Here is a 72,089-nt window from a genome sequence, read left to right on the forward strand (position 1 = left end):
GAATACAGCATTTCCCAATTAAACTTGTTCACCTCCCATAGATTTCAGACCTCTGTCTAAGCCTAAATCTTTTTTCTTCACATTATATTTTTTTGGACTTCAGCAAGCACCTAGCAATTGTATTTGGATAATTCTGTATCTATATATTTGTACAAAGGTGTGTCTGTTTGTTAAATGGCAAACTGAATTGGATCAAAAACTGGAGTCAACATCCAGCCCTTTAGCTTCCCAGTAGGCCTTTTAATGCTTTCATAACATTTTAATTTTTTTTTCATATATGAATATATTATGCTATATAACAGAACAGCATTTTGAAAGGTGCTGCATCTTTTTGGAATAACAATAGAAAGCTAACTCAGAGAGAATATCTTCCCTTCTCTCTTAGCAATGGCTTTTGGGTTGTGTGTATGGAAAGTAAAGCACTGCAAACAGATACAGTAACTCTTCCGAAGTCTCAGTCAGATCAGAACCCCATATTATCAGCTGTTCAAAGATATAAAAACCACAGAGATACACTTTACCATGAAGGATTGCAGAAAGCATTACAACTGACAGAGAAAAAAAAGTAAGGAAAGCACTCAGATAACAGGCAGATTAACAGCACTTTCAACATTTGGATAGATAAATACAAAATATTGATGTCCCAAAAAAATTCATTGTATAAAAGTAAATCAATGACTTCTCTCCCCTTTAGGCTTTACCTACACTAGTAAATCACATAATGTCCCTGACACTGGCAAGTCATTCTTCACAGCATTAGGATATTAGAATGGGTTTTCGCATGATTCTAGTCTGAACTGAACTAACCAGGCTTTGGGACTTATCACTCCCACCAGAGAGCTTAAATGAAGCCACCGTGTTTCATAAGGCAAGAAAACCTTACAACAGAGATGGAGCTAAGCTGTGTTCCAGGCATGGAAAATGGCATGATTTCACTTAATAACACAAACGTTTCTTTAGACTCTGGGGTATAACCTAAGCCATCAATAAGAAAGTAGACATTCAAGTCCTAAGGTTTCTGACATGCCCTGATCCGCAATTTGAATTTTATCAAATTATAATTTCATAGTTCCACCATTTTCTCAAACATTATATGTGTTTGCATGTGTGTGGTTGTATTCATACTGATATATTGATATATTTTGCTTTACACTAAGGTTTTGAAGAAGATACATGGACTATTTTTAATTTTCAAAGGAGAAACAAGATCTGATTCCAAGATTTAGCAGAGTAATAATATTTAAGTAGAAAAGCTGGTTTCACATAGAACTACTGACACAAACTTAGCTACAGCAGTAACAGTGAGCAACACTATAGTTTAGGTCATTTTCTTGGCCCATAGAAAACTTCTAGATAGATACAGATGATAACAACTTGCCAGTTGTGGTGTAGCAAACCCATTGCTCCTATTCAATCTCATGAAAATAGAATGAGACCTAGGATCACATATTTGTAATAACTTTACTCATAAAGGGAAGGGTTTTACACTGTGTTTTAGCAGTTAAATCTTTGCCATTATTATGGACCTTATAGCACAACCACAATTGAATAACCCTGAGACCCATCAGATATGTGTTATCTCCGAATGGTTACTTTTCCAGGGGGCCCATATCAGGCTCATTCTTTCAAGCAAGTAGGGAATAAATGTGCAAGTGATAGCCCACAACATTTTGATTCAAAACTTGGTGAAGGGAAGAAAATGTTAGCTTTACCAATTAGCAGGAAATCCCTCTTCTGAAAGCCACCACTGATGACTTGTCACACACTCACAATAAAACATTTTTAGAAATGTGCCTTCCAAGGCCTTGGAAAACAGGGTTTGGATTCCTAATTAACTCAGGTGATGTTGAAGATTTTACTCCAGCCTCATCCACATTCTCCAGCCACACTGCCCCTACCCATTGTCCAGCAGCTGTATTCAAGCTGAATCCTGGTCCTAGCTCTGTTGTAGGTATGCTGTGCCTAGTTTTGTACCTGGCATTATATTATTGACTTGATATCCAAGCTGGACCTTAAGCCTGCCTTCTCACTGGACTTCAGTTGCCGGATGGTTGGCCCACCGCAGTTCCAGTTATCCAAACAGCTTTGCTGTGCTTCATTGTGTGCTGTGGGACTGTCACCTCGCTCCTGAGGCTGCTGCCCTGCCTTGTGTAACTGCTGGCTCCCAGCTTGCCTCCCCTTGCACAGCTGCTCTCCTGCTGAACCTCAGCTGTAAGCTCAGGGAAAGAACAAGAAATTGAGCTTGAATGTAGCTCCTGGACGATGAGTGGTAGAAGTCTGGGTGGACAGAGGCTCTAGAAGAGATGATCATGGCAGCAAGAGCCTACTGGTGTACTCAGGGCCCTGATATTGCATTTGGAATCACAGAATGGTTTGGTTTGGAAAGGACCTTTAAAGATCATCTAGTCCAACCTCCCTGTAATAAGCAGGGACACCTTCCATGAGGCCAGTTTGCACAAAGCCCAATCCTCCCTGGCCTTGAACATTGCCAGTGATGAAACATCCACAGCTTCTCTGAGCAACCTGTTCCAATGTCTCACCAGCCTTAATTTAAAAAATATCTTCCTTGTATCCAACCTAATTCTACCATCTTTCAGCTTAAAACTATTGCACCTTATCCTGTCGCTGGTAAAAAGTCTCTGTCTTTCTTATCATCCTTCTCTATATAGTGAAAGGCTGCAATAATATCTCTCCTTAGCCTATTTTTCCCCGGAACAATTCCAATTCTCTCAGCAGGTCTTTGAAGGAGAGGTGTCCCAGCCTTCTGATCCTTCTTGTGACTCTCCTCTAGTCCCTCTCTATCAGCTCTTTCCTGTGCTGGGGACCCCAGCACTGCATGCATAACTGCAGGTGAGGTGTTCAGGAAAGCGAAGCAGAGTCGCCTCCCTGGACGTGATGGCCACATTGCTTTTGATGTACCCCAGGATATGTTTTACTTTCTAGGCTGCAAGTACACATTGCTGGTTCATACCCAATTTTTCATCCACCAGTATCCTGAAATCCTTCTCTGCAGGGCTGATCTCAGTCTATTCATCACCCAGTCTGTACTGGGATTGCTTCAATCCTCAGGAGGTTCACATGTGTTCATGTACTACTTCACATGCTCTCATACCAGCCCAGAAGCTGTCCATGAGGTAATCAAGGGGCTAGGAAGCACTTTTATCTCATCTTCCTCACTTGAAATGTGAGGGAGGGTAGATCCAGGCTGGAGGCATCCTCAGCTTCCTCGTCTGTAGGACAGAGCTTTGGTAAATGGGACATGTCTTTTTCTCTTCCTGTTAATGCTATTTATTTCTCAGCTCTGCGGAATAATCTAAAATCCTTGTGCTGTTGCATTTTTTTCATAGTATGAGGCCATTTCCTCTGTCTAAGATGTAGGGAACATGACAATCCTGTGTGTCAGAATTCTAGCAAGGAAGTTCAAAGGGAATATTACCACTTCATTGTAATTTAGTCCTTTGACAGCTGTAAAGAGACAATCTATTTAAGTTTTTCCATAACAATCCAATTATCTGTATCTGTTAAAGAGAAATTCTCACCATCTTCTCTATCTGTCTGTAATCTACAAATGCAGAGGCTCCCTGTATACAAAAAAAAAAGAGGTTGGTATGTCTTTAAAGAATTTGGTGCTGAAAATGAACAGTAAAGGGTAGAAAGCTAAAATATAGTCAAAAGGCTAATCTTTTTGTTTCATTTTCATGACGGCATGATGGAATATTAAGTCACTCGAGGTTTAGGATCTCTCAATCACTCTCTGTTAGCTAGCACTTCAAAAACAGTGCTTTGTTTCAAGAATTCATTGCAATGTATCCATGTTTTCATTCCATGTAGGAATGATGTGTATGGACAAACCTCTGAAGGTTTATTCTCAGAAGGGAATAAGCCTTTTGAAGCATTTCAGTTGTCTAGAGTTTCTAGCATAGGCAAGAAGTAGTTAGAATTATTCTGTCTTTCATGTCAAGATTATTTTATACATCTTTAAATTTATTTTCTTTTTTTTCTACACTCTGGAATTTGGTTTATTCTTTACAAGCTTTGGATTCCTGCAGAGATTCAATACCTTGAAATTAAAAGATTAAAGGATTCAGCATCAGAATGCTACGTGATTAGGTTTAATTGGTTCTGAGTTTTTCCTGTTGAAAGGGCTTTGTAACATGCCCTTAGTAGCAGACACATGGTCCTTATTTTCCATGCCTTTGTATAAGGATTTGAACACTTTCAAAAATTACTCTGTAGAGCAGGGCTAGCCTAAGTTATCTCAGTTAAAGTCTTCATCTGGAAACAATAATGTAACTTGTATAAAACTGTAGTTTCAAATATAGCAACAAAATCCTTAAGGCTTTTTTATTCAATTATAATATATACTCTAACATAATAGTTGAAAATGAATAAAAGGTGTAAGTAGGATTTATCATAAAATATGTATTTCAATGCTGTTGAGACAATAACATAAAGAGTTGGAAAAATTTTGCTTGATTTCATGTTAAAGATGAACATAGAAGGTTTTGTAAATTGTAATCTTTTATACAGAATCACATTTGGAAGGAACCTCTGGAGATCATCCAGTCCAACTCCCCTGCCAAGGCAACTTAGAGCAGGTTGCACAGGAACTCGTGCAACTCATGCTGAGATGAAACTTCTGGTGGTTTAATTTATGGCCATTGCTCTTTGTCCTGTCACTGGGCACCACCAAAAAGAGTCTGGCACCACCCTCTTGACACCCACCTTTAAGGTATTTATATGCATTAGTGAGACCCCCTCTCAGTCTTCTCTTCTACAGACAAATAGGCCCAGCTCCCTCGGTCTCTCCTTATAAGAGAGATGCTCCAGTCCCTTAATCACCTTTGTGCCCTACCACTCGACCCTCTCCAGTAGCTCCTTTTCTTTCTTGTCCTGAGGAGCCCAGAACTCGACACAGCGCTAGGACTGGCCTCACTAGAGGGTAGAGGGGCAGGATCACCTCCCTCAACCTGCTGGCCACACTCTTCTCGATGCATCCCAGAGTACCATTGGCCCTCCTGGCCACAAGGGCACTGCTGGCTCATGGTCAGCTTCATCCTCCAGGACTGCCAGGTCCCTTTTTGCAGAGCTGCTCTCTAAGGGGTCAGCCCCCAACCTGTGCTGGTACTTGGGGTTATTCCTCCCCAGGTGCAGGACCCTACACCTGCTCTTGTTGAACCTCACTGCGTTTCTCTGCTCAACTCCAGCCTATCAAAGTCCCATTGAATGGCATATCAGCCAACACCCCTCCTCCCCAGTTTTGTATCATCAGCAAAATTTCTGAGGGTACATTCTATCTCTTCATCCAGGGAATATCCAGAATAAAGCATTACATATTCTACTCTCCATTCCGCCAACAGCTAGGAGCAACACAACCTATCGATTAATATTTGTGCATCTAAACAAAATATCATGCTGTTTATAACTAGAAATCATCATTTTCAAGTATTCACCTTCTCTCCTTCTGGGTGTGAGCCAACGACAATACCTGGGATATTTTTTGGGACAAAAATTTCCTGGATGAAGGTGGTATAGACAGTTTTTTATGGTTTGTTTAAAACCAGCCTTTTGTATTTAAAGAATGGACAGCATATTTTTTTAAATTTCTGTTCAAAATTGATGGCCATCTGTATTTTTCAGTTCCTCTGACTGAAAATATTGGAGCTATTCACGTGGATAAGTGTTTGCAGATGCAAGGCCTATAATTATTGCTGCTTTTCAAAAGCTTCTTCACTGTGTTTCATGCTGCAGGCATACACATGGATATAGAAACACAACCATCACTGCTTCTTATCACACTGTTATAATTTTGTTATTAGTTTGCTGCTGTAGTCTAAAAAGATCTGTGAATTATATATAGATATGCATGCATATATATACATATTTAGAACAATACAATTTCTCACAGTTTTGTCCATTCTTTCTCCCACAGATTTAAGTCCAATTCAAGCAGGCAGTAACAGAGCATTAACATTCTTCTGGTCTGCTGACTTAAAACACCCACATAGAGGTAATCTCCAAAGCTTTCAAGCAGCATAATGTACACATTGAGTAAGGAAACTGGCTGACAAAGCAGTTTTGAAGAAACCACATCTTTATATCTCAGAAAGGAAAGTGTGCAGTTTAACAGGCAGGGTAAACAGCCTTCTGTAGTGCCTGTATCCAGACTGATCCTCTCATGCACTTATGGCACACTAACAGCCCTGAACTTCCAGAGCAGGAAGCAGGGCAGGAGGCCAAAGGCTGGTTTGTGTCACTTAAAATGTAGCCATTGATGAGTCTAGCTGTTTGAGTGTTTCTGTTGAGTGTAATCCAAACACTCAAACAGTTTTTGTGCCTTTTCAGGACATCCGCAGAAACTGTGTTATTTTGCAGATGGAGCTGCTGGAGCATTGTTAAGTTAAGGTTTTATGCTAAAAATTATCAACTACTTTTAATTTCACAATTTCATGTTGAAGATGATGCAGTTAATATTGAACATCTATCTGACAGCCCATGTTTGCCCTTCAGTGCTCTGCAACTTTTCATCAATATGACTCTTTAATTTATTTTCCTTTTTATTGAATGAACTACTTTCAGCTAAATTAGGGCAACTCTTTTGAAAAAATCCCAAAAAACACAAATGTAGGCCAGTCTCTGAAGCAAAACTAACTTCAGAGCAATGTGTGCATATAGACAGAATGAGCAAAAACCCATCCTTGTTCAAAGCAAGCATATTTGATCTTAGGTGTACAAAAAGACTATTGATTTCACAGCTCTGAACCTCTGGATTAATAAAAATAGAAAACCAAAACAGCAGAGTATGTGAATTTGGGTACCCTCTTCTCATAAAGCCTCATAAACCTTTTTCCTTCTGGTTTTCTCTAGTTAACAGTAACTTTGTTACTGTCCCTCAGTGACACTAGATGGCACTTCAGAGTAGTGGTGGGATCAGAAAGCCTGTAATCATTTTTAGTTATTTTTCATATGATATTAGAGATGCATTAAGTAAATGCTTGCTTTGAACAAACACAATTTGTCAGCTTTCTCCTATTTTTTACATATGAGTGTGAGGTAGAAAATGCTATCTGCTTTCAAAAATAGCTAACATAAGCAGAAATAGTTTGTAACAGAGTGGTTCACTAGCAGCGCAAAAAAACCCCTAAAATAAACCCCAAAACAAAACAAAAATAAAAACCCAAAAAACCCCCAAACCAAATTATGGGCCAAAGAGCTGTTGCCAGACCTTGTGTTTAGAGGATTTTAGGAGCAGTTTCTGGAGGCAACTGAAAAAATGTATGGTCCTGGAAATGAGGGCAACACACTGATGCCAAGGATTTAAGAGCTGATCCTTTCCTGGAAATGAAATTAGACTTAGTGTCATTTATACATCAGCAATTGAGTATATGATAACTGTCCATAACCTGGTGCACTTTAGGAGAAACCAGACTAAAAGATGTCCACACCCTTGCTGGAAGTAAGGGATATGATGCTTTAGGCTGCACCAGGAAACAAGGGTATTATTCTTTATGTGTTTGAGTCCAACAGTTGTGACCATTTACTGTCTTCATACTTTACAAAGAGATTGGGGATGCTCCGTTGGGCCCAAAGCCTTTCTGCCTTAGTTCTCTTATTTCTTTCCACCCAATTGTTTATGGATTTTTTGTGTTTGGTTTTTTTTCTTTCTTTTTTTTCTTTCCCTGTTTTGTTTTTAAGTGGAAGAGCCATCTGTTTTGTATTTCTATGAAAAGTAGTTTTAAGAGTAGTGGGCTTCCTGCTGCTTTGAAGTCTCTGCAGATGCTGTGTATGGATAGAATCCTATCAGTCAAACATCACTGGTGTGGCTGCACAATTTATGGAAAACCAACAGTGTGTTTACCTTTCAAATTTGTCATGATCTTGCTTAGGTCTCTTGTTACAAGATTTGCTCATTCTGCTTCACTGAGCAAGTCTGAGAATCAGGAAAGTCCTGATATCTTTGCAGCCCTTGGTTGTTAGCAGGGAATATATTTTATGAGGAATAACTTGTGCTTTAGCAGCAAGCAGCAAGCTTGAGAGGGGACATATCATGAGTACTACAGGGGAGGACCAAACTCAGGTATTTTCTTCTGGACTTAAAGTTTGTTCTAATTTCAAAGAAAAATCTTAGTATGTGATATTTTAAAACTATGGATGGAGAAATGGAAAGCTTGTGCATATGTTTATATGGTGCTTTATGTAATTATTATTTGTTGTGTGAATCTCTTTCTGTAACCATGTACATACAAACCCTGTGGAGTTTTTCAAGCCAAGACAATGCCTTTGTTCTTGCTTGAAGTGCCAGTGCTTAGCTTTCTGCATGAAGTCTCTGTCTGTACAATAGCTGATATCCAACCAAGAACCAAAAGGAAAAAAACATAACTGCTGATTTTCTGGAGAGTTTTCCCTCCAGTGACAGAAAGATATCATATACTGTTTGTTTTATTTAAAAATAACACTCTGAAAATGTGAAACCCAGAAGAAAAACAGATGGAAAGCAGAGAAATTCATTGGCTACTGTGTGAAGAAGACATCTCAGAACAGTGCAAGCATGTTTTTTCTGTGTAATGGCTATAGTGAGTCATAATTGTTTCCAAATATTTACTACTGAATAAATGACAGCTATAAAAAGACTATATTTGTTTGCTAAAAAAAAAAAAACAACAAAAAAAAACACCTATGAAAGTTAGGCATGAAAAAGTTCCTTGAGGCAAAAGAATTTCACACAACTCATTCTGTCTTTAGCTATCATCATGCCAAAGATGTTCAATTTTCAAGACTTAATTAAAGTTCTGACACACTATGTTATGCTATCAAAACAAAAGAAGAAAGACAAACACTTTGGAGTTTGCCTGTATTACATTATTCTTTAATATAAATGACATATAAGTTTTACAAATTAGAGAGATCGACCTTGGAGTATTAAGAGTCTGCAGAAGATTCTTTTCAGGTGATGTTTCTATTGAGTATATGCTTAGCTTTGAAGATTGACAGTAGAAATTTGCAGCCTACCTTTGATGTGCTTGCTACCCACCAGTATGGGTTGAAGAATCCCAATTTACAGAGGGCTCCAAATCACTCTAAATAGACACTTCTACAAATGATGCCCCAGCAATGTCCCAAATTGCAGTTATTTCACTTCATATATTTCTAGACTTACGATTTTGCTTATAGTCTAAATTCCACAAATTCATCAGATGGAGGAGCCTGCATATCTCTACTTCACAATTAATTCCTTTTTATAAAAACCAAAAACAGTAAAGGATGATGACAAATGTACAATGCAGAACAAGTGAACAGTGAACTGCTATGGTTTTTTGTTTAGATAAATACATGGAATGATAACAATTACTAAACCCTTATACCATACTCTACAAGGCAGTAAAGTAATAAAAACTGCTCTTGTGGCTAAGGTGAGAAGGATTTGCACTAGAGAAATTTAGTCATCGAGCTCCAGATACAGGTTACACATTTTTTACTGCAGACTACTCAATATTTTCTTCATTAGGATGATGTCAGGCTAATTCTGAATAGCATTGCTCTAGAAGAATGGCAAACTTTAAAGAACTATGTGTACAATATGAATTTATTTTATTTTTCCAAAAATAATGACATTAGCAACAACTTTATTTGCCTCTGCTAAATAGATACATTCAGAATTTTCTTAGAGTTATAGTGGATATTTTTAAACCTCCAGGGCTTGAAATAAATTTAAAGGAGGTAATTCTTACCTTCTCAAGTCTCAAGATGATTTGAGAGGTTTTTTTCCCTCTACTATTTTTCTCTGTGTGTGGCTATAAAAATAACCTCAATCATTATCTTTTTTTTTTTATATATCATAACTTGACAAATATTTACTCCGAATTTCATATACAGTGGAATCTGAAAACCTGTAGCATTCAGCAAACTGAAAAATGCCACAGAAAGCATGCTGGAAAAGAACGCTGAAATAAGTCAGTTTAAAGCACAGTTGGCAATTCTTTTTGATGGTATGCTCGCTCTTGTACATCTGTAATGTCTCATTTATTCTACATCAATGGATCACCTCCACTTTAAAGTGAAGTTTCTGGCATTTGGCATTAATTGTTAGCAACGACTTTTTGAACAGGCCTATAACAACAGATACTTTATCTGGAACACAACCGAACCCCATCTTTAGACATCTATTTGTAATTTCCGATCTGTACTGCAGAGCGTTCATGGATACACCGGAAAGCAGAGGGCTGGATTTCCCAGTACTGCACGGGGTTGCTGAAGAGGCTCACGCCGGAATAGCTGGCCTTTTTGGTGTTGTAGCCAAGAGGGCAAAAGTCGTTGATACCAATGGAAGCAATCTTGTTGTTATGAAGATAGACCACCTGGAAAGCATTGAAGTACTGAAGTGAGAAATAGAGCTACCATGGCAAATAAGATAAAAGATTTCATATTAAATGCTCCGTATGTGTTTTTTGCAATATTATACAAATATATCTTCTTTCCAAACGAATCCTTGACTCTGTTTAGCTTTGAAACACCTAGCATACACCCAACTGGAATAATTTCTACAGAAAGTGCAGAAACTGTGCAAGGCAATCGAATAATGTTACTGGCAGCTGGCCATACTGTAGCCAAAAGAGGAGCCAAAGATGTGAAATTATTAATACAGCGCTGTGGCTCAGAAGCAAGTGCTGTACACAGAGAATGTATTTGATGGTGATTGGTTTCTCTCCAGCTCTAATACTTTCATTCTCGTGAGTGCAACTATACAGAACTTAGAGCCAAAGTAACCACTAATGATGATTTAAAGTAGCTGATGTATATTATTTTGCTCCAGATTCACCATTTCTGAAGAAATTTTCCAAGCTACATGCAAGGGGTAATTTACATTTGGTAGTCTTTATTCTTTGGGAGCTTTCTTTCCTGTAAAATATTAGTCTGAGTGAAGACAGACTTAGCTTGTTCCCAAAAGGCAATATTTCTAGATATCTGGTCACAAGGACCTCAAAAATACTGGTGATGTGAGATGCCTATTTGGTCTATTTGCCCTCCTGATGTCATTATTTTGTGATATAACAAAGGAAAGGTTTTTGGGAAAGGCTGCAATATATCCCTGAGTAGAACTGAAAAAAAAAAAAAAATCAACAGAAGAAATGTTCTCAGAATGTATTTTTTGAGTAAAGAGGAAACCAAAGTACACAAATAATCCCATATTTGTTGTGGCCCCTCAGACACGAAGAGACAATGAATGTACACCTCCAGGTCTATACACCTCCATAACCATTTCCACAAAAAAAATCAGAATAAGAGTCTTGTTGTATGCAACATTTCCTTGATAATTCAAGAGTTTATGGAACTTGCATCAAGTTACAAATACGATGCACATTTCTGCTCAAGACTGAATAAACACACATCTATCATTAGGAATCTTTCAACTATTGCTCTCTGAGACAGTATGATAAACTTTACCTGTATATATTTGTGTTCACCCAGTCCACTGGGTACTCTGACAAGTTCATTGTTGTTCAAGTGGAGCTCTCTCAGATGAGGTACATTGTTAAGAGAGCCATTCTCAACTGAAGAAATACTGTTGAAACTGAGACCCAGTCTGAAAAAGTAAAAAAAAAAAAAAAGAGGAAACCAACAAAAAATATGTTAAACTTGTCCACATAACTATCTTTCTTGGGTTGATTCCTTCTCTACACTGCTGTTGCAGAACAGACCAGGCTAATTTTAAGAATTATGTGTGCGCTAGGTAGAGCTAGGTTAAATAAAAAAAATTAAATAAGCTTGACGTGTTGTGAATATTCATAGCTATCATTATAGCATTCAACTTGTGCTTATGATACTGCATTTGATGAGCTGTACGACTAGTCCTGATGTAAATACATACTGTGCACCTCCATAGGCACCAGCCTTTCTTTAGAAGCTGAAACACTGAATACGTGATACTTGTAACTTTAGGAGCACTGTCTGTAACTTTTTTTGTCAAATTGCACAACCCATGTTCCCAGAACTGTTAACCTTAAAACTTCACTGCATCCTTCTAAGATAGTTAAGTAGTTAGAGCCATGTTACCTACTGGAAACAGGAGCTCAGCCATACTTTATGATCCCTGTAGCAGGACATCAAAGTGGGACTTACACATTTCTCCAACCCATATTTTTCATCACAAAATCATCCTTTCTGCTTTACACATCCACATACTAGGTTTATAGCACAGTTTATGTTCCATTTGGATGATCTGTTTCTATCTGTCTATTTCTGTGCTAATAGTATTTTGGTTTGCAATTACCAAACAGCACAAATTTTTCAAGAGACTCCCATAAATTGCAATACTCTGTGTTGTAGTAAAGAAATGAGTGACAATACTTCAGGAGTTGTCATCATCAGGAGTCTTGTAATTTGAGAAAATTATTTCTATAAAGGCTAAACCTAGGTCATCTATTTTGCTCTATCTTTTTTTCTTTAAGCAATCTTTTTTTTAATATTGAGGGGGAAAATGCTCTGAGATTTATTAATAGCTTAATCAATAAGAGAATTTAATGTAGGTAATAAGAAATCTCATGTTAAAATAATTTGCTATGGAGGAGTACTTTTAAAGAGAGCCTTCCTCACAGTTATTTAATAACCTGTAATTCTTTGTGGCTTGTAGCAGTTTCAGAAGTCAGGATCTGAACCTAGAATAAAATCACAGAACTGAAAATTCTTGTTCTATCTTTATGGCAGAGAAGTTTCCTAATATTAACTAATATTACATATAATGCAAATAGTCTTAGCATACTCATTTAAACATGGCAATGTTTTCAAACTATTAAACAATGAAGGAGAGTTTAATGAAATCTCCCAGTTACATCAATAGGAATTTATTTCACTCAGAAATCAATTCACAGTATCCCATCCCCTTGCTAGAATTTGGTAATTAAGAATTTTCAGATGAAAATTATTAGAATGAACTTTCTTTTGAATAGAGTATACCAAATTTTAGGAAAGCTTGGGGGATTGGATCTTACAGAGAAATTCAGTCTGAAGTTCTGCAGAATGCTTACAGAGGACTTCAGTGATGGGTATTCATAGTGGATGTCTTTGAAAGGAGTGGGAAAAAACCCATCATGTTTTGTCAGAGGGCTATAAATTCTTGTTTGACACGTATCTAAATATGTGTTCACTACATATGCAGGTCTACAAGCAGATGTGTCACACCTGGGAGACCAGTATTAAAAAAACCTCAGTTCTGACTCTCATATTAGTCTGTTGAAGAAAAAGTAATCCCTTTCCACAGTCTTTTAGGGAAAGAATTAAATTATAGGAGTGCGTAGTGAAGTGGACCTAAATCCCAGGAGGAGTGAAATTATATATAATTACATCTCCTCTAACTGTCTTACAAAAAACTCTCAGTCACTTGGGGCTATGCTTACAGATGAAGTAAGTCAATATTATTGTGTAAAACAGAGGGTGATTAAGAGTGTTGGGAAAGAATACGGTCTTCATCATCCTTCCCATAGGAAAAAAAAGGGAAGAATTTGAAAAATCATTTTCGCTTCATACATTGATATATTACTTCCTTTTATATTCATGAATGAGTAACATTTTTCCTGTGTTTCAGTAGATCTAGCCCCAATGTTCTAAATCATTGAAGAGCATAATCAAAAACATATCTCAAAATTGAAGAAATTCTCAAATACTTTTTCACCTTTTTTCTCCAACATCCCTGCTGGACCATTTCCACCATTTTTTTTGAAAGAAACTTCGTGATGCTCAATATCATTATTATTATTATGGGCTTAGAATCAAAGAACCATTAAGGTTGGAAAAACCTCTAAGATCACTGAGTCCAAATGTTAATGCGACCCCACCATGTTCACCACTAAACCATATCCACAGGTGCCACATCCACATGACTTCTGAACACTTCCAGCGTTGGTGATTCCACCACTTCCCTGGGCAGCCTGTTGAAGTGCTGGACTAGACTTTCAATGAAGAAATTTTTCCTAATATCTAGTCTAAAGCTCCCTTTGCTTGGTTCAAATTCCACTGTATGGAGCTAGACTATTTCAGTAAGCTTTAATAGGACATAGACATTAGTAATATCAGATGTGTAATGTGAATATCTTCTTGGAGCTCATTCCTGTGTGTAATCAGCAAAGTCTTTGTTGGGTTTACTTTCATAAGATTATTGGTTTTTCACTGAAGCAGTCTATGAAGACTTTTGAAAGACTTAAGAGTGATTTTACAAGGAAAACAACCAAATAAAAAGGACAAATATTGTACATCTACTAGAATGCAGGAAAACTCAAAAGAAAATGAGCAATAGACCTACACCAAGCTCTTGCATGAAACATTTTACAGTTTAAAATACCTTAACACACTCAGAAAAATTACCTGTTTCTCAAAGTTTAACTGTGCTTTAGGGCAGCAATTAGACTGTTGAACTTGAGTGGACATGAACAAGGTTGTCTGACCCTGTCCTAATATCTCTGAAAACTTCAATGTGTAAATAAAAACTGGGGTTTGGTATGCTGGGCTGGAGCTCTTCCATAGCTCCCTCCTTCCCTCACCTGTGTGTTTTGTTTTGGACAGTGTCCTCCTTGTTCACCAAGCTGTGTTCTGCCTTACCTCTCACCTTTGCAAAAGAGGATCTCTGACTATGCTGAGGTTACCTGCTTAAGCACAGGGCAGCAAGTGGTTTAAAACTTGGTGCCTGCTCTGAGCAGCTCCACATTTCCACATCATGGTCAACAGAGTATCTTGTTGCTCCATACAGTACAGCCACAATAGAAGCAGCCCAAGTTTAGATATTTTTAGGAGTCCATTAGCACTTGCTGTTTAAAACTTTATGTCTTAAGGCAGACTTCCAACAGTGTTGTCCATGTGATGCTGCCTGTAGTGTTTTCCAAGAGTGAATGTGAGAACATAAAAACTGTGTCATCTGCAGGACAGCTCACACGCCCCACAACCCCCACATCCAGTAATGTAAATTACTCTCTCCTGAGCAGTTATCATCTTGTTTTGGTTTTGAAAGTTTTCATAATTTCTCTGACGAGTGTTAAATTCTATACTAAGCCTCTGTTACAAAAAATAACTGCTTCATAGTCCTCTAACCCCTGATTATAGTATTTTTATTTTTTCATCAAAATCTAAGACAAACTTTTTTTTGAGTCTGTGATCTAATATGAACGTAAAACATAAGATGAAATGTCTTAATTTATAAGCCCTGGAAAGCTGTTCTAAACTTTATATCTTGAAATTTTCAGATCCAAAATATGTGTTGTGTTACTATATACTTCACTTCATTGAATTGCTGTCCAAGCTACTATAAATACTAGTAAACTTAACTCCTGCTGCTCAGTAATCTTTCTCCGATTTCTGTTTTCTGCCTTCATTATGACAAGAGAATGATTGAGATGAAAATTCATTAATTAGATTCAGTAATCTGATTAACAGTCTTGATTATCAGTCGTTTTGATCCATTAAATTATTTCCATAGTAAAATTTAAAGTCCTAAATTATCAAAATAATTTGTAGTAAAGGCCCATTTTACTATGCTACATGTTTTTTGATGTGAATGAATTCCCAAATCATTCTGTATAACTGCTTTTTGGGAATTGTTATTTTATTTTCCTACAGTTAGAGAAACTTATTCAACAATATAGTCACAGATTAGCAGAGTAAAGTCACTCTGACAGTGTCAATTTTTCAACTAAATTTTATGATTTTTTTTCTTAATCATGTTCCTGGACTCATTGCAGTCTTGCCTTTCTTGAGAAACAAAGGAACCATTGTTGAAAGAAGTTGTGGTTCCCATGTGCTTTTTCCTCAGTTTCTAGACAAACTGCATGAGCAATGCTGTGTCCCAAGAAAGCTTCATAAACAAAAGATGGACATACAATGAAAGAAACATGCATAATTTAAAAAAATCTAATTAGTCTCTCTTTTTTTTTTTTTTTGGTAAAGCAAATAAACAGTTGTCCTGAGCATATAGCACTCAATTGAAAACAAACAAAAAGTTTTGTCAGGAAAACAAGAGAAGTGTTTGTTGCCTTCAATCAGTACACAAATCCTTAGAAGCCTTTTCTGCTAAGTTATGGCTATTTCAATGATTCTAATACTAATGAAGCCCAGACTGATGTTTTCTAATTGTGTGTGTGGTGATTGCAATGTCAACTAATATTTTATGTGAAAAGAAGAAATTAATTCTTACTTTGCTAAGTTGGTGAGTCCAGAGAGACCTTCAGCATCAACTTTGCTGATTTTGTTGCCATCAAGGTGGAGTTCAGTAAGGGATGGAGGAAGGCCTGAAAGAGAGAATACCATCAAATTACTTTTGATTAAACTGGATTCTTTTCTTTTTAAAAAATACTTGTATTATACCAAGGGTTTTTTACAGTTGACAAAAGATTTTTTCTAAACACGCCCATGAACAATTCAGTAAATGGAATAAAGAACTTTCACAATCAGGGAAACTGAAAACAGCTAGTAGCAATTTATTTAGTGTGAAATAAGACCAAGCTCCTATAGTCATTATAAAACAGTTAACTCTTGAAAAATACCTAAATTAAATTCTTCTCAGTTATTACTTCTAGCCTTCATGATAATGTAAATAGCACATATAAAATATTGTAGGAGAAAGAACTTTCATTTTAGTCAGACTACCCACATACATAATTGTACAAACACCTGGCACCTAGATATTTAACAAGTAACAGCGGTAGAAAATGCAATTGTAAGTATGAGGCAAAATAATTCTAATGTTATTTTAGCTAGAGTCCATAATAGTTTACAAATTCTGTTTATCAGGGAAAAAAAAGAGGAAACATATTTTACCTATCCAAGGTCCCTCAAAGGAACATCCAAAACAGGAAATATGGGAAGAAAAAAAAGTGATAACCAATATTATCTTTCAAAAATTTTCAGCCATTTCAAAACAATCTGTTGGCTGAAGTATGAATAAATTGAATATAATTTCCTCTGTAACAGAACCATTCCTGTTTGTTTGTTTTGTTTTTAATAAATTACAATGAAATTGTTCTTATTTTGTAGGAATTTGCAAGTAAATACTTTACTATTGAAAACTAGCAGAGGTTTCTGTTTTGTTAGAGGGACAGTATTTTTGGCTTAAAACCCACAGACTCATCGAGAGCTGATTTTATGCTTGTACAACTTCAGTTAATTCTACACAAATTTACAGTTTTGTAATGTTGATCAGGCTCAATAACCAGGCTTGGAGGCTGAAAATGTTCCTCCATTTTATATTTCAGCCATGAGACAAGAAAAGAAAAATAACATAAAATGACATTTTACAGTGCACCTCTCGTGAACCCTCTCGTAATCAAACGCCAAAATTTTCCAAACTAATTAAGGTCATCTGATCTAAAAATAGATAGTCTAAGGACTAGGACTAAGTCAAAAATCTTCCATAATATGTTTTTTCCCAACTGACTAAAAGTTTCCAAATTATACCTGTGCAAATCTCTGAAATAGTAATTGAATTTCTTACCTTTTGGGATGCTTGTAATGTTGGTGTCTGCAATACGGATGTAGGAGAGCCTCTTCATCCCCTGGAAAGCTCCATTTTCAATGCCTGAGCTCTTGATTGGATTGGTGCCTAGTTCTGCCAACAAAACATGACTGTGAGCTGTGCTGCAGTGTAGGTACCTGTATTCTTCAGGTCAAAGCTAATTCAGAGAGACAATTTATTGAAGCATTTGTTGGTTTTCTACATATAATCACTGATCAAACTAAAAACAACATCTCGAAACAACACTCAGTAGTGTTTGTTATAATTTCTCATGCTCATACCTAAGACAATCACTTGATTCAGTCCGTTAAAGACAGCTTTCCTCAACTTGGAGATCTCATTCTCATGAGCCCGTATCTCCTGGAGAGACTTTGGCATGTTTTCTGGGAGTTCCTTCAGGTTGTTCTTAGACAGGTAAAGTCTTTCCAGTTTCTTCAGAGGAGCAAAAGCTAATGGGCTTATTTTGCTGATTTTGTTGTTGACAAGGATCAGTGCCTGTGGAGTAATAATCAAGGAGATCTCAGATGATCACAAGGGAAATTACTTTAGCGGTGAAACACTTAAAAATTATTACTATTTTCTAGTGCCTTTTGATGTCTTCTGATGGCAAATTATGTGAGCTGAAGAAAATGCAATGCAGTACTAAAAAAAAGATTATAATCCTCTGAAACAGTGAAAGATAAGTCCTAGAGAACAAATACTTTTATTTCATTGCTTCTGTTAGCATCCACAATTTATGTTCAAGAATAAGTAAAATTGTTCCCATTTGAAAGCTGTGAAGAACAAGACAGTCACAAAAAATATATATAATTTTTGTCTGTTTGGGTATTTTTTTCCTGACTTTGTTTATCCTAAGGATACTCTTATATCTTACCCATCATCACACAACACTTCTAATCAGTTTCTCCTGAACAGAAATACTCAATAAAGTGAAGTCACAGCCCAGCTTAATAAAAATATGCATAATATCACCTCGTTCCTCTTAGTCTTATAAGACTACACTTACTGGATTTCTGACCAAAAACAACCTTTTTTTTTTTTTTTTTTTTTTTTTTTGCAGAGACATAAGCTATCTTTTTGATAAGCGAAACTTTGTATGGAAGGGGAACAATCTGAAGCATCGTGCTCAAAGTCCTGCAGTTGGGAATCATGGACCATACCCACTTTCCCTTCCCTGTCAGTGCCTAATCCAGTTCTCACAACTCTGATATCTACACTCAGGGTAACTCTAAGCAAACTGGCTGTCTGTTCAGCCAGGGGAGAAAGGTCTCCATGAAAGAACTGTTATCTGTAACAGATATTCTCTGTGTGACTCTGAAATTGTACATTACTTCTAAGTCTCATAGATTAATTCACCATGACACAAAAAGAGAGAAGAAGGTCCCATTACTGTCATAGCACATTAATGGAAAGTATTTCAGATACAGTAGATACTGGAATGACTCTTATAATTCCATCTGTTTGCTATGTACTCATTAGATTTACAGCGCTGCATGTTTGTGCAGTGGATTAGGTAGAATGCGCCATATTAATATTGGTATAATATCTACTTATATTTATTACTAGGGCATCTTTTTTCCATTATGCTAGCTTCAGAAACAGAAGACAAAAGTTGTATATACTATAGTGAACATTCAGAGCATTTTCATACACTTTCATTATTTTCAGAATTACACTTCAGTCTGTTTCTTGGAGGAAAATGGAGTGTTTGAATTATCCCACAATCAGTTAAGTACTAAAACAATGACAATACTACCAGTCTCTGTGACAGCACCTCTCCATCATGGAAACTGAAAGAGAAGTGGGAAGATAGTTTAAAATGGTGATGTGTGTTTTTCCCCTAATGGACTCCTCTTGCAGATCGCCCTGAGCAAAACCAGCGGCGTGTACTCTGCATGGCTTCATAAAGTGCATGGAAGGCTGAACATATCTGGTTTTAATTTTGTATGCTGGTTAGAAATAACTCATATGCACGAGGAGGTAGAAGAGGTCACCCACAGTTCAGCAGAGTATTTCCCTCACAATAAGCCTGTCCCAAAATAAATATGTTGGTCAGTGGAAGCCATGGCCCCAACTATATTTAATTTGGGCCTGTATTATAAAATCTGACATGAGAACACATGGATACTCATTGGGAGTGGTTTCCTGATTCATGATGGCCAGAATTGTGATACAGATGTAGATTCTGCTTGTAGAGAAATTCAGCTACCTGTACAGTATTAGGACATGGCAAACAATCCAGTTATTTAAAAGTGGTACAGTTGGAATTATGCTGATTAGTCTTTTACATTGTTTTACTTTCAATAATTGAATGTGCTACTGCTAATTACATTGTGCTTTATTTTTATTAATTTCACCATGGATTTCTTTTCCATAGATCTCTAACCCAACACTCAGTGAGTTTGGACTCACGTTATGAGCATTTGAAATTTTTATCCTGCGTCTTGCTTCGTACTGCTTAGCCTTTTGTTTCAGCTAAATATCTGCCTTACCTTTTTTATTTTTTCTTTGATTTCTTTTAACTTTGTTACCTCTTAAATAAAAAAAATTGGGCAACATTTATCACAACTGATGATCTGATGTGAAATATTTCTTGATGGAAACAGGTAGGTATACATTCAGCTAGGCACTGTAAATATTCTCTGCGTAGTTGATTGTTATATCTCTTCAGAGTGTAGCTGATACCCTTGATCAAACCCAGAAGTTATCTAGGTACCTAGGATGAATCTGTTCTGCTTTGCCAGTGCTTTCTCCTGAATGTGTAAATGTTATCCTGGGGAAACACACAGAATTGTTTTATTCAAACACTCAAGGATTCTCTCATGTAGAAATGATGGTGTTATATCAAAGGTATGTATAAAAATACTAATTTCACAGTGGGAACATATGTTTGGTGGTATAAAGTGGGAAGGTACCACAAGTCAGAGTTTACAACTTTTTCTGTACCAGAATATTATTTCCCACTTCTCTGCAAGTCCCTGCTCCCAGTATTTTAAATCTGCATTATTTTTCCACATTTTTGTGCAGCTGTAAAGAGGGAAAAATAAACCCACACACTAGAGTTTGCAAGTGAAGTTTTACTGTCTCCCAGAGCAACAGCAAATGATGAGGATAACACACCAGTATAGCACCTGGCAAGCCATAGTCCTGGATTCCTTTCCCACTTCACAATAACGCTATTATATCCCATACTTAAAGAACTAAGTCATTAGCCTTGCAGCAATGATGTTTACTTTCCTGAGAATGTGTCCCGTATGGTTTGCATGTAACAAAAGCTAAACCAAACCAAAATAAAGTAAAATTAAAAACTCAGGGGATTTAGAGGTCAATGAAAACAGGAACTAGGGGACAAAAACCTAGGGAAAACATCTGCAGGCAGTGTTACAGAGGAATGGATCTTAGGCAAAAACAGGTCACATGGACCAGCTATCCTGAATAAAGCCCAGATGGCACGGTGGGACATTACATTCAGTGTGTTAAAGGGCATACAAAAAGTTTGTACATGGCAAGAAGTACTTGGAGAGAAAAATAAGGGTTGGTTTGAAAGTGTTCACAGTGCTGGAGCCCTTGATCACAGACATTGCTTGCAATGCTGCTGGTATGAAATGATTTGGCAGAAATATGACAGCCTAGAACAGAAGTCACAGGAACTGATGCTTTTATTTGAAAATCTAACTTCTTCCACACTTTCACTTTTAGTGGAAGAAAAAAGATATGTCATTTAGAATAAATATACTTCCTAACCCCTACAACCCCCTCCCCCCAAAAATATTTGAAACACATCACAAATTCACAATACAAAAGACTGATCATACAAATGTACAGCCTTCAACATGAGCTGGTATGGGTGCGATGACATATGGCCTTAAGTAAAAAAAAGGCAATAAAGAAAGAAAAAATAAAGAGGCATAAATACATAAAGTATTAATACATCAGTTAGTCAGGCTGAGAAGGTTCATAGTAATTTGCCATGGAAAAGAGAAAACTTTACTTCCATCCTCATTTTCCTGAGATAAAGTTTTTTTCCTTTGTCATTATATAGCATGTAAACTGCACTGTAAACATTGACTCAGTTATAATATCACACCACCTTATCATGACTGGCAGTTTAAGTGGTGTTCAGAGAGAAAAAAAGGTTTAAGCTTTTCTCCAAAGATGATTTTCTTTTTTAGTGAAACACCTCTGGTATTTCTGTAGTCAGGAAAAAAAATAAAAATCACTGTATGACAGGAATAGATGCTGGCTATGTTGAAGTCAGTGGGAGTCTGGCCATTTGTCTCCCTCTGACCTGCTTTCTACCTCAAACATTTATTCCTGACACAAAAAGGAGGATTCACAATTCGGGAAAATTTTGGAACCCTTGTTGGCAGGCTTTTGTCAAAATACACCCTGACAAACTGCAGCGGCAGAGTGCAGCAGTCAGGATGGAATTAGCATACGGTTGTTCTTCTTGCGGTTACTAAAACTTCCAATTTTTGCCCTGTCTAGGGGTGGGGAGCAGGGGATTAAATTTTCTGGTGTAAATTAGTTATGTGAGAATCTCAGGAGACTGTTCTGAGGGGTTTCAATCCCCATTCATCTTAATTTAGTATAGTTTAAAGCTAGAGGCTTGCCAAAACCAGAATTAAACTGGAAAACTACCAGCAAACTGTTATCAGCATGTATTACATAGTGATACACCTGTTTTGCCAGCTGGGGATGGTACTCTTATCTAACATTAATTCTTTACTGATGCATGCATCCTTCGGGGTTTAAACTGAAAAGTCAATCTCTGACCCAACGGAATTTCTTTAATTTCCTGAGATATGTATTACATTATTACCTGGGTTTTATTACAGTTCTGCTAGGAACAGTTATATCTTAGGAACTTTAACCTCAGGAGCCAGGCATGCCAATAAAAATAATAATAAAATTCATCCCATTTGTTTACCTTATGTTTTCAGTTGTTAAGTCATACTTATAACCTGGATATATAGTCAAGGTTTTCTACCAAATTATTAAGAATGTATGTACACTTACAGAAAAAATAAAAAAAACAAACAACCCAAGAACAAAATAAAACAAAACAAAGTAAACAAAAAAACCCCCAAAAACCAGAACTTGACATTCTTCTCTAATCATCCAAACCTAGGATCAAGAGGACATAGCTAAGAAAAGCCAGGAAAAAGGGATGGCATGGGAGCAATAGGGAAGAGATTAATGAATTGTGAAGGAAGGAGATGTCAAGGCATTGGAAAAACAGCCTGTCAGTACAAACAAAAGAAGCTTGTGTAAAGCAGCTTGATCACACACACAGTACCTTGTTGAATAATCTCACAGAGCAAACGAGTCTGCTGCAGACCTAGTTTGCCTGGCTTTTGAGCTCTCACTGGTACCTCTCATGCAACATGACATGCACAGATGATGAGGGAGCAGGCAGTTCTACATTTTCCTTTTCTTTCAATCCTGTCCTTGCCTACTATGACAAGAAATTTTGGTCATTCATTAAATTTATTACAATTGATCTGATTTTTTTATTGTTGTAGTCTATAAAAATTTCCTTCTGTCATTAGCCTAGTATGCTGACTCTCCACAATTTTAAGGACCTCAAAATATTTTGTCCTGTTGTTTTCCTCACATGAAAAGATCTTTATCCACTGTACAAGAAAGAAGTTTTCTGTGCATGTGGTGTGCTGCAGGCTTGTTCCAGTGGAAAATCGCACTGTGTGTTAAGCACAATGCAAAGGAGAGTCTGAGGAAATGAAAACTCTCTAAGGGAGTGCTCTATTTCAGAAAGATTAACTTTTTTTCCCCCTCTGAATATTTGTTAGAAACCTAAAGCTGCACAATCTTATTATGCCTGGGAAAAAGGAACTGAAGCTGTAATGAGTCATCAGAAGACTGGATTATTTAATTAATATTTTTTGGTCTCTTAGGGGCTTTTCTGTATCCCTGAAAGATATTCTTAGGCTTTTCTTCACATTTTTTTTTGTTTGGTTTGGGGTTTTTTGAGGGTTTTTTTGGTTGGCTGTTTTGTTTTATTTTATTTTGTTGGGTTTTTATATAAAAAAAAAGGATGGCATGAAACCTTCTAATCCAATGCATTATTTTTCCACTTGCTATTGCTACAAAGCATGTTTCAGTTTCTCTGCCTCCATATTTAGTGTTGATAATCCTTTAGTGTGGATATGGTAATAACTTTAACGTCCAAATTTAAATCTTTTATCTCGTGGGTCTTTTCCTTCAGTTTAAACAAAGCTGGTGTTAACACTGTTGTATGCACAGCCATGGGTTTGCACAGTTCCACTCGCTTCAATTAAGTAATATTCCATTTGATTTCAGGCCAATAGAACATTCATCTTCTTTCGCTACACTAGCACTGTGCCAATTGAAAAATTCTTGTTGGAAAAGCATGCAGTCACTGTTCTGTTTTTTGTGCTGTTCTTACAGGGATCTAACCCAGAGCAGTTTCTTTCACCTCTTTTTCCAGGTGCCAGGCATTATGCTCGTTTGCTTTGGCTTTGCCACACAGCCTGCAACTCCATGTGCTGTTTGTGTAGACTCCTCCTTCAATCTGCATGAGGGCTTACTCATGTAGTATTTTGGATTCTTTATTGTGTCCATGGGGTCAAAGTACTGAACTCCATCCAGAAATGTCAGTCTGCCTGGAAAATTCTGACAGTTCCATAGAAATAGAGACTTTTTTCCTGGCTTTTCCAATAGCTTTCCTGTCTGACTTTTTTGCCACAGGTCTAAGCTGTGAGCAAATTTCTTACATAATATCAGACAGTTTTCTGAAACCATGAAACTCAGTCTTCAGCCTTTAAAAAAGACTGTCTTCAATTTCTCCCCAATTCTCTCAAGTGCTGTGCTAAAAACAAAAGAAACCCCAAAACCAACCAAACAAAAAAATCTTCTCTTTCATTTTCACATAGAGGGAAGTCTCAGCCAGTTTTTATAGTACAACGTTTATAATTTAACCACTTTTTCCAGGATAATTTAAAACTGTAAAAATATCAAGTGCACTATAACTGTAGACTCTGGTGTTTCCTGTCAGAAATCTATTATTTGCAGGTAAATATTCCTTTAGTTGCATCCTCTTCTAATTGCTTGCCATATTTCCACAGCTGCAAATTTTAGGTACTCTTGGGAAATCTACTTAGGAAAATTTTCAATGCAAAGAATATTTTGGTAGGTTCAAATTTCTCTTTCATCTCCAGTGCTGTGTAGCATAAGCAGTTACATTTGTACTGAAAGAGAAGCCATAGGCAAGTTATAGGTAAATCCTTTCTTTTCTCTCTACTTATTCTGTGTTTCAGTACCAGCTGAACCTTAGGTTCTACTCTACTTGTCCATGAAAATCTCTTCTTAAACTAATGCACCTGTGGTTGGTGACAGCTGTAAGTATTAAGATGGTATTTTAATGGATTATTCAAAAGAAAAAAAACTGTATAAGCTTTTTTTTTCCAAGACTTGTGAAAATTGGTGTTTAAAGAATTGTTCCCTTAAGTGATCACTTCAAGCAAAAGATTAACTCCAGTTTCTCATTTTAGATTGTGGAACGATAATACTGTTAATTTTTGTAAATCTTCTTGTTTTAGTAGAGTACAAGAAAGTTTAGTAAAGTCTAAGAAATTTTTGAACATCACATTGTCAAGTGTGACATTAACCCAAGCCATATCTATCAGGAAATAAGATTAAAAAGCACATACATTTTATATATATATCTCACGCACTCACATATCTTTAAAATAAGTGAGCTAATAGAACTCTGTCAATAACAATGCTTTTGAGTTTTACTTTCTAAAAACAATACTCCCTCTGAAAATTATTTAATTGAAAGTTGGGGAATGGGAATCGCTCCCAGATATTACACAGGAATATTCCTGCTGAGAGCAAAGATAGTACCTAGTTACATAAATGTACTGCATGACTAAATTATTTTTTTGGGGAGGAGATCATAGAATTATAGAATGGTTTGGGTTGGAAAGGGACCTTGAGAGAACTGCAGTTTTAAAAGTTATTTGTTAAAATTTATGCTAATATATGATTTCCAGTGGTCCCTAAGCATGTACTGGGTACTTTCGTGTGTAAGCCAAACAAACAGTTTCTTCCCTGAGGAGTTATTTATTTAATTCACTATTAAATTGTATCTATTTTAAAAAAAGAAAAAAGCAAAACAAAACAAAGAAAACCCCTTAGAGTTAACCTCAATGAGATAAAATAGTTCACAACCATGTAAGTCACAGCAGGATGTGTAATTGAGTCCTGAACCAAGTGCCAAGTGGGTAGAAGTCACTGGGAGCAGTGATTTTCATCTGCAACACCATGCTCTGACTCATTTAATGCAGCCTCATGAAGAAGGATTGCCAAAAGATTAATTTCACTGATAATAATTCTGTCTCTTTTAGAACCTTGTAGATAATATTCACTGAAAACACAGGACTTTTTTCCAAGGTGGAAGAAAAGCAAAACAAATGGGCAGGAATTACAGTGTCAAATCTGTTCTGCAGCCAAAGAAGGGAATTGAAAAAAAATCTGGGTAACAAGTTGTCTTATTCTTAAACCTAGCCTACTGAAATGTGATGTGGAAAAACGTGTTTTGTTGACTTTAGAGGTTATCTGTGGGAGTAGATCAAGTATAGACACCTATGCTAAAATTAGATGACATGAGCTTCATCATGATTCACCGTGCAGATCCCTTCCCTATGGACAGTCTGGCACTCTAGCTATTACTAGATACTTTTAAAAAACTGTCTTCTTGATGTTGCATTGAAACAAATATTTAAGAGGGACTTTGGAAGAAATTAAAAGAGGTGAAATTTTATAGGATTTTTTTTCCAAGTATGAGTGGTAGAAATCAGGTTCTTGTTTGAGACAGTGCTTCCTTGGGTGATGACATTGGCACCAGTAATGGACAAAAAGTGGGAGTTGGCTCCTTGTTTGTGAAAAAGAATAGAATAGAATAGAATAGAATAGAATAGAATAGAATAGAATAGAATAGAATAGAATAGAATAGAATGAGGCTGTAAAGAGCCAGGGAAGCAAAGCTAAATAATATATTGTTTATAATAATAAAGGATCAAATGGAGGAATACACAGAATGAGTTGTTGAAAGGATAGAAAAATATTTTCAGACATATGCCTGAATTAGGGTATTACTTTCAAAGACAGAGAAGAGCCTTTTTCTGCTCTCTAAAGAAAGATATTTCAACAAAACTGAGGCAAAAGTATGAGGTATGAATTTTAAGATGTTGATAAAAACTATAGGCAGGGAGGACAACCTCAGACAGAGCAAAAGAATTTAGAAACAGAGGAAGGTAGCTGTCTGATGGAAACTTGGAAAAGAAGAGGTGAACCAGAAAAAAAAAAAAAGTAGTCACAGAAAAGGAAGGAAAATATTTCAGCAAAGAAGAAACCAGACAGCAGTGTTAGAAGAGACTGGCAGGTAAAGAACGATGAGGGTGGAGCTTAGCTAAGAGAAAGTTATTGCAAAAACACAGTTTCACGGTAGTGCAGGGGGCAGAAGAGTGATTTGGAAAGATTCTTGAATTAAAATTAGTACAGAATATCTGCTGACAAACATGGCACATACAAATCTCGGTGAACTCAGAGGTGGGAGGGGAAGAAATGCAGTAATAAGTGAGTGACATGGCAGGGTTGAGATGGAAATAACCAAGTCACTGTGCCAAAGAGACTGAAAACAGAAATAAATATGTGAGAGAAGTTATGATGGAGATCAGGGGACTGAATGGACAGGAGACAGGTATAAAGAGCTGAAAAGAGATGAGAAACTTCTGTAGTAGGACAAGAAAGTTTGCAGGAGATGAATGGGAATAGAAATAAATAGGCTGGGCTGGTGGAGGAAGATCACAAAGTATTTAATCAGTTTTCCTTAAAAAACACAGTACCAGGCTAAAATCACATTTTCTCCCCATTTTTGTTGGCAAATACCAGTTCATTTTTACACTTACATGAAGATTCTTCAGGTTCTTGAAATCTCCTTCTTTAATTTCAGTGATTTTGTTGTTCTGTAAGTCCAACAGGGTTGTGTCTGGGGGAAGGTCTTTTGGCACCTTTTCCAGACCTAGCAACAGTGAGAAGAACAATTGACTTTGAAAGAAACTTTAAATAAGGGACAGTGCCTTTCTTAGCAGCATTTTCCTTTCAGTAAACACCATTTCTAGAACTAATTTCCTGAAGCAGCTTATGAAGACTTATTTGAAAGTGTTTCTGTCTCCAGCCAGTCAAAGAGAGTTTTATTTTGCTAAGTTGAACCAACATTTATTTATTCACATTTCCATTATGGCTTTTCTGAGAATATATCTGAGTTATAGCTTAAAGCAAAGGATTAATTTGGGAAAATACTTTCTAACATGTTCTATTCTACTCAATTGTGTGACTAAAATTTCTTTTGGAAAGAGATATGGCATATTTTATTTTCACTGGGTGTTAGCTTTTGTGGACAGATAACATTTCCTGCTTTTAAAATGTACTAGGCTTTTTGAAAGAAGTACGATAGTTAATTATAATAATTTCCAGAAAAAATACTGTTTGTTTGACAGTAACTGAATAAATTGCAGTAAAGTCCACCTTAAAAAAACCAAACCGCCAGTCCACCTCCCCCTTTTCTTTAAACTGAAACTATGTCCAAGTTTTCTGGAGAACAAATCTCTTGGTTTCACTACAACTGCCAAAAGAACATCAGACAGTTTAAATTAAAGACTCTCTTTGGGACTATTTTCTGAATAGCTGATATGTAAGTCTGATGAAGTCATGGAAATGAAATTATTTAGTGTTAAATAACACTTGCTTTACCCAGCTTTCCTTTCATACTGTGACTTGGAATAAAACAAATTTTTATGGTCGTTCTGATTTACCACAAAATTAAAACGTTCTTTCCTAACTAGCCTTTTTTTTTTTTTAAACAGAATGTGAAATGCTAAATGAGTAGTTGGTAGGAAAAAAATTTCTAGACACTAATAAAGTCTCTATATGGGCAAGTAACAGAAGTGGACTTCTCTGAGTAAAACTGGTTTTTCACCAGTAAATGTTTTAACTAGGATTCCTGAAGCTGTATTTGAACTCTTCTCGGAAAGATCTCTCTGCAAATATTTCCACTCTTTTCCCAGAATGACGGTGGACTGGACGATATTCTTCTCAGAGGAAAAATATATACATATATATGTTATCTTTTAAAGTCTATAAATTTAAATCCCAATCATGGCGTTGCAAATACAGTGAGATATACTTCCCAAAGATAAGATTTGATTTGCCCACAATGGCTGTAGAGATTCCATCCTTGGAGATACTCCAAAGTTGTCTGGATACAGCCCTAAGCAACCGCCCTAAGCAGGGGAGTGGCCTAGGTGGTCTCAAGAGTTGATGTCCAAATTCAACCATTCTGTGATTCTGTGATACTTAATGATCATCAAAAATGAGTTTTCACACACAGAATGCAGGTTTCTCTGTCAAAATCCTATGTATAGCAAAACTTCTTCTATTTCAATCCTTTCTCAGAATATATATGTGTATATGTAAAGTAAAAGTATGGTAAGATAAAAAATATTAAAATATTAGGATCAGATTTTTATTAAAACTGAGTGCAATAAAAATTCACCTGACTGAGTTTTAATTACACCAGAATTCAAAAGGTTTAAAAAGCAGAATCATGCAGCCTGGAATGAATTAGTAAAAGCTTCATAAACTGACAACAGCTAAAACTCACATCTCATCCTGCTTACCTTACTGATATTCAGTGTACAAATATTTGATACAGATTGAGATTCTTCATATTACTAAAATAAGTTTTCCTCATTTAGGCATGGACTTTGTTTTTACTTCAACAGTTGCAAAACCCTCATTACTTTCAGAAGTGTAGTACTAGAGTTCCAAATATATAAGAATGTGATACTGTATAATTTGTATGTTGGTTGTCTTTGGACAGCTTCTGTCTTCCATGAACAGGACTGATGCCAGCAACTAAAAATTCTTTCCCAAAATACACTGCTTTTTCAAGACCATAATTTTGTTAAAACTTCCTACAGTCTAGCAACTCCTATAGGGTTTTTCACATATAAATAAAAAACCCCAAGGATTTAATTACTTATATTTAAAGTAACATTAGTATGTTCTGGTTGTCAGTACACTCGTATTAGTAGACTTTACCTCTAATAAGTGTTATGGGAGACAATAGGGTGCAAGAGCTGTACAGCCACACTTTATGGGATGCCCTTAGAACATACTTCGTAAGAGCACTTGGGGAACACTTGGATTGCCACTGAAGCGATAATTTGCCAGAGACTAAACTTCAAACTAAATTTCCAGCTGTACTTTTCAAGCTTCCCATTTCAGTTTCTAAAAGCTTAAGTGTTATCCATGAATATGGTAGAACTGATAATTTCTCAGAGCAATAGACTTCCAATGTTTCGTATTATAAAGATAAGACAAATTTAATAGTAAGAAACCCATTTGTGAAAATGATTTGTAACATCACTTTCCTGTCTTGTACTAGAAACTAGAAGGATGTACAATTCAATAATTAGCTCTGCATGCAGAGTATAAGTGCCATTATTGAATTGATGTAAAATTCAATAATTAGCTCTGCATGCAGAGTATAAGTGCCATCACCTGAGGTGTTAAATAACACCATAAAAATTTATTTTGTTTCCTATCCCATGTATATTCTGTTATACATTCCTGAAGCTGTTTTTAAAAATGTTTTCAAAACCAGCTGTAAACATTACATTTCATTTTTTTTCCTTGACTTGTGTGGGTTTTGAAGAGCAAAGCGATGAGTACAGGGTACACACCAGCTGCTGAGGAGACCTTGCATTATCAGAAAGCAGTTTAATACATCCTCCACCTGGAAGCTAAACCATCTGGAGCTCTCCAGTGGAGGAAGAGTTTATAAATGGGTGAATCTGGACACTGACTTGCAAAATCAGCATCTAATAATTCAGGACTTAACTGCATTTGAGGTGTAGACCAGATCCACATTTACTTTGGCTTGTGCTTCAGATTGCAGGTCTCTGTATAAGTTGATGTACCTCCAGATAGATACATGTAGGAGGAGCATTGGTGTACTGCAAAATAATCCTTGTGCTGAAGGCTCCCAGCCTGAAGAGCAAAGCTTCCAACCTTTCTGGTCAACAGCAGTCAGTTCAGATGAGTGGGGGAGCCTGAACTGGCATGACATTGTGAGAGAGTTTAAATCAAATGGAGAAAATTGTAATCCCACTGGAAGCTCAAATGGCTCCTGGGATACAATTATCATATTCCATGAATTTTTGAATTCCAAGACTTTTTGGTTCTTCTGTCTGGGAGACAGAAGTTTAGAGGGGAATTGTGTAATCGTGTCCTTACCACTGATTTCTAAGAAACTCAAGTGATGCCCGTGTACTTCTGAAGCCGTGCTGTACAGTGTGATCACACATCCACCTACAAACAACTTCCAGTGAGATTTATGTAATACCAACCAAAAGGACAACTGGTTTGGAAAATACCATTTGAGTCACCTCTCAACCATTTTAAGAACAGTATAGACAGATATTCCAGCTCTTGGCTGTGATGTTTTTATACATTAAAACTTGCTCCTTGAAAAGCCATATTAAACTCTTATAACAGTCTGAGTTTTTATGTGAATAATCAGTGCTACACAGTTTGGTATTCAGTTCCCTGGAAATATTTCGGGCTTCTAGTTCCTAAAATTAACTTATAACTGATTATAAATTTAGATTCTTCTGCCTTTCCCACTGTATGTTAAGTTGAAAGTACATATATCTTTATTTATTTTGGTTAAATAAAATTAAGTCAGTTATTATTTAAGTTGGCAAATAAATTTTTTAAAAACCAATTTATTCACAAATACCAAGAAATGGTATAGCTCCACCCTTCCAAAGTCCTTTACACTGAGATTAGGAGCTTAAAGATTCTGGAAATAGAAGAGATTTAATTAATCAGTTCATGTATCTTAGTCAAAACAACCTTTTGATTTGCACTGAAATTTTTCTTTGGAAGAAATCATGACTTCTTTATAGAAGTTGAACAGCCATTAGTTCCTGTATCACAGCTCAGATTTCTATTATCCCTTATGAATTTTTGTAAGCAGAAATTTCCTACTGTTCTACATTATCAACCTGGAGCAAACAATTATTCCCACCAGTATACATTTATGTGTGTAAAAATGTATGTGCATGAAAACACATGAAGAACAGAATAAGCCACAGGACTACAAAATGGAGCGGGGCGGGGGGGGGGGGGGAAGTGTGTAAGTAAGCTTGAATATTTCCTTTTCTTAAGATAAGATGAGTTTTATTCATGACAGGAAAACCTCATGACAGAAGTTTTCCTAATTTTTTGTACATTTACTTGCTACACCACAGATTTTTGAAATAACAAATACCATCATAATATATTCAATAAAAGCCAGAATAATTGGATTGTTAACCAATTTCTTTCTCACACGAGAGGTTAGTCCAGAGTCACCTTTGGAGGGGAGATGTTACACAGACCAGGAATCCCTGTTTAGTGGGAGGTTGGAGAAGGTAACTTTGCAGAAATCAAGCTTGTCTCTGTGGGATCTCATCCATGTGGGTTGTAGCCTTTTATTATAATTTCTTAAACAAATGGCAGTGTCTGGCTGTGATTGCTTTACCTCCTGTAGAGGACAGAAGGCTGATAGGTCTGGAGATTTTATGAGACCAGAAATTAGGCAGAGAAGAGCCAAGACTGGTATAATTAGTCCCTTATCTGGTCCCCGAGGGTGAATCAATCAGTGGCTAGCCATCTCCTGTGCAGCACTGCACCAGCCCAACTAGCACATGCTGCTGTTACCCAGCCAAACAGGTGTAGGAGATGTAGCAAGAATTGGGAATAGTGTGAGGATGTTATGGGTTTGGGTGTACACAGCAGGCTTTATTATTTCTGCAGCTGAGGGAATAACCTGCTCCGCTACAGGAGCTGTGATCAAGTGGCCATGGAATCTTTAGCCCATAAAGAAGGGTGAATTTTGAGCCCTCCTTCCCATGCAAAGGTTTCAGTCCACTGCTCCAGCTTCTCAGCAGTGAGAGCCACAAGTTAGTCTGCATCTTGGCATGGAGCCACATTTCTGCTGAAGCCATACGACTGTTCAGAAAAGGAATGCAAGATTTATGGGGCCAGCAAGGGAGACTAAGCAAATGGAAGTCTGAGTCTGTAGCCCAGAGATGAGGACACTTTCCTGAGAATTGCATCTTTGCCACACTGAGACCAAGAAGTCAAAATAACAGATATGTGAACAGTAAGAATTATAAACGATTTCTGCAATACAGCAGAGCTTGTGGTTTGATTTTTTTAGTGTGCTTGGAGTACTTTGGGAGATTTTTCCTCCACCTATCCATTTTACAAGCAGCAGCAATGGGGTTTATTCCTCTGAATAAACCTTTGCTTTCCCAGCTGGAGAGCATGGACCAAAAGGCAGAGAGACATCTGAACGCTGTAGCTCAGATACATGTGTTATTACATTGCAACACTTAGGATTATTATCACAGGGGCCATAAAATGGGGCTCAGATAGAGACTCTCTCAGTTTCCGCAAACAGCTGCTGCCAGCTGAGGAATTTGGACTGAGCTCTGTGTAATTCCCAGCCGTGATCATCAGTGGCTGCACTCCCAGTGGAGGCAGCCTCTCCAGCAGCTGCCAGGGCTGCCTCTGCACACTGCCATGTGCTCGCTTTGCTCCAAGCCCAGCTCTGCTGCATCCCACTGATGGGCAGCCATCCTCCCCAGGGGAAATGACCTTAGCAATGCCCTGAGTGGACTCTGGGGCAAATGAGGCGAAAGGCAAGTTTACAGGGTCAGGATACTTAGTCATGGAAAAATAACTGGATCCAAACACTGCTTTCTGGAAGGATGGCAAGGAACTGCTCTGAATGCTTTGACTTAGAAAAGTTTACTGATGCTTTCCCAGGCTATGTGCTACAGTATTTACTGGAAATTTGTTCTCTATTGTGTGGGGTTTGCAAATAGGAGTAATTTCATTATTTGCATCCATAAAATAACAAACAGTTGTTTTTTTCTACAGAGAAGTATCCATATCCTCCTTCTCTCTCCCACTTTCAAATTAAAAGTTTGTTCTCCACCTTTTCCTCTCTTGCTATGAAATCATCAATAATCTTTCTTTTTCTAACAGATACAAAAAAGCCTTATGGAATGCATAAAACTCTTAAAATATATATTCTTAAAGGTGATTCACAACCATTATTTAGACCTTTTTCCTGTTCTGCAGTCTGCAAGACTCCTAAGATCCATGTTGGACTTATTTTTATCACAGATTGTTGTTTTTGTGTATGTCTGAGCCTTCTCATAGGAAAGAACAAGAAGACAAACTTCATTCCCCGCTGAGGTGGCCCCTCACAAGGGTAGACCCGTTTATTTTTCTCCCCAAACATTTATAAAATTGCTTCCCAGAACAGAGTGAGGAGCACAGAAGAATAGAAACGAATGCACATGCATTGTGATCAAATGCATAGTTCTCCATTGTGACAGTACCAATAATTATAAAATCCCTAGCAGAGGTATAAAAGTGAATGCATTGCTTTAACTGCTCTTTTCCACTTCCACCCAGCCTGTGTAGTGAACACATATTTCAAAGTATAATGGATATTGCAAGCCACAGCTGTTATGAATTATTTTTCACTGCTAGTCACATTTTTGGTACAGATAGAGTTAGTCTCCTGGCTCCAAAAGTTAATACCTAAGAGTAATGATATACTTTTGAAGCTAAAATTCAAGCAACTTCCAATTCTGACTTTTAATTACAGTGATCTCAAAGGTATTTGCTTTCTCAAGAACACTAGCATTTTAGATAGGCAGAAAAATATTCTGAAATAATTTTTAGACTTCAGGGATTAAGACATAAAGTGAAATAAAAATCAAGCATTATGAGTTTTCTAGTTAACTCGTAGAATCATCAGATTTACATTTCCCACTGCCATGGTTGCAGACATAAAACATCCCATCAGAGAGCAGCAACTGACCCATGTGATTCATGCAATCTGCCAGCACCATGTGCACAATGGCTTTACTCAAAGTGGATGCAATGCAGATGTACTATCCACGAGTACTCACACAGTTAAGGCGAAACATTTATTTCTTCAGTCATAAGAGAGCATTTCAGTGACTCAGAAAAGTGAGCATTATCTAAAAAATTATGTTTTGAATGACCCTTTGGAGTAATGTAATTTGATGTTTACCTGTGTTGCTGGTTAAGTTAGCAACAGGCAACAGATGACAATTTGAGGATAGTTCCCTCAACTTTTACTTTGGGATTTACCAGAATTAGCTCTAACATAATGTCATAAGGAGTCATTTGGGGGAGGTCTTCTCTTGTTTCAAGTAAATTTACCCCTTCCTGTTCTGACCACATGGTCATTACACAGCCCTAGTTTATAACCTGAGGGCAGAGATATGTTTCTGGTTATTTCAGGTACTTCTAAACATAACACAGCCATTTTTCACAAATGTTGCAGAATTGTTGTCAGCCTACTCTCATGCAAGCAAACAATGGAAGAAGCTGCTGTAATCATGTCTGGACATAGTGCATAACAATTAAACAAATTTTGGAAGAGAATTTTCTTATTGAATCAGGAAGTCTGCAGACCTGCTAGTTCCTTCTTTCTACTACAAGATGTTATATATACCCTTGTAACTCTTTAGACATATTTGCTTTGCAACTTCTTTTATTTTGTCAGCCATTTAGTGATAGAGCTTCCCCAAGTCTTCTGTAACTGTAACAGCCATCTCCAGCCCAGAAGATGTAAACTCTCTGCCACAGAGTGAAAAAATAAAGAAGAGAAAGCAATTTTTTCCCCCTAATCCTGAACACATTAAGACTTTAATTCAATTCTTTGCCTTTTCTCCTATATCTCTTAGGTAGAGATACTCAGCAACGAGTTTGATTATTGCACCACTACAGGCACTTTTCTTCCATGTCACCCTTAAATATGAATTCATTGAGAATCTCTTTTTTTTTTCTGAAGCCCAATCTGCAGCAGTAGAAGGGAAAACATGTACTCCAGCACAGAAACTGAAACCATTCTAGGCTTTCACGTTTTAGGTGATAGAGGAGTTGCAAGCAGAAGCTGGCTCTGGGATGCCTTATTGCATATTCCTGTTGTGCTAATGTTGTATTACAGTACCAGACTGTAGTCCCATTTACATTTTGCATGTTTTAAAAGCTGCAACATTTCTATAAATAACCTGTCCATTTGGGTTTTTTGCCATTAAGTCCCTAAAGTTGCCATCAGGTGGGAAGAAATCGTTTCTTGCTTTCACTGTTATTTTTTAAAATATAATTACTGCATTCCTTATTGAAATTAAAACTATAAGCATCCTCTCCTTAACAGATTTTTGTAAAAAACTAAGACCATTCCAAGTCAGTCCCAGGAAACAAACACAAAGATGGTATGGGATGCTCTCCTGGATGCCCCTTCATATGAGTATGCATGCAGAGAGTACATAAATTCTTTAAATACTGCTTTTCACCTTTTTCATTTCCTATTGACTGCATGTGGGGTTTGCAGTAGAGTTGCCTATATAGGAAATGCAACCTTACTAAAGTCAGGGTCATTTATACAGAACTGTTTGAGTCTCATAATTGGCTCCCTAAATTGAAAACTACGACACAACTCCCATCTTTTTTTTCCCCCCCAAAAAACCCATGCAGGCATGGTCCTGTGTCTTGAGATCCCAGTGCGTCTGTGTTTATTTTTTCCACCTCTATCCTTGCAGAGAAGCAAATGAGCAAGTTCTACTCTTTTGTTCAGGCTGGAGAAGAGGAGACTGAGGGCAGACCTCATTGCAATTTCCAGCTTCCTTGGGAAGGGAAGATGAGGGGCAGGCACTGATCTCTTCTCTGTGGTGACCAGTGACAGGACCTCAGGGAATGGCCTGAAGTTGTGCCAGGGGAGGTTTAGGTTGGATATTACAAAAAAAGTTCTTCACCCAGAGGGTGGCTGAGCACTGGAACAGGCTCCCCAGGGAAGTGGTCACAGCACCAAGCCTGACAGAGTTCAAGAATGACTTGGCAACACTCTCAGGCACATGGTGTGAATCTTGGGGCCATCATGTGCAGGGCCAGGAGCTGGATTTTGATGATCCTGATGAGTCCCTTCCAACTCAGAATATTCTGTGATTCTGTGATTATCTATCTACTTTGCTTTCATAGTGTAAAGGACAACAGTGCTCTGTGTAAGCATATTAAATACAATACAGACAAACACACATGTAATTTCAGCATTTGTAAATTTTTTTTTGTCAGGGCAGGCATGGAAAACAGGATGAATAAATTTTTAAAAATGGCAATGTATTTCAAAGAATATAGTTTTTGATTTGAACTTTAGAAAAAGACTAAAGTATATTCAGAAAAATACTTTTTTCCCCTGTAACCTAAATATACATCTTCTTTTGGACCACTTCCTTTTAATCAAAGATTCAGGACACGTTTAAAGCAAAATATAGACCACTGAGTCCAAATTTGATGAGGTTGGGACACTCCAATCTGGGTTTGAGACTGGTGTTTTGAAAATCTGCTTAAAACTAGACTATCTTCAGAATACCATGGTAACTGGACTGTGTGAACAGAATTGTCCTGAAGAGCTGGGTGCTAATACCAGAAGTTTCTTGCTCTTATCATTGGTGACTACACAAAGAACCCGAATTCCTAAATCTCCTCCCTGTTGATATGGGTTCTCAGTGAACACTAGGAAGGAGCTTTTGGACTCTCTATCTCTTCCTTGGCTAGGAACCTTCCACAATTAAATAGCAGAGGCTTTTTGTTGTGAAAACACAGGTATTTGTAAAATGGTTATATGTCTTACCAAGTAACACACCCTATAAAGGTGTTAAGAATATAATACAGATACCAGTTGCACCTAATAGTCCATAAGGTCATATAAGGAGTGATTATTTAGCATGTTTTAAGCATTGTAATCACCTACAATGACTTATAATTGACTCACATTTTACAGGCTATCTATTAGCTATTTATTTGTGCATTGGGAGGTTTTAGAAATGAACCATTGTCACAGAGCAAACCAGAAAACAGTTTTTTCTTGTATCACTTAGACTTGGCAGTTTGGATTTCTGTTCCTGCCACTAGGCTTTCATAAATGGCCTTTCCAAGCCTGAAGCAAGCAAACAAATCTAAAAAATTAAGACAAAAACCCAAAACATACAAAGCTGGTCACTGTTACCTTGGAGTAAGCAGTAAATAAGGAAGGATGTACTTAGAGTGGATTAATTTTTATCTAGGATCATGTTTATCAGCTGAAACTTAATTACATCAGTAATTCAGGTGGTGATGCAAGAAGGCCTGTCTTTTACTGCCATACTGGCAAAAGATAATGGCTTTTTGTTAATATAAAGTAGTCTACATCCAGGCAAATATTTTTTTCTTGACATTTTCCCAAGAGTGTTTTCCAGTTATTGGGTCTTTGATTTAATAATTTGTCAGAATGTACTGAGCACAGGACTTTAATTCATGTTTTTTTAACTTCCAGGGCATCCCCAATATTGTATTGAAGCAGAATATATGTAATATATATGTAATATATATATGTAATATATTTATCACAAAAAAACCCTGGCAACATGGGTTTATTTTTCCTTGCCTTAATTTTAACACACATAACTTCATTAATCTGAAAGTAAGTTGTATAGCCTCGAATGGTCATTGCCCTGCCTCGGCAGTTTGGTTCTCCAGGAGCGATGCATCCTTTCCACCTTAGATAGGATGAACCACTGCATGGGCAGCCCAACTCACCCCATGTCCATGAAAGGATACCAGATGACTCTTAGATTCTTAACATCACCCGAAATCACTCCTATATTACAGATAATGCCTGTGATATTTCATATAGATCCTCCAGTCTGACCTCCAGCATGTTAAGAGTATTCCAATTCACCCAGTCAGCACGTGGAATGCCCAATGGCTTGTGCCTGATGACAGCCTAAGTTATGTTTGGCTAAAGAGTGCCAGTTTTAAGGCCAGGGTATTATGCTGTAGATGCTATTCTCAGTATAAGTGACAGTATACTTTCACAGATTTCATGGCTATGATAATAGTTTTGTTAAATGATCCAGTTCTATGAAGCCAGGGGATTTCATGAGATTGTCAGCTTCTATTATACATAAAAGGAGTATGACTTTATTATTATCCTTATTGTTAGAAGAAAAAAAATACATAAAACACAAAATAACTTTTCCTAAAAGCTCAGCAGTGACAGTGTAAATTCACCAAAACTTTTTTAATTTAAAAATTGCACTTGTTAATATCTGGCCATTTAAGGATACATGTTTTCTTTTATTGCATGTTTAATAACCTGTAAGATTTTGGGTTGAACATTTAGCTTTAAAGGTTATGTTTCAAATCAAGGTGTATTGTAAAGGAGATAATTGCCTTTATAGTGAGAAATGAAGTTGTGACATGGAGTCAAAATCAGAAAATGGGTGTTCAGATATTTCTGGAAGATTTCATACAGTGAGATAAATTATCTTTTGTCAACAAATAAATTGCTCAAATTTGTCAACAAATAAATGGTTCAGGTGTTGAAGAGCCATCAGTTAATATATTGAGACACTCTATGTGTTCAGATAAACTATCTAATGTTACCCGATCCCAGTGATAGTGCTTTACATATCTGTGACCTTCTCATCTCCGGCTCTCAAAGTGCTTTTCAAACTCACACTCCAAATACCCATGCTTAGATCAAATGTATCCTTCTTTACACAAGCTGGAGAAACCCTGAGTTTCTGAGCTGTGAGAAAAATTCAAGTTTTAGCTGTAATACTGCTTGAACTTTGTTTGCTGACATGTCTATCTTGCACACCTTTTAGTAACCACAAAACCTTCTTTGATACTCCCAGCAAGAGAGATGGAGAGACCTCCACTATGTCCTGTAAGGTCTCCAGGGAGGGCAATCTCATTACATCCTGTAGAGAGACACTGCTCATTTAGAAGGGGCTGCCAGACTTACCTGAAGGTGAAATAAAGCTCTGACCACCACCTCTGAGAGCGCTTGTGAAGCATTCTGCATCTGCTGCAGGGATGAGTAATCACACATGCATCCTCCTGCCTACCAGGGCACTCTGGGATGAACTTTACTTGGGACTCCCTTTGGGAGGATGAGACTTTAAATGGGACTGTTAATCCTTGCTAGGGTTTTTATGAGGCGTGTTTGCCTGGCCACCTGACTGCACACCTCCCCTGTACGTATTATTTTAAAACAGGAAAAGAGGCCTCTGACCAGCTACATCAGCTACTCCCCACCTGTGCTGTGCTCTAATAAGGAAGATGTTTGTGATTTCTATGGAAAGCCTGGATATAACATAGCAATGCCTCATACTGAAGCATGACCAAAAAGTAAACCTGTGGCTCCCTTTTAGCAACAGGAGGCAGATTCATAAAAGACAGCACTTTTATAAAGATAGCATGGTGGCCTTTCTTGATGAGATCCTTGAGCCTGTTCACAAAGGTAATACATCTCATGAAATAGGCATATGGGGTTCTGCTATTGATCCATCCATAACCACAACTTAGAGAGAATTCTTTTTTAGGATGTGAGAAGGCAGCGTTCTCCTTCTTGCCAACTCAGCTCTTGGCTGAGAGGCAAAATAAATTAATTTGTAGGTGTGTGCTTAGGAAGATATGACTGAAGTTGAAGAGTATAGGAATGCAAAAATTCAGCTGACAAGAGTGTAATTGGACCACTGGGCATTTTTTTTCACTGTTTTTATTGAACTCAGATTTTATTTTTTTTGTTATTCCCAGCCAGTGCTCATGAGAAAAGGGGCAAACCTGATCTCTGGTCTCTGGATCCAATAGTTCTCCTGTGGTTTATTCACATAACCCTGTGTCAGATAGCTGGTTTTTTTTCCTTATGAAGTAAGAGACTACAAATAGCAAATGCCCATTTAGACACAAAAGAAACGGGCTGAGGAAGAGGAGACCTTTCCATATGTTGCCCGTGTTAGGGTCCTCCAGCTACCTTGCTCTGGCATGTCTCATACACCCATGGGCTGGTGGCTGTAAAGAGCCCTTCCATGCCAGAGAGTGAGTAGGAGAAAGGATCCTGATTCAGGTTTTAACTTTCCTTTGTGAGACTTTATTTAGTAAGGTCTTAATATGTCCTTGTGAGGAGCCTTGTTTTTGCCTGAATTTTTTCTTCAGTTAGTACCCATGGGACTAGATGACTAAATTTGATAATTTTGGAGGATGGATGTAGCTAATTTGGTTGGGTTGGAAATGCCCAGAGCTGAAGGGAGAGGTAGTCCAGGAGCGCAGGTTAATAAGGAGGCAGAACTGTCACTGCTGGTTTCATGGCTTCTGTGTGCAAATCGCCCTCCTGAGCCCTGAAACATGAGCACCCTTCATCCCACAACCCAGGAGCATTCAAGGTCACCTCCACAGTTTGCAACAGAAGGCCAGCCACAGCCCTTCCTCAAGTCAGGATGTAAATATGACTTTGCCTGACTCTGTCACACAGAAGCGAATCCAAGGCCAGAAGAGAGTAGCGGGCACTTTTGCCTGTGAGCTGGTGACACACAGCTGTCCTGTCCCCACTTGCAGGGCAGCCAGCAGCCCTGTGTCCTCATTAGCCTCCCAGCTGGCCCATGTCCCATCAGGGGCTGTCACAGCCGTATGCAACAAGGATGGGTGAAACTTAATGCCAAGGCTGTCACTGAGTGATAATTACTTCCTTGACCTCTGCCAGGGACATATTATTTTTTTATTTTTCAGGGCCACATATTTTGAGCCCAGGGAGATCTCTTTTCCTATGTACCCAAAGGCTAGATGCTATCAGCCCAGATGCTCCAAAAGCAAAGTATTTTCATTGCATGATATGCAGCATGTGGGTTTAAAGAAAGTTCTTTCTTTTCACCCCACTTGACATTCAATGGGAAACACTGACCTGGGGCCTTGACTGCTGTATTTCTGAGTCTGCTTGTCAGTATGGGACTCTACTAACCCAGAAGTATCTTATGCAGTGGATGTAGTGCAACCCTTTGTAAACCACATGTGTTTGAAGGAGAAGTGCATGACCACAGGACCATGTACAGGAGTAAAGGGTCCCTGTGTGAATGTCTCTACTTTTTTACCAGGTGAAAGCTCATTATGTTCTGCAGAACTGAAACAGACTGAGAACAAGTTCTCAAAATAACTTAAATTCCATCGGCATTACTAAGTGTAACAACAATAAAACCTAAGACTTTCATGGCATGTGGGGCAACCTCCTCCCCACTCCCCACTCCATGTTTGCTCTCTCTGGCACCTAAACGGCAAAAAAAGAAAATATCTTTCAAGAGCAACAGTAGTGTGGAAGCTTTATGAATGCTAGGTTAGCCCACACTCATTTGTGCAACTTGGCTTGCATTGTTCACTGGGTCTTTGCCAAACATATCTGTTGCATAATTACGTGGCTCACTTTAATAAATTCACAGAAGTTCCTAGGGGTGTAGCTAAAGTTTCCCCCTCCTTTCTGTAATTATACAACTCCTACCACCATGAGACACAGGTCCTAATTGGTGGATTTGTGCCATGACTTACGGTAATTATCAAAGCTAACATTATAACATAGGGAAATAGAAACACCCAGATATACATTTAAAGAGCTGAGAGAAGACTTAAAGAAAAAAAAGTTCTATAAAATCATGAGAAGTTATTTGTCTTTTTCCTTGTGAGAAAAACTAATTTTAATTGATTTTCTGCACTGTACACTGACTAAGACTGAATAATACTGGTTAAAACCAAGAGCAGTCCCACTGAAGTCAGCTTCATTACTTGACAATTCTGCATGGAAAAGTCAAATACAGTGATGGCAGACATGGCCTCATATCCTGCTACTCTGACTGTGCACACAAGCCCTTCCCTTACATGAGGGAGTAAGGAAAGTTTGTGAGAAAGGTTCTCATGGTTTCAGCTTATATAGTGTCTAAGAAAGATATTTAATAAGGAACTCCATAATGTGTTCATTATTTTGGAGTGTTTCCAAGCTCTTTCTTCCAAAGAGCTGGTTCCAGGATATATGATTCAGTTGGTTATTTCATACTCATGTATTCCAGTGGAACTGGTATGACTTCTATGTTGAGGTACTAGACAGTATGATTAAAGGTGTTGGACCTTGGACCACACAATTTAGAACCTTTTAAAATGTTTCCATCCCCACATCTGATCTCATTGAATTTATTTAACCCTCATCTGAAGGAATAGTTTGAAAAGTTATTTTCTCTGCAAGAGAAATCTGTGGTCTTTCAAAGAACAGATGAAATGCACAAATTCAAACTATACATTAAAAAAAATCAAACATTCTTCATGATCATAACAAGCACCCATCTTGCCAGGGCTTTACTGTCTACTTTGTATAGTAAATTCTCGTTAACTGCAGCTGTAGCATATTTCTTTGAAGAAAGTCAGTTATGGAGTGATGGAGCATAGCAGCCTCACCAACTCAGCTGCCAGCCCGTGACCAGAATGCGAGCACAGAGCCTCTGAAATACTCTCGGGCTTACCTAGGTCAGAGCACTGCACCACACGGAGATGGCACTGGCAGCGGAAGGGGCACACTGGTCCAAATCCAGATATGACAGGATCATCCGTTGGAGCCATGTCAGCTGACCCCTCATCCTCCAGCATAAAGTCAAAGAGGCCCTGCTGGTGGAATGGCTTGGCCAAGCATGCTGGCAGCAGTAGGACAAAGAGCAGAGCCAGCCTCTTCATGGCTTAGTTCATCGACTCCCAGCAGAACCTAGGATTCAAAGCAGCGGATTACCAACAGAAGTAGCAGTTTCCCATAGCTGCACAGTTCCTCCTGAAGGAAGTCCAGCACATCCACCAATTGCATAACTGTTCCTTTCAATAAAAGAAAACTGAATTGCAAAAATAGGACAGTTATGTGATAAGAGTCTGGTAACTGCTTGTCAATAGGCCTTTTTTTTTTATACAGAGCAGTTTGAAGGCAACTGTAAACACATCTGTTTGCATATTTAGAGTAATATTTATTAGGAACAGGCAGTGCTGTCAACTTTGTTATGCAAAAGAGTCATAGCAATAAGCCACATTTTCCATGTGCCTCTTTTCTGCCAGCGTAACAGTCTATTTGATTTCATTAGCATTTATTTCATAGCCATGGGTTTGACCCATGGGGACAAACCTGAGGTTCCCAAACTTACTGTAATTCAGTATTTCATGTCTTGAAAAATATTTTTAAGTGTCAGCTTGCTGTGTGTTTTAAGTTATAGCCTAGTAAAACTGACTGAGAAAGAGTAGGATTTAGTGAGAGTAGGGTGGAAAGTGAGGGGAAGATCTTTAGTTGTTTAAATGCACTATAGTTCTTTCCTAGTTTAAACAGCACAATAAAACGGAATACAATGTTTTGTTATATCGAATAGTCTTGGTTTTCTTTCCAAATTTTGACATCCACCCTGAGAATTCTCTGTTTTGCACTGTGTAAGAATTTGATTTGATGCTTGTAGTGTTGTGTGCACACTTTCTAATATGATCAGGTCTTCATTCTGTAGACTTTTATGCTCAGGAGCAACTTTACACAAGTATGTATTGTCATAGATATTAACAAGAAAAGCTGCTTAAATACATGTTCTCAGGGCTTAGGCCTAGATGTATTTCAACACACTGTAGGTTGTGCTACCTGTCTTGTTGTGCATTAAGGACAAATTACACAATTGTTTGCAGGTTTTGTATAAAGGCTGTATAGACCTGCTAATTTTCTGAAAATTTTCTTTTACTGTATATTTTATATAACGAAGTTCATACTTTACAAACTTTAATTGGTCTAAAAAAATCCACAGAAAGATAAAATTAAGAAATCTGCCTTCAAATTGCCAAGTGACACAAAGGCAAACTTGTAATTTATATAGGACTTTTTCTTAAAATGGATGGCATAATCCTGAATACAGATGCTGCTCTTTGTAATGAAAGCAAAAATGTCCACTTCCTTCTTCAGGCCAATATCTTAAAAATGCCTTGTCTGAGTGCTAGCTGGGATTACTTCTGCAGAAACCTTCAGGTCTGTCTCTCAAGAGGATGATAAGGATATACTATAAAATATACTGGTGGCTTAAAATCATAGCATACATTTCTGTGATCTACCTGACAGGAAAATACGTATCTAACATCTTCAGATACCCCAAAGACTTCAAAGTGAAATCACATGGAGTAGAACACTGTTTATGTTGTCTCTTTAGGAGACATATTTGTTTTCTTAGCTGGACACGAGAGCACTTCTATTCCTGGAACAGATATCTTACTCACTGTGTGCACTGAGGGGTATCACAGACCCCTACATCAGCTAGAGAGTTTTTAGTATGTCCTGTCAGCCAATGTTGTGTAAACTCATGGCATGTAGCAGGGGAAGGCTGTGTCCCCATGTGGATCATCCTCCTGTACTTCCTCCTGCCCTGGCTCCCCACCAGCACTGGGGCTGTGTCCCCTTGCCAACAACACCCCTACCAGTGCAGGCAGAGTGCACAGGGTGTCAGGATGACACAGCCAAGTGCTGTTAATGCATGGCAGTGAGCTGGTACCAGGGTTTAATTTTTGAAATAGTAATTATCATGTTCAAATCATTGTAAAATAACAATGCAATTTATTAATAATCTGAAAGGAGAAGAAAAGTTTGTTAAATCATCACCATTCATCACAATAACTTGCCTTGTGATAATGATCAATAAAATGTTACCCCAACACAAATTATTTTTCAGAATGTATATTAACAACAATAGACATTGGGAATGCTGCACGCTAATCCTTGAATGGCAGTGGCAGTCAGGAATTTTTAAAGACCTTCCTCAGCCTTTTGTTTGTGTGTTAATATGATTTTAAAACGTTTTTAAATATTTAAAACTTCTTTATTCGCTCTCAGGGTCACTGCTGAAGTACCACCCATCCCAAGAATGCACAATCAGGATCCTATCCTGGAGTTTAATTATTACCACTCAGAAAAGCAAAAAAGAAATTAGAAAGGCACTTTAGAAGTGTTTTCACACTTTGCTTCTTATTCACATTACTATTGATGATTTCATTTATCTCAGGTAAACCATGTAGCAGGCCTTTCCTTTGGTCCCTGTTTTGTAAAAACTGTAATAAAATCAGAAAGAGCTGTCTATAAAGGAAAACTGTAGAACAACAGAGGATATCAAGTATATAATCTGAGGATACAGCAAAGAAAATAGCAGACACAAGCTACATATTAATAAAGATACAGGAATAGATATCTTCAGTCATATACGCATTCATTCTGCAGAGACGAGTATCTGCTCCTATTGTTTGCATGTGTAATTGAACATAAACAAAGGAAAAGATATACACAAAACTGGACTACCAAGAAATGTTTACACTTCACTTACAAGAAAAGAGTAGAGAGGGCAAAAAATCTGCATTCTGTGACACAATATTTATGTCTGCAGGACATAACTGTTTAGAAGTCCTTTAATTATGTGTTTACAATAAAGAAGACTTTTCCACAAACAGAGGAAACTATACCATAGGCTTGGCCACATTTCATTTTAAAATACTACTGAAAAAATGCTTCATCAGTTCACGTCACCACTGTATTGGTGGTCTTCTTGTCAGTTTACCTTAATATTAAGGTTATATTATTAGTTCACCTACTGTCAGAAATCTCTTAAAAGTCCACAAAGACAAGCTAAACAATATTTTTCAGTTTCAAAAAAATCCCCTCCATTTTATGTTATGCCCATTTTGTGCAATAAAGTCTAGATGTGAAAACACAGGAGCTGGAAGTTTTTAAGAGAATAAAAATCTTTTAACAGGAGTTTCAACTGCAGGAATTTTCTTTTCTACTATTTCATTCATAAGAACCTTCTTTAAACATGATTCCCTTGTTTGTACCCTGTAACATAGCACTTTCTAACATTACAAAGGCATACACAGAGCCCATTTAACTTACTACTATGCATTTTTTTCTCTGAAATCGAAATTATATTCATCAGTGTCTGAAATATATATGAAGAAACACATGAAAAGGAAATCACAGAGAGCAGTATAAAGCAGAAATGTAAGCATACATGCATTTTTTACACTCTCTACATCACCGATTCTAAACACTGGATTGCAGAGAATATACTGCTGCAAAAGTTTACAGCAAAGAAAAAGAAAGAACTATAGCAGTGCTTATACAAATCAAAACAAGAGACAGAATAGTCAAATAAACAGTAGGAAATCTGCACAGTCTTTGAGAATGCGTTCTCATGTTTCCAAGAAACAAAAGTACTGGACAGAAAACTTAACATTACTAAACATTTAGTAGGATTTTTAACTTGCTTCTCCTAAAATTCAAATAGTTCTTGCCATAGACTTGCCCGAAGTTTTTTAGTGCAGCATAGTTCAGGAGAATTGCTAAAAACCGTACCTTTTAATCCAGGGATTTGCAACAGGAGCTCTCAAAGCTGAGATGTAATTAAACTAAATATTCAACCCAGGCAAAAGGCTTTGCAGGTGTGGAAAGGAGGAGGGGGTAAATTCAGCTCAGTGACTGTCACTTGGTGGAAAACCCTCCTGCTTCTATTCCATAGCACAGTTAAAAAATAAGGTTTCTCTCAATGAACACAATCCAGGCTGACACCCACATTAGATCATATGGTAATGATATGTCTCCTGTATTGTAGCCAGAAACTTTATCAGCTCTTTTGCTTTCTTTTCCTCCTTTTCCTTTTTCATTTGCTTTATTTCTCTTTCATCTGTTTACAATCCCAGACTACTTGTACATTATAAAACAGATTCTTAGCTGTAATTCATCTTACTTATTTTATTTATGTCCCTACAACATATATTTAGGAAAGTTTTCTTGGTTTTAACTATGGGGGGTTTTATGACTCATTAATGAAAAAAATGTTTAGCTGTTCCTCTTGTTTATAGTATTTGGAAATCAAGGAAATGATATAAAATTAATCTCTGAGTCAGGCAAAGTGGAGATTAAGACCAGAAAAAAAGGGTTAGCTTTAAGTAAAACTGTTTAAACAGATATCAACCTGCCTTTGCTTATGGTATAATCATGTCAAACTAAGTAGTATATAGTTTAATATATTATTATCTTGTCTAATAATAGAGTTTGTATGTATTTTTTCAAACTACAGCATGGTTTTGATACATATGAAAATCATGTTTTCATTAGTAAAATGATTCTAACATTTGTGGTTAGAGCTGCTTTATATAAACTTTGCTTTTTTTTTTTTTTTCACTGCCTTCTCACCAGGACAGCAAAACAGAGGGGAAATTAGCTTTAACTGTTTGGTTTTTTGGTCGATGGTTTTTTTGTGCTTTAAAATTCTTTTTGGTGGGTTATTTTTTTTGTTGGGTTTTTTTAAGAGAGAGATTTTTTTTAAAACATGGAAGGAAAAATGGTTCTGACTTATTTTTCAGATTTATATTTTATTTTAGTAATTTCTGGTTTTATGTAAATGTCAGTGGAAGCTAAAATGCAGTTTCTTTATTCCTGCACAATTTTAAAAGTCTAGTGAACTGAAATGAGATCAAATACAATAATTACTATTTATTTAGTCATCCAACCACATTGTGAACATGTGTAGCTTCACTGTGCTGTTAGCTGTCCTATCTAAATACTGAAGGCTTGTGTCTGTGTGTTTTGACTTGTATCCTTTTATTTATGCCCCTAGGCTAAGACCAGGTGCAAATCTGAAATTAAAGCCTGTAAAATGATGTTTAAAAGAAGTCAGAATTTTTAGAAACACAGTAGACTCTTGAAATTTTAGCTGTCCTCCTCATTTAAATTCAAGAGCCCTTATAAGAGATCATATAATTGTTCTCCTTTGGTGGAAGAAAGCATGGTAGAATAATTTTGTTAGCTTTGGTCTGTGTAGAACAAAGGTGTAATCAGACATCTTACATTACAGAGTCTTTATATAGCTGACTCTAAAAGTTAAGGATCAGTTATTCACCCCTAGTCCTCAAGCTAGCTTCTTTTCCCTGCCTCACCACTGGATTCAAGACGGCTAATGGTTTTTGTTGTGACATTTTTCTGCATATGATTAGTGGTATTCCAAGCTTTTATGCTTACAACAAAGCCTTATCTTTGTCCAGAAGTGTCGCCATGAGGCTTGCTGAAATCTTGGCTGCATCTTAGTAATGTCAGTTATTTGAACCTTGGTCACCAGCTGCATCTGGTGTTTAAAAACATTTCAAAGCAAGATTTTGATGAGGAACAGGTCAGGGTAAACTTGTTGTCAGTTTGCTTCACAAAACCCATTCATATTCTTTCCCAGCAAAGCCCTAATACATTTGTTCTGATACCTGTTATGGGGTTGAAAGGTGTTGTAATTTAATGCCTCAGTAATTTCTTTGGAGGCAGAGGGGGGATGAGTAGCCATCTCCCCTTCTTTTTGTCTTAGGCATTAGGGAGATTCAAACCAAAATATGAAGGTAAAGTTGGGAACAGCTGGAGCACAGGGTGCTTGCTGGGTGGACTGGGGGCTGCATTTTCTTTCATGAAGTTCATTCCAAGAAGCTCAGAGGGGGAAAAGATGTTACCAGCTTTAGGAATGATGAAAAAACAGTTATTCTACCTGTTGATACCCAGAAGTAGAAGAGGTATGTGTTAGGTGTCCAGCCCTTCCTGAAATGGAAAGTGGAGTAGGGTGGAAGACAGAGCAACTGAATGGGAGACGACACATGACATTGAATATTGAGGTAATACTCTATTAATTGTTTTGAATCAAGGAATCACTGAATCATTTAGGTTGGAGGAGACCTCCAGGGTCATTGAGACTAACCTTTGACTGATCACCACCTTGTCAATTAGACCGTGGCCCTAAGTGCCACGTTCAGTCGTTTCTTGAACACCTCCAGGGATAGTGACTCCACCACCTCCCTGGGCAGCCTGTTCCAGCACTTAAGAGCCCTTCCCATGAAGAAATTCTTCCTGATGTCCAACCTGAACATGCTCTGATGCAGCTTGAGGCTGTTTCCTCTTATCCCATTGCTGGTTGCCTGGGAGAAGAGACCAACCCCCACCTGGCTACAAACTCCTTTCAGGCAGCTGTAGAGAGCCATAAGGTCACTCCTGAGCCTCCTTTTCTGCAGGTTGAACAACCCCAGCTCCCTCAGCTGATCCTCTTAGGACTTACTCTCTAAACCTTTCCCCACCTTCACTGACCTTCTCTGGACACACAGTATTTGTGTGCTTTCATGGGAATGCAGATCCTTTATGAAACAACTATTCCTTTAATCCCACTCTTTGCCCCCTGCTGTGTCACTCAGAAGATAAACAACTTTAAAAAAAACAACCAAAGAACAATATTAAGTCATTATGTCATTTTATGGCCCTTGACCATACACAGTGCCTAGCACCAATCAGCTATCCTTCTCAGTCTGACCTATTTTGACTATTGCTTAGTCAGTATAAAAAAATCATTATTAGAACAGTCTTGGTTTCTATGTGACTTTATTACTCCAATTTAACAAACTTTTAGGGCTGCATGCTGCTCCAAATACTGATTCCCAGAAAGTCACAGGCAACTGCATGTTAATGTTATTTATATAACAATATTTTTATTAAATTTTGATGGATAGCATCTGCTTCATTTGCTCTCAGCTTATTTTGTGAACCTTTCAAAGGGCAGTGGTGGGAAAGAAGGCAGGAATCCTGCCCTGCTGGTGAGTGCTCTACCTGGGTCCAGTGGAAGTCTCTGCAGGAAAGAGATGAACACTGCCCTGTAAGGAGCAGGCATTTCCTGGGGAAATTGCTCCTGGAGCATGGGGCTGAGCTGGGAGAGACATGTTCAGCAGGCACCCAATGCTGCCAGAACAGGTTGCAGACTCCTAAGAGGAACTGACATAATCCGTCCCTGGGAGTAGAAAGAAAGGCTTTTTTTTAGGGAGTCAGGGAAATAATGGGTAGCATTTATTGCAATCCAGAAAGCTACTAGGATGAAACAAAAGCAGGAGGACAGGATCTGTTCTGCAGGAACATGGTGTCCCAGAGATTCAGATTCTTCCTGATTCTAAGTTTTCCGTTCTAAGTTTAAAGAAGGCATTTTCTTGGGCTGCCTTCTAATAGATCCCAGCTTTGATGATCAAAGACTGGTTAGCATTGTTGTGGTGGCTGTGGTAAAGAAGGGCAGGCAAGTCTCCCTCAAAGTCCTCCTAAATCAGCTAGGTAAGTGCCAATCCCCATCAAGAAGGAATGAAAACAGATCCCCTGCTTGGCTGCCTCATGGAAATCCTCTTCACCTCCTCGGTATCTCACACCTGGGCTTTACTTGCTTCCTAGCATTTCATCTTCCACATTCACTAGGTACTACAGTCACAACACTAGGCACAGTAATTTCTTCCAATTAAGTGTAGTAAACTGTTCTTCACAGTTAGCAGTGGAGTTCCCTTACTAAAAATGTGTGTAAATATGCACCCCAGCTTAGTAAACATAGATCCAGGTAAATATTGACCCAGGCACAGCCTAACAAGGTAGTTAAAGAGAAGAAATGTAATTTCTGGATATTCTGAGTATGAAAGTTTCCTTCAGTGCCCTGTGACCTCAGAAATTATCATCCTGAACTCCTTCACATTTCCATCAAAAGGGCTAATGTATCAGATTTTGGATGTGTGCTACCAGTAGCATTTTATTTATGCTTCCGTGAAAAGCAATTCTTGTACAACTGTTTGAACAAAATGCAGTCAAACTTCAAAAGACAGAGCTCTCTTTGGAGGAACAGTCTCCTCTGTCACTGTCTGTCTTCCCATCTCTCCCTTTCCCACCCTGCAAGAGTGTGTACTGTGTACCTCTCATGGTCATGTCTCTCCTCTGAAGGGAGCCTGTGGAATCTACACGTCACTCTAGGAAACTAATTCAAATTTTCCTCAGCTGAAGTATCTGGCATGATCATATCCTTTACTTTGGTCTCTTTTCTTTGGAAAGGTCTATCTGTTCCTGTACTTGACACTGGCTTTCATTTCCACTGGCTTTTATATTCTCTCCTGAATCAAATCATTTTGTCCAGGTCTATCTAGCAGCTGTAGAAGTCAACCACATATCAATGTAGCCTTACTTCTCACTATGATTTCAAATGCTCTGAACTTAACTTCCACCCTTGAGGAGGAAGCATTTCCTGGCTATTCCTCGTGTTTTTGTAGTGTAGATGTACATTTTGAGATTTCTCTTACCTCTCTCCCTCAAAAATGCAGCAAATGCAAGGTAAAACTAGACTTTGTATGAGTCCTACCAGCTCCTAGGCATACTGCAAGCAAAGAATGAGGGAAATGTAAAAGCAATTGTGGACCAAAGATCCCAGAACTTCACTGTAACTTCAGCTCTTCACCTTTAGTTAAAGAAACTGAAGAAAACATAGGCAAAATTGTTTGTTATCACGCCCATTGATAGACCTTTGTATCAGTACTGAGGTGCTCCATTTTCTGTGCTGTAGTGACAGACAGCATTAAATTTTGTTCCTGCCTGGTTTTCAGGTGAGCATCAGCAGCCTCCTATCCTCCAGAAAATCTCTTATGTGAAAGAGAGTGTGCTGACGGATACTCCTCAGCAAAGGTTCCAGGAATCTGCAGGTCCCCATGAAAGACATTTTCCCAGAAAAGAGTGTCACTTTGGGAGTGTGGGCTGTGAAAGAGGAAGTGATGGCTGAAGAGAGAGAATTAGTTTGGGTAAGAGGAGATTAATTTTCTTTCCAGTGAGCAGCTCTTTCATCAGATTTTGGCCTTTCTCTATATTTTGCAGTATCTTGAGTTGCAGTCCAACTATTTTCAAGGTTCAGATGAAAAATCCAAACCATAATTCTCATTTTAGACCATGCTCTGGACAAGCTTCATCATCCCAGCTGAATTACACAATGCCCTAGAAAAGGATGACAGTAATTCATGCAAATGTTGCAACTGTATTCCTTGCAGGTACTCTTTTAGTCATGGGTTATGAACCAGCATTTGAAACAAGGCACATCCTGTACTGCTCTGAGCAGCCTATTCCCAGATTATGAAACACATGTGAATGCCAGGGTCATCTTGCATTTCCAGCTTAGTCATCACAGAGAATAAACTTGTTCAGGGGGAGCTACTGACTGTTTTACTGAGGGAAGTCCAAAAAAAAGGAGTGGAATAGAAAAAAGGGACATTTTCATAAAGTTTTGTGTCTTTTTCTCTGTATTAAAATGCTCATTTTTGGCAATCTGTTGAGCAAAAAAAATTCTAATTTCAGCTAAATATACAAAATGGTGACTTTGAAGATATAAGCAATGCCATCACAAAACTCACCAGTTTTGTATGGACTGTGTGTCGTCATCACAGAGGAAAGAAGGGTGAAATTGAAGTTTATAAAAGAGTTCAGTAGAAGCTTTCAAATTGATTTTCACAATATAATGACTAAAAAATAAGTGTCTTGGACATTTTAGGAAGAGTCTTTAAAATATGCATTGTATTTCCTTAAGAAATTAAAGAGTCATTAACTTGCCTTAACCAAGTACGGGCTTTTCTTTCACTACTACTTAAAGTATATCTATTCTGCTTTTATTCTTATAAATAAACTCTTCAAAGGATTCTGCTAAGAAATTCCACTGATGTTCCTCAACAGAAATTTTCCATAGCCAACCTGGATATAACATAGTGAAGTTTTCTAAACAAAACAGAGTTTAATTCTACATGGAAAAACTTTAAATGTGATGGCAATTCCTTCAGCTACTGAATTACAGTGGAATGTTAATTGGTAGTCAGAAAGAAATGAAGGCTATCCTTTTTCTACACCTCTTGCTACATTATTCAGTGTTTTATTTCCTTCTTTACAATTTTTTTCTCAGTTACCTTCAGGAATATTGTGTTCCAAAAACACCAGCTACATTTTAATTTAGAGGATAACGCACATCCCTTGTGTTCCAGCTGAATAAAAGTTAAATTACTCTTATCATAAATGCTCTTCTTTTGCATTTATTTGTATCATTTTTGGTTTCTTGGTTGGTTTTTTTTAGATCTGCATACGTAATAGATTAATTTATGAGCATACTGGGACACAGCTCCAGAAGACATAAATCATACATCCTATTGAAATTGCAGCATGCTGTGTTTTATGCCATTTCGGAACTTAGCCACTGATTTTCTTGACTCATCTTCATCTACCAAAATATATGAGGAACCCAAACTTTTCTGTGGAAAGAATTTCATTCAATATTTGGTTTTCCGGGATTCTGAGTAATTTCTGTACAAGTACATTTATTTTATTCTTATTTAACCCAGTTACTCAGCTCTACTGATGGTTAGTAAAGCTTTCCCAATATTGTACATGAGTATCTGCTGCAAATTAAGCCAATTACACTTTATTCTACTTTCTGTGAGACATCTCATGACAGTCTTCTTCATAGCACCCTTTGCGTACTTGAAGTGTCATCACTTCCTTCCTGTTCTCCAAACTGTTAATCCTCTAACCATTTTGCTTGCTACACTTTTTATCCAAATCTTCTGATTATTCATTTATTCTTTTATTTGTGATTTTTAAGGTCTCTTCCAGTCCAAACCATTTATGATTCTCCCACAGGTTCTCTTAATTAAAGGGGGTACTGGAAGACTGCTCCAAAGTCACCACAAACACTTCTCTTCAATAAACACTAGCAGAACACAGTGAATCAGCTCTGATCAGATTGGAGCCAAGCTCCATTGTGTGTGTCTTGGAGGCAGACATCATCAGCAAAAATATACATATGGTGTGAAGGTTATTTCTGAACACTGCTGTATTTAACAGCAAATGAATGACACTGGACATCTACTTCAAATGTCTGGAGTACCAAATCTTTCTGAGACTTCACAACAAGTAAGTCATGCACAATGATTACTGATCTCCTTGAGGGATTGCAGGCCTGATCTCTTCATTTTTTTCTGGTGTAAATATTGCAGAATAAAATTTAGTATAAGGCTATGTACAAACTATTATAACTGGGTTTACAGAAGTAATTTAAATTGGATTGATTTAAGTCCTTTTAGCCTTGCAGAGATTATTTGTAAATGTTTCATGGGAAGGACAAATTATTTCAGAGGAATCTTGTGGTTTGTTTAATTTGGTCAAAAAAAATATTCCTATCTGTTAATATGTCTGAAGTAAGAAATTATGGAGTAAATTTGCAATGCCATTGAGCCTGAGTTTTCCTTTTCACTGCTACAAAGAAAACATGGGTGCAGATTTTATAGCAATCCATTTCACATTAACCAATTACTGAGGGAACATATTAATGCTGAGACATGCAATCAGGTGATTTGCCAGCATGAAAGAATAGCCAGGCAATTTTAAAATTGCAGCTCAACAGGACTGTAGAAGCATATAAAGACAACACAGGTTTTTTTCTGGCTTTGAAGAGACAGTAATCCAGATATTTACTTGTGAGAACCCTTCTTGGAGGGTGGATATGGAAAAGGCAAAGTAGTTGTATTCATTATATGTCGCAGTAAATGTCATTAAATGTAAGGCAGTCCAGTGTGCAAAAATATGTATGCCTTGAATATCTGAAAAGTTTATGCTTTAGCACATAATGCTATAAATAATGAGTGCTACCTGGGAATAAGCATCTCTTTTGAAAAAAAATACATCACGCAGATCATTGAATGTGAAAAAATTAAAATATTAAATAAATTAAAGGAGGAAATCAGAAACATAAGAAAGAAAAAGGGGGAAGGAGAGTACTAGATGGAGAAAGATGAAAATCCTAACTAAGCCTATTGCTTATCAGAGTGAGCCACTTAAAGTTATCCTCCCCTAGAACATATATTTTTCTGATATCTTCTCCCATTATTCACCAAAGAGACTTTAATAATATATACACTTGAACACTCCCACAGGGTAATACTTCCTTCTATTTTCACGCTGAGAAATTTCTTTGGTCACTCTTAGAACAAGGAACCTGTATTGTTACAAGGTAAGTCCTATGTTCCAAGTCTCTTAATTTAAAAAGTGGACTTTTTAAAAATCTCTGAATGACAGGCAAATGACAGAGTGGAATGAACCCTGGAATAATACCAGTAAGTACTAGACTCCTTTGAAGACTGCGTGTGGCACAGAGGCCACTGAAAGCAACTTATCTTCTCACTGACCACTGCCAGACTGGGCTTGGGCTGGACATTTCAGCTGGTTGCCCTGTTGTAGTTTTTGGGTTTTTCAGAGTATGATAAGAACAGAAGAGTAAAAGGCTGTCAGTGGCATGTTGGAAAACTTTTGTAGCTTATGTAGAATGGGCCCTGATAGAAGCAGAAGTCTCATGGACTTTCATAAATTATCAAGCAAATCTGTTTATTAGATAGGCATTGCACTATTTTTTTTATAAGGCTTTTTCTTCAAATATTTATTTCCCATATTTAACAACTTTTATTTGGTTTATTTAAAAAATAATCCTGCTCTTTGGAGCAAGTTATTCACTAAGTGAATTTTTTTCCTCCAAAGTCATCCAGCTTTGCACATAATTTAAAAGAAAATATTTTTTTTTCCAAAAGCCACAGGAAGTTCTAAATGCTTATTTAAAAGAGGGCAATGAACGCTTCCCAGTAGGATGTAAAAGTAAAATAAATACCATTCTCAGTCACATATTGTTCAGACAGACACAAAACAGATTATATGAGAGGCCGTGAGAAAACTCCCTTCATTAATGGGATGAGAAATTAAAATAGTTTGGATAGTATTATTGTAGTCCATTTGCTCATATTATTATAGTGCATTTGCTCAAGGCTGTTTTCATTATTTTCCAGATATACCTCTTTTGCCTTATGGTAGAACACTGAAGTACCTTTTTTCTCCCAAATAGTTTGAAAGGAAAATTTTTGTGTGAGTGTGATATTCTGAATTAGAAATATAGTAATATAGAGGATTTTTTGCCACTGTTCTTTATTAAGAATAAATTACAGCAGAAAAGACTTAGAAACACATTTCCCAAAATAAGTGTCAATGGTCAGAAATAATTATTTTCCTCCAATCCCAAACTTTTTAACCAAATTCTTCTTTTTGCATTTTAAAGATTCTTTTCACAAACTATTGTTTCAGTGGGTGCCTACGTTTAAAGGATGTTGCAAACTCCTTCATCTTATTGCACACAAGACATTTCCTTGCTTTATTTCAGTTGGTGTTGAATGGGACCATAAATAATTAGGTCAGTTTTGGGCATCAGCTCAGTTGTGCTTGTTCAGTGGAGCTGTGGGAAAATTCAGTACTTCTCAAATGAGACCACAGATCTGGATATAAACATATATTTGGGGAATTGTACTAGAAAATTTAAGCTACTGTGAAATCATGTATGAATAAAACATTACAGGAAGAATAAGCAGAAATTTAATGTACCGAAAAAGTGTTGGCTTGCATACACTTTAATAAAGATTTGTATTTTTATTTCCAAAGAACATGTTTAGAAGGACCACTAATTTCAATAATATGGATTTAGCCCAGATTAAAATTTTTTCCACTAATGATTAAGAAACCATTTCACATCTCCCAGCTCCAGTATACAATACCTTCTATTTCCTTGGCCTGACATCCTTCATGTAAAAGAATATTTTTGGAATAGCATGTAATATACTGTTGTGTGTTTGCGATGGTGAGTTTTATGTTATTACTGTAGGCAAAGTACCAGGCACTTATGGGGAAAACACGTTCAGTGAATTAGCTAGACAGAATGCACAGGCTTCTTGGCAGCTTTACTCTTTCACTTCTTGCTTTTCAATGTACTAGGAGTACTTCTAAATATCAAGTAGAAAAAGTTTTTATGCCAGGAAACATATTTCTGCCACCTAAAAAGTGGAAGCAATAGAAAATGAAGGCTGTAAACATTTTAGGTTTTGACTGAAGTGTTTCTTATCAGGTATTTATCTAGTAACATGAAAACAAGGCTTATTTGTCATTTCAGTTCTCTAGGAGCCATTGTAAAAATCTTAATATTAAAACTCTGTATGTTTAAGTGACATTTGAAAGGCTGATTTTTGAGTTCCATCCTTGCGACCTTTTAGGAATATGTCCTTTGTTTGCACTTAGCAGCACACATGGAAAGACAGGGATATTGACAAAGGCAACAACTAGAAAACAGCAAAAAATCCCTGGCCCTGAGTAACATTCTTGGCATATGACTTGTCTTTCAAAAATGGGTCATTTCTGCCTTTGCATTGTTCACTCTCAGGGATTTTAAAATATATTGATGGTCGTTGCAATTTCTGCAGGAGGTAACATTCAGAAATTTAAACCAACTTCCATGTGTATATAAGTTCAGTAAAAACAAATACAGAAAACAAAAGAAAAATAATATACAACATGTTTGAATACTCAAAAATATTTTGCCCTTATACACACCTAAATATAGTGCTAACTCAGAACTCAGTCCTGGTTAAATACCTTTTAATTCCCATAGGTGTGTGCAATTTCCAGCTTATATTTGTTCATACAGGGATTTCTATAGACAGGTGCTGAATCTTAGGAACAACTTCACATTTTCTAAATATGCTTACAGCTGTTTGAGATTTTGGATATGATTCATGGAGACAGGCAACTCCTAGGATCCCACAGAAAAAATATTGCTTGCATTACTCTGGGTTAAAATTACACCCTATAATATGGTCATAAATATTAGTCAATCCACTCACTGTAAATATTAGGTAACATACTGGTTTTGACATGCACATTCATATTTCTTGATCCACCTTGTAGATATGTCCAAGTGTGGACACGAAATGAAATTGAAATTATTAGCAGGGAATCATTTTCTTCTCCTAAACACTAAAACATAACCCACATGTTATTAGATATATTGTCTGAAATATTAGCTCATTACTGAAAAAACCTGCTGGACCATATCTGTTCAAATCTGAAAACAAGGACATTTTCCTGGGGCTTGCTGATGATTTCCCAGCAGCTGAGTGCACCTTTCAATGGACGCTTTCTCTTTATTTTACTTAAAAGCCATTGAATCATTCTTCAGATTGCTGTGACCACATCAGTGTAGGTTTAAAAAAGGTGGTCTGAGCGAGGAATTGCATTTGCATCCAGGTCTTTAACAAATAAATACTCCAGCTCTTTGCTGCTGCTACAGATCGGAACTGTCAAGATGTATCTTAATACTGAGGCATTTTATTTTTGACAAAATTTGGCCAGTAGCAATATTTTACCCAAGTCTCTTTCAACTGATAAAATGATGAAAGTTGAAACTGTAAGAGCTATGGTCCTTCCCAAAAAATGGATTTCCTGGTTGCACAAGGAGTGGATGAAGAAGTCTGATTCGAGGCCCGTTGGGGTCTGCCCCCGGAGCAGTGCTGATGGCCTGTGGTGGGGCACCCCTCAGAGGGCAGCCCCTCTGTGCAGGGTGTGCATTCCTCTGCGGGGTGTGCGGGCCTGCCTGGGGTCACCTGAGCCAAACCTGCACCTACAGAAGGTGAATGAAGTGGAGATTGTGCCCTCACAGCTGCTCGTGGTGCAGGGCACTGCCAGGGGCTGAGCCACCATCCCCAGCACTCTGGGGTCCCTTCACATCTGCAGTGAAGTGCAAGCCACGTTCCCAAAGGACTACAGCCCAATTCATCAGGAATGGGCCATCAGGAAGTCTTTGTATTTATTTCAGTTGGGCAACAACTGCTTTTTTACAACTATTTCAGAATATAGCTTCCTTATTAGGCCATCCAAAAAATTAACAGATAAAGAATGTGGAAAACCAAACAGAAGGCTGCAAACTATTTGTGATTTCATGAAATATATGATTTGCCTGCTGATAAATGTTACAGACAGTAACATGCCTGTTTTAACACCATTAGAACTGCAAATATGCTACCTTTATAAATGTCCTTTGGAAGTGTTTTGCTGCTAAATTCTACTGAGCCTTCATAAACATCACTTGGAAACAGATAAAAAAGGAAAGTGTTTGGGTTTGCTAACTAAAATCATGTTAGCATTCTGTATGCTTCCTTAAAATTAATTAATCAACAGACAGCTGAAAAGCTAAGAGCAAAGATAAAAAATTGGGAGTGATTAACAGAAAGCAAATGAAAGGCAGTTTTAGGCATCTCTGCTACAGACAGTCATAAAATACTACTTGTACTACAACAGTTCCTTAAATATTTGGTAGAATAGAGCAATTTATGCATAAGAGAGTATAAGTATAGCTGCAGTCAGGAAACTGTAAAACTAGAAAAAAATTAATTTAAATTGAAACCAGAAGTATGGAGACATCCTATTTTCCTTTTTTCTAGTGGAGGGTTGTTTTTTCATATATGCATATCAGCAGGGAACCTTGGCCTCTCCATGGGTGTAGGGGTCTGCACCTTCTTGTCATTTTTAGGCCAGTTGCAAAGAAAGTGAACTGGCCCTGCTGCCCACGCTGCTTTGGATGCAGCTCAGGACACATTTGGCTCTCTGGGCTGTGGGTGCACATGGCTGGGTCATGTCTATTCTCTCATCCACCAGCATCCCCAAGTCCTTCTGGGCAGGGCTGTTCTCCATCTGTTCATCCCCTAATCTGGGCTGATACCAGGGGGTGCCCCAACCCAGGTGCAGCACCTTGCACTTGGTCTTGTTGCACCTCATGAGATTCCCATAGACCCATTTCTTGAGCTTGTCCAGGTCCCTCTGGATGGCATCTCCTGTTCTTCAGGCGTGTCAACAGCACCACTCAGCTTGGTGTCACCACAATCTTCCTGAGGGTGCACTCAATCCTTTTGTCTATGACATTAATGAAGATATTAAGTAACACTGGTCCCAGTATGGACCCCTGAGGGACACCACTTGTCACTGATGCCCATGTCTCTGAGCCACTGATCATTACCCTCTGGATGCAACCATCCATCTACTTTCTTATCCATCTAAGAGGCCACTCATAGAATCCATTACTCTCCAATTTAGAGGGAGGGATGATGGGGGAGGAAAATGTCAAAGACTTTACAGAAGTCCCAATAAACGACACCCTCATCCTCTCCCTTGTCCACTGATGGGGTCACTCAATCACAGAATACCACTGGGTTGGTCAGACAGGACTTGCCCTTGATGAATCTGTGCTGGCTGTCTTGAATCATTTTCTGGAAGCTGAGTAGAGTTCAAATGAATGTTGCCTCTCTAAGACCAACATTTTTCCTTATTTTGGGAATGTGAAGCATTTGTAGTAGTTAATGTAGTGAAACAGTTCTTGCTGTGATGAGTTCCAAATGAATATAGTGATCAGAGGTTCAGATTGTTCCTTGTCAAGAAAGGAGTTAAGATAATAGTACTCTCCAAACACAAGAGGCTAAGTTTGGGCCTCAAAAGGAAACAGAACTTGCATTCCTGTGAGAAAAACAAACAAACAAACTTATTAAAAATACTTTTGTCACAGCAAAAGTGCTTCTTGCAAGTAAGGCCAAGGGCATCTTTGAGCCTATAGGAGGAAGAGAATGCCAGCAGCAGTGACAGCCACTCTACAGGCCCCCTAATGCATCACTTCTGAAGAGTCAACTTAGTTTCCTTCCCATGTATTTCAGATTTCACATCTAATTTCATAACACTTTTTCTTTTCAGAAAAGCAACATAGTATTTTTTTAAAAACTATCTGAACTGAGGACAAAATGGCAGCCTTAATTATGAATGTTCTGCCTGGTTTTTTGGTTCAAAATACTTCCTGATGAAGTTTAAAGACATTTTGTGCCTCAATAACATGAGTACAATTTTCATTGTTTTGAATGACTTAGATGTCAGAGGATGGTCTGAGCATCTGTAATTTGAAGACCATATGTGAAAACATTCTCTAAGGAGTAATATCATATCTTTAGGCAAGAAGGTCATTTAAAATGAAACTTTCAGCTAATTCTTGCATACTAGTAGTAGTCAGATCTCAAGACAGTAAGTAGACATGAAGGCAGAAAGTCCAGTAAAAACAGCAGAATAGGCACAAGTTCTTTGTAAACCCAGTATTATCCAAAGCCAAAGGAAAAATATACTGCTCTCACTACTCATGCAGCATTTCAACTCTTAAAAAAGAAAAATAGTACTTTGGTTTAGATGCTGCACTATCATCAAACAGCTGGGTTTGCAAGGTTTTTTATACTGAAGATAAAGAGGGAAGTATCTGCTGCTCTTTTTAGGAACTCCCTCTTTTCTGCTGTTTGCCTAAGTACAGTTACTGAACAGCAAGTTCTCCAAAGGAATGAGGTTTTGGATGGAAAACCATTGAAAAATAAAGTCATGGTTAATATATCAAGTGAAAAGACAAAAAAACCCCAAACTTTTTGCAAAGGCAAAACATTATGAGGAATTCCTATTCAATTGGTCTCAAGCTAGTGAAATTTATTCTTCTCAAGCCTGAATTTGAACTCATTATGTTACAAACCTTGTTCTAAGAAGGGACAATTGTGGTAGAAGGGATCAAATCACTGACACAGAAACAGGTTGTTGACCCTCCAAACAAACCAGGAACCTGTTACTGTGACTTGAAGAGGAGGAGGAAGAAGAGTAGGGTAAGATGAAGTAGCTGCCATGTGGCAGAGTGTCACCCTCCAGGAGTGTGAAGAAATTATGAGAGGTGTTTGTGGAGAGTGGGTCCTCTAAAGGCACCAGAAGCCCTCTGCTGCATTATATCCATGAGACTCACAGAGCCATACTCAAAAATTGTATTAAATATGTATAGTTGTTAGATGCTAACAGACAAGAGTTACCAGCTGACTTCACAAGGCTTCTGGATGCTACATGGTTAAGTGAGAACTCGTATCATATTAAGAAAAAACAGCCATATATAAAAAAAAAAAGCATAAATAATTCCCTCTAAAAATGCTGTCTACCTTCACATGTACCAGTATGGCAATGGTCACAAGACGTGTGCTTGAAGAACATTTGCCATGTATAGAATGTTGCTTTTCAGTGCCAGAGATCTTTAGTCCGTCTTTAAAATCCCATTAAAATTTTTCCAAACAATGGTGCAGAAAAGTGCAGAAATGGTGTAGGAAAAACAGAGGAGAGAAAATGAGGCAAGGATTCCTAAACAGAGACACAAGGACAAATTATTTTACTTCTTGAATTTTTAATTAAATTAAAACTTTTTATACTAGCAAAAACCATTTTCCTGTCCTGTCAGCTATAAGTGCCATTCTTGTTGATTGGATTGTAGGAGGAGGGTATTAGTTTGCCAGACAATATTCAGTCTTCTTGCATTTACTAACTTGTTTGATTACTTTCTTAACATGTTCTACCAAAATCAGGTCTCTAAAATAACTCGTTTTAGCTTCAAATATTACTTTAAAATGCAAATGTATGGAAAAAATTTCCAGTCTACTTTTACCACCTTTTGATCAGAAGAGGAATTTTGAAATATATTTCCAAGTATCAAAAAATGAACTTTTATATAAGGATTAAGTGAAGAAAATATGAGGAAGTTTTCTTCTTTTTTTTTTTTTTTTTGGCTCTTCAAAGCATTTTGCCACTCATAAGGATAGTGGTCACACATATCTGAACATTTTTGGCAAAGCTGCCTGCTACAAGCTGCATAATTTCTGCAATGCTCTTCCATCCTCAACTGATTATTCCAATTTGTGTTATTTCTGAGTGCATTGTTACCATGGTTTCTTTTTTTCCACTTGTGTTGCTGTGTGACTACATAGACACAAGTAACAGGCACACTGCTTACACTGTTGAATCACATTTAAATAATCACATTTTAAAGTGTACTGCAAACTATCTTTGCAAGCAGTACAGTAGAGGAAAAAATGCCAAGCCAAAAGCCTTCTCAAGTCTTTCAAAACAAGATGCAGAAGAAAATCTTTTGTAAAAAAAAAGCTGACATAGGAATTCTAACAAGTAGCTCTGCCAAAGAGTTCCTCTTATAAAACTGAAATACTTAAACTGCTTAGTTAAAAGAGGAGAAATTATCAGACATACAGAATTCTAATTATTCTATTATTGTAGCTTATAGCATGCATCTTAAACAGTAGAAAATTGAGGTGTGTTCCTGAGACAGGGTTCCCAAACGCAGCCTAGCATGATGACCTACAGAGTAGTAATGTGGCTCCCACCAGTTCCTGGGGGAAGGCAGTGAGGACACTAACCTAGATGTGGAGCAGATACTGGTTTCTATTTAGCATCCAGAATGTACACTTTTAACACAGAGAAGCAGAAGGGGGACCCCATCTCCCTGAGAAGGTGTATGATCTTCTCAGTGGTACTTGTATTCACTGAGCTCTCATAGCTTCCCCAAGCCACTAAAAATAGTTTACTGAGAAACTAGAGTAGCTCCAAATCAGTTTTTCTGGTTGGGAAAAGCTGTAAGTAACACCCCAGAAATCAGGAAGTCTTGAACCCAGGCTGGGTTTCCCAAAAACACTGGAAGGCCTTTTCCTAAATCATAGTTGAGTTTTGGCATGACCTAAACTTTGAGAAATCATTTTAGGAATTTTAGATTTTTCATCTACAGTCATTTAGGGTGCTGCCAATGACAGGGAAACCAGTGTGAATGTCCCCTATATTTCCTTCTCTGCACTTCCAAGATCACTGTTATATTCAGAACAAAGATTAAAATCATTAGCTTTTCTCTCAAATGCTATTTGTGGTAGTTTCAGGGAGATATTTGACAACTTAACACTAAGACCACAAGCCCTACAACTGAGGAGACAGGAGCACAGGAGAGGAATTAATGACCAAAGGCAGTACACAAGAAGAGGGATGTTCCCATGCTGGTTTTGCAGCTGTAGCCACCATCTCATGAAGCTATTGACTCGTTTCCTTAGTAAACTTTGCCCTTAATGCTGTCTATTCCTGTTCAAATTTCTCAGAGCACAGACGCTGCCATGCCCCATGACATATTTTGGTACGGAGCAAGTCTCTTCTCTGCTCTCTACATGTTGTCACTGTTAATTAAAAGAATAAGATAACCTTTTCTTCCCACAGCCAAAGCAAGAATGTGTCCTACAGCTGCTGATATTCCAGTTTAATCAAAAAAGCATACACACCACCAGTTTAGTCCATGTTCTTTCCATTAGTGCACAAACCATCTGTCACTCAAACACCGAAGTTTGCTCTCAAAAATCTCTGGAATTCCCATCTGCCATGTCCACAAGTATGAAAGCTAAATTTCTCAGTCACAGCTGCAGGATAATTTTCAGCAGTTTTATCATAAATTCGTAGATGTTAGAAACAATTCATGCCCTGAAAATGGAAATTATTTTAAGCAAGATTTGTGAGATTTGAGAGATAATACAGCTAAAGGTAATTCTATTAATTGCATAACCTTTGGGTTTAACATGATGGAAGTAGAAGAATTTAGTCATAAGTGCCTCATAGGGACAATATGGTCACAGTTTGCCTTTTTGCCCCTTCTCTCTAATTCAATTCCTAGTTCTAATTTCAATATTAATGTATTAAATCAATGTGATAGCATCACTGATTCTTGGGGTGTTCCTGCACAGGGCCAGGAGTTGGACCTGATGATCCTGATGGGTCCATTCCAACTCAGCATATTCTGTGACTCTGTGATTCTCCCAAATATACCAGGCACCATAATTGTATGCTATTACAGCACTGGAGCACTGTACTGCTTTTCTCATGGAACTTGGCAACAGAGGTGCTGTGTGACACACGTGTCAGCCAGTGAGCCCTATAAATCCCAATAGCATTGTCTGGACCTTTTGGTGAATACAACCCTCTCTTGAAAACTGAGAAGATCACTAGACTGTTCTGTAGGAGTGAAGTCGTCACCAAACCCGGGTTTCCATGGTTAAAAAAAATATTTACAGTTCATTTGCCTATATTCAAATATACTACTTCTTCCCAACCACTAAGAGATTCTGAACTGATTTATAATTTTTTCTACGAACTCCCAAAAACTGCAACAATAGATCTATTAAGAGAAGGGAAATGGTGGAAAGTGAACTTCCACATTAAGAAATACACTTCAAAAATGATATTTTCCATTATTTCCTCACATCTAACTGTGCTAGCTATCAATAAGACACCCAAGGGGATTCTGGAACTGAAAAAATTAAAAAGATTGATTTCTTGTTTATTGATTCGTGGTTTATTTATGTGTTAACAATGGAGAATGAATACACATTAACATCAGAAGGCAGCCCTGGAAGAATCACAGCTGCAGATTGCTGCTAAAAGCATCTACTCTAAACAGAAAAGATAGGCTCCTGAATGGGTTTAAAAACAAAAACATTACCCCTGGAGTGGCAGCAGACCTTAGACCAGTGATAGTGTCAGAGAGAGAAGTGATACCTGGGAGAAAAACACTAAGTAAAAGCAAAGATAAGAAGAAAGGGGACATTGAAAAGAAGAGGGGATAATGAAACAGTGTTAGAGGAGAGGCAGCTGTTTCTTAGGTGGAGGCAAGTTAACGGTAGTTACAGGTCCAAATCTCCCCTAGGTAGGAACATCTCCAATCCTCACAGGACCCTCCTTGGGCTGCATCTGGAGCTGCGCTTGTTGCTGAAGTTTCTGGCTAGATCTTGCCTCTGAATTTCACCCTGGAGGATGGGTAGGAAAGGAAGAAGATGACCTGAATTTTAGGTTTCCCAAAAGTCTCTTTTGCATGGTTCTAGGGTCAGAAAGATACTTGGGAATTCAAGAGTTAACAGTTGGGCCCTGTCATATCCCTTCTCCTCCAGGAGAGCTGCCCATGCCATCTGGTAGAAATGTGGTTTCTACCTCACACAAAGTCTCTCTCTCACCACACAGTTACTACAAGGCCTGTTTATTCCACTGCTGTAGCATATTCCCTCCTTTGCAGTTTTCTGTTCCCACCCATCATTTATTCATAACAGATGACATTGTTGCTGGAAAAATGTATTGTGAAGGTGTTTTCAGCCTTTGTAAAAACTCTAAAATATGTGCAGAAAGTCCATTATTAGCCTAGGTTTGTATAAAGCCTTCCCTCCCTCTTTTATTGTTTCCTTTTGGTATCCTTCCATGTAGCAAAGTCTACATACACATAACCCAAATATTTAGGACCCAAAGCTCTCAAATGCAATCCATGCCTGTTCATTTTCTTTACAGAGAGTAAGGCTGTGATTAGACATGAAATAACTGTAGATAATAAATCTGGTCCCAAGGACTGAGTAATCTTATTACAAGTGGGAAATGACGGTTTATTCATCAACATGTGGAGTGCCTTAAAAGTGCTGTAATAGCCAAGCTAATGTAGAGAGGCAGGGAAAGTCTGCTTGAAGAAAAGAAGGAACCTCTGGTGATGTTTTACATATGTAGAGACTTATGCTGGAAAAAAGAATAATGTACCTTATGTCCACTCTGGAAAATAGGCTAATTATGAAAATATTTGGGATGTGAGGCCTGCATAAATGCTTCCCAGTAATACATCAGGTTTGTTTTAATGTTCTTAAAAGAGGCAAGAAGATACGTTGTATGTGGTGGAAAGGAGATATAAATTCACTTGGAAGTGCATTTTCTTTCTGCTTGGAAAACCTCATGGTGGGGTGTCAGTCTGGTGTCATGTGAAATGCAAGATTTACTTCCAAAAGGGTTTTCTTTTGAGCTAGTTGTGGTGTGCTAGTACAATTCAGTTTGGGACAAAAGGAAATCTGTGCAATTTTCCAGAGAAAGAATCAATTTTTCTCCAAAGCTCTTTTCTTTTTTGCATGATTCAATACAATGCCTATAATGACAGCTGTTTCCACTGGGATGGGGGCTGCAATATCAGTCGAAAAGAACTTGTAACTGTTGACACTCAGCATGATTTTAAGAACCTTGATTGCCAAACTAGAATGCTTAATTATCACATTTTTTCTTTTTTCATCTGTGAAGTGTGTGTGCAATTTTTTAATTCACACAATGAAATCTGAACAAAAACTAGACCTTAAGCTGTCCTTTGTGGGGTTTTGTTGGTTTTTAAAATGACTGGCTGTGGAGGAGTGTTTGCTTTAGGGGTCAGAGGTGGTATTCATTCATCAACAGTGCAGGAATTGAAATGAAAATTTTATTGGAAAATAAAGCACCATGAACATTTCTCTCAGAGCTAAATTAAATGTCGGCTTTATACCTGTCAGCCTACATTTTTCATTCAGTAATCACAAAGATGTTCTGAAAGCTGCTAGTATTTGAGCTAGTTTCTAAGCCTTGAACATTTGAACTGTTCTTCGTTCTGGCAAAATGGAAGAAACCATTGAGCTCCTTCCCAGAAAAAGATGACTGGCACCCTCAAAGCCAGAGCTCCAGATGTCTGCAATGCCTCAGCAGAGGGTGAGTAACACTGGGAAAATTGTCTCCACAAACTGATGAGAGTACAGAATTGGGTGGTTTTTGGGTTGAAATTGGCTGATTTGTCAGAATGAGATAGAAATTAAAAATACAAGCTCTACAGTTTGCAAAAATCAGTCTAATTTTATGAACTTTCAAGGTAAGTATGAAACCTTCATTCCTCTGTAGCAAGGAGCAAAATTCTGAATTACTTCTAGTACAGAAAGTTATCACCCTAATATTTGATAAAAATACATATTAAAAAATAAAAATAATGTAGCAGTGGTAAGGCAAATACCAAAGAAAAATAATCACCAGAAAAATGATTTAATAGTTTCAGCAAATTGGCATCAAACTAAGAATCGACCAAGACAGTGTTTTAATAGCTTTCCATTAAGCAAAGAATACGGGACATTTAAAACCAGGGAAGGAGACAAGACAATGTCACCACCGTGACAGTTCTGAGACTTGTCAGTAAGTTTCAGATGAAGCAGAAAAAAGCAACTCGAGGGACCTTCTAACTTTCATCTCATGTTGTAGACTAGATGATTGAGCTAATACTGCCCTGAGGCTGCTTACAGCACCCTGATGAATGCAGCAGTAGTTCAGAAATTTAGAAGGTGTTTTGTTTAGTGGTTTGTTAGCAGCATGCTGAACCAGTACAGAATACAGAAGGATATGCTGGCAATCACAAGTATGAATCTCTTGTTTACGAAATAGAAAAAGATGCTATAAATAAATGTCTGAGAAGCCCTGGTACTTACTGCTTAAATGCTTGAGCTGGTCTAGGCAATAAATAAATAAATATTGTTACTCTTTTCCAAGCTGGTGGGTAGAATGCTCTCGCAATGTTTCCAGTACTTTATGCCTATGGCTTGGTCATAGACCACAAGTAAAACTTTTCCATGAGCAGTTTGGAATTTCCACTTCCGCACAAAATTGGGAAATGCAGTCATCATTAGCACAGGAGGAAAAAAAGGAGTTTCAAGAAACTTCTGTCAAACTCCTGCACCACAAAATTGTCTTTGAGTTATTTTGTTTTTACACGGTGTGTGTCTCCTGTAGCACTCCTTAACTTGTAACTGCAACTACAAGAGCACAGCACCATCCACAATGTGACAAACCCGAGGACTTCAATCCAGATAGGATCTAGAGCATTCATGAAAAGAAAATGTCTGGGGCTGTTGCACAGAGGTCCCACAGGACCTCAGAAAGTGAAGTAATGGTGGAATGATCAAAGTGGAGTCTGCGTGGGGAGCGGAGGGCAGCATGTGAGAAAGATGGGACAGCTACAGTGACAGAGCAGGAACAGGGAAGGTCTTGTTTCATCTGGCATCAGAGCTACCCATGGGAGCTTTGGTCAGGCTTCTTGGACAGCCAGGGCAGGGAGAGAGAGGTTTTTCTCCTTCTGCCTGCTTCTCCCCATTTGATTTGCTATACCCAGTTCCCATGATGCATGGATGAAACAGAGGAAGCAATAGCCTGTGTGGGCACCACAGGACTGCAAGGCAACTGCTCCCTGCTCTTGGCACACCTACAGCAAGCTTCACCTACACCACGTACCATGGGCAGCTGAGCTACTGTGCTGCTGGCACTCCCTCTGATGACCATCCTGACTGCTCTGAGCATCATGGCCTCCATGGCTTCCTCCCTTTCTCTTCTTAGTGTCAGGTGGAATGACATCTTCCAGCACTGGCAGGTTTTGGGGGCTGTCCCTGTAATACTTTCTTGAGACAACGTCTTAGAAGCAGGTGGTTGGAAGGTACCTCAAGAGGGCAGATGTTCAGCTCGTGTTTGGGGGCAGCTTCAAGCATACCTACACCATACAGACATCTGAACATTTGGATGAACATATCTTAGTGTTTAAAGGGATTCTGAAATTTCTCTAAGTAATCATACAAATTCTCAATTAATGACTGATCTAAATCTGTCTTGATGCAAAATAAGCCAGTTTGTGCACATCCTATTCCCTGTGATGCAGGAACATAATCAGTCACTGTTTTCTGTGTAGCTGTCTTGGCACACTTGTTATCTTTTGCTTTTTCAACTTCTTATTTCCAGACTAAACAAACCCAGTTTTCTCGTATTTTCCACATAAGTCTCATTTTCTGACTGTCTGTTTAATAGAAGACCACAGACCGGCTTATGGGCTTAATTTTGAAATCCAGGACTGAGCTTCTATTATCTATATGCTAGAAATAACAAGGTAATATCAAACACTGCAAGACAAGTGACAGAAATTTCAGAAAGGAGTTTCATATCTTGCTAGCATCTAAAAAGCCCTTATGTGCAAAGGGATTTAGTGCTCTGAATAGTTTCAAGCAGGTAAGTGGTGAATATACCAGGGAACTTTGGAACCAGCATGTTTACTATTGTGAAAAATAATCTCTCTTCCCAGAATCCTTTCTCTCTCTCTCTAGAGCTCTCCAGACAATTTCAATTGCATGAAGTAAGGGAAACTTATGTCTGAAAGCAGCAAACTGAAAAGATACATGATCTCATAAGTTCCTACTCAATCTGTCCCAGTGTTTCACATATTACAGCAAATCTCTTGCTCGGCATTTACAAGAGATACTTCACACTTTGTGGCACAATTGCACTTGTTGCTTTACCTTGGGTGGTGCTTGTCATTGATGCTGCAACTACTGTCAACAGTTAACTGTACTGATATTGTAGAGCATTTTCTGTTTCATAGTTCCAATCAGGATGTGTAATTTTACCCATTTGAGATCACCTTTCACCCATTTTTTGATCTTGCTCTTGCCTAGAAACCATGAGCACCAAACAGCAAGTGTGCCCATGTTGGCAAGAGTGGGCAGGAGCCTTCTCAGGGACCTGTCAGCGTAGCTCTGCAGCAACTCCTTGCAGAGGCAGGGCTGATCCAGCCAGCTCTGCTGGGCGAGTCGTGAAAATGGCAGCTCGCAGTGAAACTCTTCCAATCCACAGCCCAGCATGCGGTGTCTCCAGAAGCTTGCCACGGACAGGCTGTTTCTCAGAGTTTGCCAGAGAGCTTCCCCCAGCATGAGTGGAGCCTCTCACTGAATAGGGACACTGAGAGGAGCCAAGTGGGGAGCCACAGTCCCCTCCCTCCTCTGTGGCTTGCTCCACTGACAGCTCCACCAGTGCCACAATGACAGCAAGATGAGACGACGTTTGCCTGTCAGCCCCAGATCAGCACAGTGGAGAGGGATAAAAGGATCCTCCGAGTGTGACAGAAAGGCATTTTCTAAACCCATCACAGACTGGGAACAGCAGGTTAGTGAGGAGGTGCTACTGCCATCTTTTACTGACATATGATCACGCTAAGTCCTGGAGGGAAATGCCAAGGATAACATACTAGATGTCTTAAGAGACTTGCAAGGGAAAGAGATGTCTGATCCAGAAAACGTCATGAACCTTCTTAACAGAGTTTCCACCTTGTGCTGCATTAAAAAGCAAGTATGGAGCTCCATGTACTGTTGGGCCAAGCACTGTTCCTACTCCAGAGTGCTTAGTGAGCTGAAGGAGAAATCCCTGCTCTCACTGGATGAAAATCACGTGTTTCTCCCAGGTTTTAAGCACCTTCCACCACAGTTAATTCTGTGTTCCTTCAGAGGTCAGGGCGCTAATCTAATCTTTCTAAGGCAACATGGTTGCTACTGGGAGACCTAATTACCTCTACTCCTTCCAGTTTACATTTTACTGTGATGAGGGGTTAGGAAAACAGGGAAATGCCTACATTTTGTACTTTCTAACAAGGTTTTTGAGGTAAATCACAAACATGTAGGTAGTAGTATAGTATAGCAAATTAAGAGGCTTGGAAGAGAAGAGTAATTTGGGGCTGCCACACTTCTTTTCAGCCCTGATGTACAGGTGTCTGTGCTAAGTGATGTACTCAAGATGTGTTGGATCTACTTACTATGCACATTTTACAATATTAGCTTTGGCAGAGTGCATCTGATGATTTGAGGACAATGACGATGAGCATAATTGCTCACCTAGGAAGCAGATACAAAGTCAGTCCAGAGCTTTTCAGACCCATGGGGTTGCACCATGTAGTTGCTTAGAAACATACCTGAGATTTTGGATGTATGGCAGCCTGGATGGAGTTTCTGAATGAGAGCAACCACATCTCATCTGCAGGCACAATCAAACAGCTGTTTATCTGATAGCAAATCTGTACAACCCATACAAATACTTCCAGAAAATTTCATGTTTGATTAAAAATTGATATTGAAGAGAAAATACAAATAGATGGTCTCTCTCCTTCTTCATCTTTCCTTCCCTCCAAACAAGTTACCTGCAATTTGCCTATTTTTTTTCAGTTGTTTCCTCCATCTCCCCCTTACCTTCCTTTGTTCCATCTCTTCTTGTGCTATTAACTCTGCTGAAACCAGCTAGCATGTAACAGGAGGTTGTTCTTTTCAGCATCCTCTGTTGTAGAAGATGCTAGAAATAAGAGACATTTTA

General features: G+C 37.9%; 1 protein-coding gene and 1 long non-coding RNA gene across 2 annotated transcripts in view; one reads left to right on the forward strand and one right to left on the reverse strand.

Annotated features, from left to right (window-relative positions):
* Nucleotides 1-8,843: 8,843 nt before the first annotated feature.
* DCN (decorin) lies at nt 8,844-47,081 on the reverse strand. Its single transcript, XM_010413814.4, has 8 exons — nt 46,896-47,081; nt 43,018-43,253; nt 27,445-27,557; nt 17,773-17,986; nt 17,471-17,584; nt 16,175-16,268; nt 11,443-11,581; nt 8,844-10,355 (listed from the first exon to the last, which is right to left on the reverse strand). Exons 2-8 carry the CDS (start codon nt 43,223-43,225, stop codon nt 10,161-10,163), a joined length of 1,077 nt encoding a protein of 358 aa, XP_010412116.1. The 5' UTR covers nt 43,226-43,253; nt 46,896-47,081; the 3' UTR covers nt 8,844-10,160.
* A 6,966-nt stretch (nt 47,082-54,047) lies between these two features.
* Nucleotides 54,048-72,089, forward strand: part of LOC120411930 — a 24,670-nt gene continuing 6,628 nt past the window's right edge. The window contains exons 1-3 of the long non-coding RNA XR_005604521.1: nt 54,048-54,296; nt 55,316-55,392; nt 67,561-67,643. This is a non-coding gene — a long non-coding RNA (uncharacterized LOC120411930). The remainder of the gene's footprint in view (nt 54,297-55,315; nt 55,393-67,560; nt 67,644-72,089) is intronic.

Source organism: Corvus cornix, chromosome 1A, assembly GCF_000738735.6.
Source record: "Corvus cornix cornix isolate S_Up_H32 chromosome 1A, ASM73873v5, whole genome shotgun sequence".
Lineage (NCBI taxonomy): Eukaryota > Metazoa > Chordata > Aves > Passeriformes > Corvidae > Corvus > Corvus cornix.

Coding starts and splice junctions, on each gene's coding strand:
- DCN (XM_010413814.4), bottom strand. CDS start 43,225: ATGAAGAGGCTGGCTCTGCTCTTTGTCCTACTGCTGCCAGCATGCTTG. Junction 17,585..17,772: donor GAATCAAGTGATTGTCTTAG/GTATGAGCATGA, acceptor TTTTGTTGGCAG/AACTAGGCACCAATCCAATC. Junction 16,269..17,470: donor CATTACAAGCATCCCAAAAG/GTAAGAAATTCA, acceptor TCTCTCTTTCAG/GCCTTCCTCCATCCCTTACT.